Source organism: Sceloporus occidentalis, unplaced genomic scaffold (assembly GCF_023333645.1).
Source record: "Sceloporus occidentalis isolate IW3139 unplaced genomic scaffold, rSceOcc1.0.p SCAF_1, whole genome shotgun sequence".
NCBI lineage: Eukaryota > Metazoa > Chordata > Lepidosauria > Squamata > Phrynosomatidae > Sceloporus > Sceloporus occidentalis.
Window position 1 is genome coordinate 254835887 of NW_028316981.1, and position 72089 is coordinate 254907975.

Below are 72089 nucleotides of genomic sequence, written 5' to 3' on the forward strand. Positions count from 1 at the left end.
GAGCTTAAGATTCAAGAAAAACAGGCAAAAGAAGATGAGAAAGTAGAGAAAGAAAAAAGACTGTCCAAGTTGAGAGAGAAGGTAATACTTTAATATGTTGTGCTTAACAAAAGTTTCTCACTATGTTTAGTTACTCTCAGCATAAGATAAGTAAATATGTTCCTCCTATCTATTTGCTGCCCTTTTAAAGAGAGGTATACATGTCTAGTCAAAACCTAACTCAGTTTAGTGAAGATTATTCCCTCTGCATGTTTAAAATGTCAGTCTCTAGCAGCAACTCTGGGGTGAAACAGACTCGCAGTTTGGAGTGGCCTCTAGCAGCTCCAGCACTGGTTGTCCCTGATTGGCACGGGAGTGCCGTGACTGGGTGGCCTGCTTTGGAAGTGGGCTGCTGATGCTGCACTCCCAAATGGGATGCCACCAGGAGCAGCTTTTTTCGTTCCTTTTTGTGTTGGCTTTTCCCTGTTCGGCGTGCCCTTGGCACTGCTTCTGGCCACTTTAGGAATGTGTTATTTGCAACCTGAAGCTGGAAATTTTGCCTGTCTGCTTCGGGCCTGTATCACCAGTTTCCTGAGGATAAGCCCAATTAGTCAATCAAAGGCCCCATGCAGACAGGCCAAAATAAAGCTGCTTCGGGTCACTTTGGAGGTATGCTGTTTAAATGATGCATGCGTCCTAAGAGGCCAAAAACTGCGCTCCAGTCCTTCTGGCTTCTTAAGATGCCTTGCATCATTGAAACAGCATACCTCCAAAGTGACCCGAAGCAGCTTTATTTTGGCCTGTCTGTACAGGCCCCATGTTAGTGTTTGAACGTGCAAAGGGATTTGGTGGTACCTTTGAAACTAAGAGTGTATCCACACTGCAGAAATAAAACAGATGACATTACCTTAATTGACATGAATATATCCTATAAAATCCTAGGATTTGTAGTTCAGTGAGGCACCAGAACTCTCTGACTAGGCTGACTACCTCACAAAACTATCAATCCTAGAATTGCATAGGAGGGAACCAAGGCAGTTAAAATGGTGTCAAACTGTTTTATATCTGCAGTATAAGTGACAGACAGAGGTTTGTAGCGAAAGGTTTTGTAGACTAGGTCTACTTCATGAAATGTGAAAAGTCTAGAAAAGCTTATTCTACACACCTTTTTTTTAGTCTCAAAGGTGCTACAAGATCCTTTTGCATAGCGGTAAGATAAACATGTCTTTGAGTGTTTGAATAGATATTCACTCTACCTTTCACTTTTCCAAATTTCGTTGTTAAAGAGCCTGGAACAGAAATATAATTGCTGCTGTTACTATTTGACACACAGTCGTCCTTTCGTATCGGTGGGGATCCGTTCCGGACACACAACCCCGCAGATTAAAAAAAATGGGACCTCAAGTCCTGTTGATTTCTATGGCAGCATGGTGTACGCATGGCCATGCACATGCTTCAGTTACAAACAACAGGGCTTGTCATCCACAGAAACTCAAATCTGCAGATGGCAAGAAGAGTGGACAAGAAGAGTCCAATGTACACAGGATATCCAACCCTGTGCAGATCTAAAATATTTTTACTGTACAAAAATTAAGTAAACAAAAAGCAAGCTGGCATTTTTGGGTTGTCTAAGTAGTCACACTCCCCCCCCCCCCTTTGTTTTGACATGCCTAAATAACCTCTGGTGCCTCCAGAGGTCACATACGTAGTTGAATGGAATCCATTTTAATGTGTTCAATTCCAGTGCCACCTGATCTCCGCTTTCTAAAGGCTCCAGAGTTTGCTGGAAAGCACAGCTAAACAAACAGCATTATAAAGAATAAGGAGCTATTTAAACAAGTCTCAGGGAAACTTGTGAGAAGCACGAGTCATGTTTGGCTCTCTCTCTCTCTCTCTATATATATATATCCCAAACTATGAACTTGCCTCAGATCACCATTAACTCTATTATAATAAAATGGGGAGGGGGGAAACCATGTTCAACCACAATTTTGCCTAGCAAAAGCTACCTACCAGAATTCTGATATAAGGGCATGAGTCCAAGAAACAACTAAGAGGCTCGCAATAACTTTGAAAGAGCAGGAGATGTGCAGCTGAGATGTGATAAACAGCCCATGGGATAACGATGCTGCAGAAAGCTTCACTTATGAAAAGGTGGAAAGAAGAAAGCTATTGCTGAAGCAAACCGTTATCAAAGCCCATTTGGACCTTGCAAAAAGACATATGGGAGATATAGCAAAAATATGTGAGAAGGCTTGTTCTTGGTGAGTAAAATTGAGCTTTCCTCTCGGCAAAACACTATGTGTGTTGCAAAGCCAACAATGATAATATAAGAACATAATTTCTACAGTAAATCATGATGATAGGAGATATTATGAGGATGTTTTCCCTTGGCTGGGAAACTGGGCAAGATCAATGGAGCTAAATACAGAGCACTTGTGCAACCAGCCACTTGATCAACTGCCCCCATGACATGTTGGTGCACCCAGTGACACACAGGCACTGCACAATCAAGGATCATACCCTTTCTCTCCATCTTCCATACTTCGTTGAACCAGCTAGTTTGTTAATGTCGTTATTAAATCCTTTGTATTGTTGATAACCTGACATGTTTGTTGCCATTTCACTCCATGGGGTGTGCAATGAGTCAGTGATGCAGTTGCCTACTCATGTGCTTTTGCTTTTGCCAGTTTGCTTTTCTTGGTTTGAACTGTAGCAAACGAGGATGTTTTTTTGCTCCAGTGCTAAACTTGCAAGCTTGGGTCTTTCCCCCGTTTTGGCCATGTGCATTATCTGAACAGGTAGGTTTCGAAATGGGGCAGGACTGTTTCTTTAACTCATGCAGACAATCTCTTAGAAGGGTGCAGTTAAAGTTCAGGCCTCAGGTTGCTAAGAATGTGTAGCAAGAGTTGAAAGTTGCTGTTCAACCATGGTCCCCATCCAAACTGAGAGTTAGAGCAATTTTGAAGGAATGGTCACAAACTGCAGAATCCAGATGCACAAAGTTGGTAGAGACTTGTCCAAAAAGACTCAAGAGTTGTACTTGCTGCCAAAGGTAGATTCTCAGGGGTGAATATTTATGCAGCCAACAAGTGTAAAGTTGTTTTTGTTTACTCAGCTTTTGTGCTAAAATACGTTATTTGTACCTCCAAGTATTGAATATCTTACAGATATCCAGTAGTAACAATAGGTATTAAATTAATTTCAATTCCAGAATGTAACAGGAAAAAAGTGGAAAAGTCAAAGGTGGTGTGTAAAGACTAAGCTGTAAAATCTTACTAAGCAACATTTCCTTCAGAAGCTGTAAAACAGTGGTTCCCAACCTGTGGGTCGGGACCCCTTTGGTGGTTGAATGACCATTTCATGGGGGTCGCCTAAGACCATTGGAAAACACCTATTTAATTACAATTATGAAGTAGCAACAAAAATAATTTCATGGGTTTGGGTCACCACAATATGAAGAACTGTATTAAAAGGTCACGGCATTAGGAAGGTTGGGAACCACTGCTGTAAAAAGATTATACCAGTTGTTTCGAAATGTAGTCGGTTCCAGTTTTGGGGGTATTTTTTGTTTGTTTGTTTGTTTTTGGGTTTTTTGAGTAGCAGTAACTGGAACAATCCATGAAACTGTTTTTATTACCAGCAATAACAAGAGGTCTTGTCTTTAGAAGTAAATGTTGAGTACAAAATTTAATCATAGCACCTTGGTTGATAATTACAGAATATTAGAAGAGTAATAACTATTTGTCCATGGATGAACAATGAAATGAAAGATTAAGGAAAATTGGAGATAATTTCAGTAGTATTAAAAACATGTATAAATTATGTGGGGAAAAAGGTTTAGTTAATTCAGAATTCATCTAGGTTATTTTAGGAATATGTCATATGGTTCATTTTTTAGATTATTATATTTAAGGTTCTCTGCTTAATATCTGTAAAAAATATTATAAAAACATTAAAATGACAAGAACACTCTAGAGTAGTGCTTTCCAAACTTCTCTGACGGTTATTTTTTCCAGCGTGTCACAGACTGGTGCTATTTTTGTACCCATTGGCTACAATTCTTTCTTTCCTGGAAACTTGCTAAGGACTGGCAGCCAATGGCTCAGGGACCAGCAGTCATCAGGGGGACTCCACTGTGAGTGGCACTGCTGTCAAGCTGTTTACAGGATTATTTGTTGCAAGTATATTTTTATTATTTTAATTTTTTTCACATACAACAGGTTGAACTTAATGTCACCCGGGACCCATATAGGTTGTACAGACCAACTAAAGTTTGGGAAGAACGGATGAAAGAGATTGGACCAGAGGGCTCAGGACCACTTCTGCATATTCCACACAGGTAAGGAAACAACAAGATATTTGAATGGTGAATCAAAGGCATTAAAATATACTTAACCAGTATTTTTTTTTATAGGGCTATCCCAAGCTGGCGACAAGGGCTGTAATTGGATATCTGCTGAAAGAAATATTAGACAATAGATACATGTGTACAGTTACTTGCTATTTTATATATTTTGAAGGAAAGTTGCAGAATTTAAGGATGTTCATTTTGTAATGAAAATGAAGTTATGTACACATGAATTTTATGTCATGTTAATAAAAGAGCAGACATATTACATGCACTAATTACAATATGTACTACTTTATGTAAAATTGCATAATTGTTATTGTTACACCCTTTTCTCCACATGGTCATTCTTACACATAGGCATTCTCACTTGTTTTGCATTTTCTTCTCCCCTTGCTGGAACATGAATTTAGCAACATAGGCCTTGTCATATATAGAGAGAACTTGTAGCACCTTTGAGACTCAGGGGCTGTGCAGACCTGTATTTTGCGCTGGTTTGGGGGAGGAGTTTGGGCATAGCGTCTACACAACATACGCCCCAGCTCTGCACCCAGGGTGGCGTGATGGCGCACGCCACACATCGCACAACATCACGGCGCTCCTCCTGCACTGCATACATATGACACAGCACCAAAGGAGCACTGCCAATACATGACTATCCCGCTTTTTGTGTCTCTTTTTATGCCATGCAAAGGCCAGTTTGGGGCTGCAGCATGCAGTTGCTGCAGCCCCGATCTGGTTGTAACAGGGGCAGCTGGAGGCCATCCTTTCAGGGCTGTGTGCACAGCCCCTAACAGAAAGAAATAAGTTGGCAGCATGTGAGCTTTTGTAGACTTAGGTCTACTTCCTCAGATGCCTCAGATGCATTCTGGTTTTGTCATCTGGAAAAAAAAATTAGTAGCTTTTCTTGGTTATAATATTCATAATACATTCTTAGTTCATCTTGAATATGGTTAATGGTTTGGTATTCTAGGGTGTCTCATTACCTTAAAAATACAAGCAGCAAAAAGACAGAGTAATTGAACTGAGAGAACTGAAAATAGAAATGTCTTACATAGCAGTATTGGTGTAGTAATTTAAGTGCTGGACTATGTTCTGGAGGCCAGGGTTCAAATCCTGCCTTGGCCCTATAAACTCACTGGGTGATCATGGGCAAGTCACACTCTCTCAGTCTCAAGGGAAGGCAGTAGCACTTTGAAGAAACTTGCCAAGAAAACGTCATATGTTCTCCTTATGGTAGCTGTAAGTCATAAATAACTTGAAGGCACAGAACAACAAGCATAGCAGTAACCATTCTTGAGGAAGAACAAGTTGTTCCTGGCCTTCCCTATTCCAACCCATACTGTTTATTACTTTTTAAACTAGGCCCACTAGAGAAGCCAACTATCAGCACTGTCTGAGGTGCTTGACCTCAACAGTAGCTATTTACACAACAGAATGTGAAAGCACAAACTCAGTTAGTAGTATTTGACAATATTGCACTGACCAATCTGGAATGATGCACTGACACAGTTGGATTCAAAGTCCTTGGGAGGCTTTGATCACTTGTTTCAATATGTACAAATTATATACAAACTCTCCTGTAACTCTCTCCAACATTCACTGGCTGATATACAGTAAATTCACACTCTACAAACAACACACCGACTTCACTCCAAGCCACTAACTTCAACCCACACTGGGTTTTACAGCACTTATATACAGAGATCCGGTTGCTTAGTGGTTAAGATGCCAATTCTGATAATCAGAAGATTAGCAGTTGGAGGCCCGAGTGCTGCATGATGGGGTGAGCTCCTGTCACCTGGCCCAGTTTCTGCCAACCTAGTAGTTTGAAAGCATGCAGATGCAAGTAAATTGATAGGTACCACTTCTCAGTGGGAAGGTAACAGCGTTCAGTGTAGTAATGCTGGCCACAGGACCAGGAGAGCAGTCCTTGGAGAATGCTGGTTCTTTGGCTTAGAAACGGAGATGAGCATTTCCCCCTACAGTCAGTTATGACTAGACATTCATGTCAAGGGACTATCTTTACCTTTATATACAGTGGTAATGACTAAGGGTCAAAACCTGTTGTTACATCTCATTTACAGCCATGCAAACTATTTTTCACTGTCTTAAAGGGACATTGTTCCCAACAAAGCTTTGTGCTGAACTCATGTCTCTGGGAAAAGATGATGAGGAGGAGTATCTGGGGTCAATTATTGGAAAGAGCCCATTGCTTTGGAGTGGCTCTTGTAACTAAAATCTCGCCGTGCCAATCTCCAGTTCAGGGCATGTGGCCTCTGTAAGCCCCCTTCACACACACAGGCTGTGCCCATCTTCATTCCAACCAAGAAGGACTGAGGGTCCTTCCTTACCAGGGAGAAAGTTCTCCCTTTGTACAGGCCGCCTTGAGAGCAGCAACCAAGAGGCCTCTTGGCTGCACTGGCCTTTGCTGGAGGGGAATCGGAGAATTGGAAGAGACCCCCAAGGGCCATCCAGTCCACCCCCATTCTGCCATGCAGGAACTCTCAATCAAAGCATACTTGACAGGTGGCCATCCAGCCTCTGTTTAAAGGCCTCTAAGGAAGGAGACTCCACCACTCTCCATTGAGGGAGTGTGTTCCACTGTGGTTCTTCCTAACGTTGAGGTGGAATCTCTTTTCCTGCAGCTCACATCCATTGCTCCCGGTCCGTGGCTGAGAAGGTTCCTGTTGACCCAGCTGTTTAGTTGCCACTCCCAGGAAGACCAGCTGCAAAGGGAGCAGTGACCAAGGCTGGTTGTTTTGAATTTGTAGTAGAACAACAGACCTGATATCCAGACATATGCGCTGGAGGTGGGCTACTAGGGTCATTGTTGCCCAAGACGAAAGCTGATGGTAGCCAAGAAAAGTTTGGGGACCACTGCCTTCAAGGAAAGCATCTGTTATATTAAAAAGGCTCCCTGAACCCTAGGTGTCCAGATGTCCTCACCGCAAAGGAGGAGACGGTGTCCCAAAATGGAGGACGTTCAAGGAAAAGAGGACATTAGAAAATTAAAAGCTAAAAAACAGCACTCATGTAAGTATAATAAACCCATGCCTCTTAGTCCTGCTCAAAATGGAGGATGTTTTTGGAGCTCCTCCTGGAGAGAGGGCTGAAAGGGAGGACATTAGGAAACTAAAAAGTTAAAAGCACTACTAATATAAATTCATGTTCAAAACAGAGGACGCTTTGAAACGCCTGAGAGAATGCTGACATTGGAAATGGAGGACATGAGAAAAGAAAGACTACTATTAATCTAAAGCCATGCTCAGAATGGGGGCCACTGGGGAGCCCCTCCTGGAAATGTAGGGCATTAGAGAAATAAAAGCTCAAAAACAGGACTATTAATATAAACGCGTGCTCCTGGGCAGAAGGCTGAAATGGAGGGCGTGTCCGGGAAAAGGAGGGCGTCCGGCCCCCGACCCCAACTGACCCCTGGAGGAGGAGCAGCCCAGCGGCTGAAAGCGAAAGGCCCTTGCCTGGCCCCGCCCCTTGAGCCGCAGGAGGGGCGTGGCCGAGCTTCCTTTCCCCGCCCACTGAGGACTCATTAGCATAAGGGGCGGGCCACGTGACCTGCGGATGCTGCGCGCGACGGCGGCGGCTGCCCAAGATGGCGGCGGTGTCTGAGGCGGAGGGAGGCTTCGGCGACGGAGAGCGGCTGGACTTCCTCAAGGAGCGGCACGTCCGGTTCTTCCAGCGCTGCCTCCAGATCCTGCCCGAGCGGTACTCCTCCCTGGAGACCAGCAGGTACCCTGGGAAGGGGAGGGAGCGGGACCCTCTGAGGCTGCATCCACACTGGAGGGATAACCCGGTTTGGAACCGCTTTAACTCTTTGTCTGGGTGAAGGCTTAGCCCTGGTTAGCAGTACTTGGATAAGAGACCGCCAGTGACTATGGCCTGTTACAGACTGCCAAAATAAAGCTGCTTCAGGTCTCTTTGGAGGTATGCTATTTAAATGATGCATGGGTCCTAAGAGTCCGGAGGTCGCACCAAAGCCACACTCCATTCCTAAGCACCAGAGTGCAGCTTTTGGTGCAGCTTCTGGATACTTAGGACCCATGCATCATTTAAATAGCATACCTCCAAAGAGACCAGAAGCAGCTTTATTTTGGCAGTCTGTAACAGGCCTATCTATTTCAGAGGAAGGAACTGGCAGAGCCATCCATCCCTTAGAAAGCCCTGGGAAGTCCATGGGGCTGCCATGAGTGACAGGGGACTTGGATGCACAGAGACACACGTTGATGCGCAGTGCTTTCAAAACACTCTCCTAGGGTACTATAATGTCTTTTCTTTAAGAACATAGCTATTGTATGGCTTGGTGTGGGCTTTGCAACTTGGAGGGGATCTGTGTTGCTTTGGGAATTGGAATTGAAGTCTAACCACTTGCTTGCTTCTTGGTTGTTTCAGTTACAAGCGAAGCGATCTCAAGATATTGCTGGTGGAGAAGTTATACAGTGCATAGATTGCTATGTGTATGTTATGTGCCTCCATGTTCTCTCATATTTGTGACCCTGGTTTAGGCTTTTCCAGGCGAGAATTGTGTTAGGCTAAGAGAGTGTGACTTGCCTAAGGCCCCCCGAAAGTGCCAGTGGTTCAGGTGAGATCAGTCCAGAGTCCTGAAACTTCTAGTTGCGTTTTGAAGCCACTGTGCCATGCTTGCTCTCATCCATTCCTCTGTTGCTGCAGAATATCTTTGACTAGGAGAGATGGCATCCATGCTATCTCTTCAAACATCACATTTTCCCCAGGCTTCCAGAACTAAAACAAAACAGGAAGCCTTTGATGTCATCAGCTGACAGAGATGTCAGAAAGCTGTAATTGGCACTTCTGTAGCCTCCTTTCCAAGCCCAGGAGATGTGGAGGATGGTTCTGCATACCTAGGACACACCTGCTTAGAGAATCATTTAAGCATCTTCCCCCACTCCCAAATGTATTTATTTGTTTAATTTGTATGCCACCTTTCTCCCAGGAAGGACCCAAGGCAGCTTACAATAAAACATTACACATAGGTAAAACACATTCCTTTACTCATTTATCACACTTGCCCAGGAATACCTCTCCCAAATGCAGGTAGACTCAGGGCAAAAGGAGCAGTCACAGCCCACTCCCGCCCTGAGCACTCCAGGACCGTGGCTTTGCACTGTTCCTTTTTCCAGCAGTTTTGGGCTGTGTGAAGTGGCCAGAAACCTCTTTATTTGGCCCTTCTGCTTCAGGCCTCTGTTAAGAAAGTAGATGTGTTACGTTCCTATTTTAACAGAAAATTTGGTATGGGAGGCACACATAAGAGAGAAAGCATAGGGATAGCTTTCTACACCCCAAAGCAGAAGGGTGGATCAACATATATCAGCAAACCTTTATTCAGAGCCATAGGTACATGTAAAATGAAACAAGTTGGTCAGGTAAGCCTTGTAAACAAAAGCAATTTGAACCCTCTGAAGACTACTTGAAAGCTTTTGCCAAAATACATCTGGAAATTACTTTTTCTTTCGCCAGCTTCCACTTCTTTATGATTGTCATTTTGGTTACTGAGGCCTGGTACAGACTGGTGCTATGCGCTGGCCTGGGGCCAATTTTAGGGCTTGGGAGAGTGGGGCATCGGCTCGCTCCCAAGTCCTACCGAACTCTCTGCACATGCCGATGACATGCCTCCTTTTTCCAGGCACATTATTGCTGCCCTTTCTGCCTGTTTGTGCTTTATAATTTGTGCTTTTAGAACCTGGGAGTTAGCTAGTGAGGCAGGCTTATCTGCTGTCCCCTTTTCACTCTGTTTTGCTGTTCACTCGTGGTCAGCAAGGGATTCTGGTGCGTACCATACTTTCCTTGGTATTTTCTCTTAATTTGGGCTTGCAGTTTGGATTGCGGGCTTTTTAACCAAGCCTGAGAGAAGAGTTGTTCTCCATTTACCAGCCCAGATGTTTAGTTTCATCTAATGAGGTTTATATCTGCTGAAGTAAAAAGCAGTGACAGGAAAATGTGTGTTTCCTAAGGCAAAAATGGAAGAAAGATGGCCTGCCTTTCAAGCAAGAGGTAATGAAGAGTTCATTATAGTTGTCAAAAACATCTTTCTCGTATCATGTAAGGAAAGCTTGTGAACTGGGAGGATCAAGATGAGGGTTTTACATGGCAGAGACCTGTTAGAAATAGATGTGTACAAAGAAGGACTCTGGGCAGCAAGAATAAGGGTGGTGCCTCTTACTAAAGGACTGAAGTAGTTTTATTTATAAAGGGATTTATTTTGAAGATAATCTCCTCTTTTCCTGCTAATCTTTTAAAAAGAAAGCCTTAAAAAAAACCCACTATAGAAGCTATTTAACTGAAGGAGTCAGTCTAAATAATGGGAAAGAAAATGCATTTGAGTGCATACTTTGCTGAGAATAAGCTTTATGGGTCTAAAGAGTAGTGAATATACCTATATAGTATTGTATGGTGAAGCTCTTTGTTGGGGCATCTATAAAAGGACATAGTACAACATATGATGCCAGTGATTGGAAAATGCTGGCCTATGTAATATTTAATGGAACAGCTTCCTCATCAGGGTTTGTTCCATGTTGCTTGTTCTTGGAATATGTTCTGTAATATATTTATCCACCTTTTAAAGTACCTGTTTTGCATCATGGTTATTAATAACTAAGTATGCAAGCAGTGCAATTCATGAGGAGTCTTGTCTCAGTGTTGAAATTAAAAACAGGTTATGGTTTGAAATTGGTATAACAAACATTAGTGTGGTTATTTATTATTTGATGGTTACAGCATTGCAAACTTCAGATAGATACAACTAAGCGTATGCTTGCAAGCAAGGCTGCAAAGCCCAAATGAGTCATGGATAAGTGTGATAGGCTGTTCTGTTAAGATCTCATGAAGTGTGAATGTGTCCTGACCCCCAAACATTAATAATTGGTCTCTTTCTGCAGGTCTCAGAACAACTCATTTCTCAGAGGCAAACAGTGACCCAAATTTCAGTAGTGTTCTACAACTAGTGCACAGGAATTTTATTGTATTGGGAAAACACTGGCTGAACCTGTTGTGGCTTAATTAGAGATAATCTTATTAGATTTAAATGTGACCCGCTTACCTAGTAAAAGACTCTAAGGTAATATGTTTGTTCACTGAAAGATAAACATAATTGTAATACATTTGGTTCAAAACAGTAAAAATCGACATGCTGAGAAATAGAGGAAGACATTAAATATTTAAAATGCGCTCAAAATCAATATATTGTTCTGTAGTCTATTAGCATAGCATCTTGCATCTCCAAATAGCTGCTACACACACTGTGCAACCTTTTCAACCAGGTTAAACTCTAAAATGTACAGCTTTTGGATGGAAGAGCAGGCAGAATGGAATAAAATAAGCAAATATATCCTGGTGTATTGTTTTGTTTTTTAAAACATAATATGTTTATATGATTGTTGAATTGTTGGATGCTCTTTCTGGAGGTGCTAGGCTCAGACTTCATTGTTCTATGTTTGCAATTGATGATGACTTCCTTCTGGTCAGAGCCTGCTTCCTCTTAGGCTGGCTAACAACTGACCTGTGGATTGCCCCTCCCATTGGGGGGCAGGAGGGTCTTTTGACTCTGTAATTGTTTCCCGGCCTCTAGGAGCACATGGGAAGAGCAACCCGACTCTAAGGAGGATCTCACCTTCTCCGCTGGGAAATGAATTGTACTTCTGAAAACTTGGGCTTCCTCTGAAACTGATGGTGTCTTGCCCTAGCACACGGATTTTACTGTTTTGGCTGTATATTCTTTATCATTCAGAGTATATAAAGTTGTTATCATTATTCATAATAATATAAACGTTGAATTTGAGAATTTTGTTAGCCCAAGGATAAACAAAATACAGCTTCTGGGATTCAGTGACCCCCTTCTGTGCCCAAGATTTTTAAAACGGATGTTGCTGTTTGCTGATTGAATTCAGTGGGAAAGTGTTAAGTGTACTATATTTAATTGGGAAAGTAATTAAATGCACTAGAGTCAGTATTATAGGCCCCATACAGACAGGAAAAATAACGCTGCTTTGGGTCAGTTTGGAGGTGTGCTATTTAAATGTTGCATGTCCTAAGAGTCCGGAAGCTGTGCCAAAGCTACGATCCAGTCCTAAGCACTGGAGCACAGCTTTGGCGCAGCTTTCAGACTCTTAGGATGCTTGGAGCATACCTCCAAAGTGACCCGAAGCAGCTTTATTTTGGCAGTCTGTATGGGGCCATAGACATTTTAGCTCTTTTTTGTTTGTTGTCAGTGGTCAATATGATAGTCAATTTCATATTTAGGTATATGAATAATTAATACAGGCATACCTTACTTACTGAAAAGTCTGAGAAAGAAGCTCCTTTTTGTGGAGGCTTTTTACACCCACCCAACTCTCCTCTTTTTCTTTTCATCTTCTGTCTAGCTAGAGATTTTTTAATGTTTGGAGCCTAGACTTGTGTATCTTTGTCTGTACATATCTTCTTGCTGATGGTGCTATCTGAAATGAGCCATGGTAAACATGGTGATACATACTGAAGGCCTTCTGCTGTTGTTCCTTTCTTTTATATAACTGTTGGTACAAAAATATAGTATGGTATGTTTTATAAGGACACAGGGATTTTTTAAAACTTAACCGTGATTGTATCCTTTTTATTGATCTGCTTGGCAGCTTCATTTTTCTGCAGCTCACACTTTTGAGGCCATATGACCTAAATTTTTCATGTGTAATCTAGTGTATAGGCTTATACTGCAAGAGCACTATGGCCCATTACAGACGCACCATATAGTACCTCTATATGGGGCGGCGCAGACGTGATGTCGCTCCGTGCCAGGACGCTTAGTGTGCCCTTAGCGCGGAGCAGGAAGGAGCTCCGTTTCAAAGCTCCTTCCTGGTTTGCACCGCTGGGTGCAGCCTTCACACGGCTGCGCCCAGTGCCACAAAGGAGAAAGGGGCCAAGCGGCCCCTTTCACCTCCTCCCCGCCACCGCGGGGTGTCCTTGGGGCTTGAAGCCCCAAGGACACCCCTTTCCAGGCTGTGGGACAGCGGCCTTTTGCCGCTTTTCTGCAGCCCAGAAAGCGGCGGATCGGGGCCTCAGCGGCTGCTGGTCTAACCACTGAAGCCCCGATACACCGGGGAAAGAGGCGGGTGCAGACCGCCCCAAACGGGTGGTCTGTAACCCGCCATAGTCATCTTTTTACCCATGTGTAATTTCTAATACATAAATATCTGTTACTTGTGTTAAAAAAGGTAAACTAGCAACTCTTATCTGTCCCATGGTAGTTTCTGAAATAGCGCTCAGTGCTTAGGAAGTTGCCCTTCCTTAATTTTGTTGTTAATGAGCCATTTATTACACAGATTTTTTTTTGCGTGTGTTGCTGTTCTGCATTCTCTCTGTGTGGCCTCCTTCACCTAACAGGGAGAGAACTGTTGGTAGTTCTTTACTTTTTGCCTCCAGTTGAAATTTGTAAGGTGAGCTTGACAGCCATACCTGCTTCCAGAATTGTTGTGTCAGTAACTTCCCTGCAGCTGGTTGTCATATTGCAGCACTCACGCCTGTTCAGTTTGTTCTGGAGGCTAAAAATTATGCTTTGTGTGGTTTGAAGCGTGAAGTCTGAGTTTTCATGCTTTCAAACAGTTTGATCCTCTTGGTGATTAATAAAACTCTGGTGTTTTTTTCCCTTTCAGGTTGACAGTTGCGTTTTTTGCACTTTCTGGTCTGGATATGTTGGATTCCTTAGATCTGGTGAACAAAGAAGATATAACAGAATGGATTTATTCCCTGCAAGTCCTTCCCACAGAAGATAGTGAGTGAGTTTTTAGCTTTTCTTATATTGACGTTTCATTAAACTTGTGCTGTTTCTCGTTTTTTAAAAAAAGCACACAAATGCTGGGTGCTTGCAGAAACCAATTAATTTGAATGATTATAAATTCTTCTCATTTCTAAAATGTGTGTATGGTCTAACTCCAGTTGCAGTACAGAGCAGTGAAGCCTTTCAAGAGCATTGTAATTTGCTCACATTGATTGTACATAGTGAGTTAGTGATGTGTATCTACAGTACAGAATAGGTTAGCTTTTGAATAGATTGCCCCTCACATTTTAAGAAATTCATGCTCCATAGGTTTGGTTAAATATGTTTTTTATTATTATTACTACCTTTATATTATGCCTTACCCTCAAAACCTGGGGCTCAGGTCAGTTTACAAATTAAAATAAAGTATAGTTGAAACATACAAAAAATTGCCATTAATATAGAATTAAGCTGTCAATAACATTAAAAATAGTTAATTAAAAATAGCTATGATTACAGTAAGACCCCCATATCCATGGTAAACACTCCTGGACTTTCCACAGTTATGCGAAACCATAGGTGCTTTTTTTAAAAAAAATAGATGATAATAATAATAATAATAATAATGGAAATGCTTTTTTTAAATGAGGAAATAATAAGAAAGGCTGGTAGGCCTTACTGGGTGTCAGGGTGGTGCTTCTTCTCTATGGGCTGTTGGCAGCACAGGTGAGCAGGTGGTGCTCCTTCTCAGGGGGCATCAGTAGGTGCTAAGAGGCAGAAGGGATGAGCGGGAGCTGGGGCAAGCTAAGCCATGCCACCTATGTATGCCTCTTTCCCCTTCCCTCACTAGCCCCACCAGACAATCCACACATCCTTGGGATGGGGCTTCAGTGCAGGTAAGTCAATCTGTGGCTACTGGTCTCGTGGATATGGGGGTCCTAATGTACATTATTGCATGTTAGGCAAAGTTTCTTATTCTTGTAGAACAATAACAGAACTGAAGTTGTTAGAACTAAGGCCTGTTACAGACTGCCAAAATAAAGCTGCTTTGGGTCTCTTTGGAGGTATGCTATTTAAATGATGCATGGGTCCTAAGAGTCCGGAGGTTGCGCCAAAGCCACACTCCATTCCTAAGAACTGGAGTGCAGCTTTGGTGCAGCTTCCGGATTCTTAGGATGCATGCATCATTTAAACAGCATACCTCCAAAGAGACCCGAAGCAGCTTTATTTTGGCAGTCTGTAACAGGCCTGAGACTGGTAGGATGTTTGGTATAAACCTTTCCCCCTGCTTGCTGAATGCCTCTGACCTACTGCGTGCTCTCTTTAACAAGTGTTCTGGAAAAAAGATTGCTGGATTGGAAGCGCTTTCCCCTTTCTCTATAGGTTCTCCTATCGAAATATAGTAGTGGGTGATGACAGGTTAAGGACACGTGAATATACAATTGGCTGTCTACATTTGTAGCTTTAATGTTTGTGGATTTGATTATTCATGGATTTGATTAATATGTTAACTCAAGAAATGTCTAGGTCCTCCAATGCAACTCTATGTCCAACATCTAGCAGAAGTTGACCATACAGTGACACTGGAGGACCTAGAGATTCCTACAGAAAACACTTCTTTAGGCATTTCTATGTTCTCTAGTGCAATTCTGTGGCTGTTTTTTTAAAAGTGTTTTTTATTTGTGTGTTTTTTTCACTTTCACAGGGGTTCTGTGCCCCTAACCCCAGTTAATGTGAAGGGCCTGCACATACACACTCTTCTCTCTCTCTCTCTGTGTGTGTGTGTGTAATCTCAATATTATATATATATGTAGAATCTCAATATTATGCTATGTCTAGCTACCAAAAATAAACTGAATTATTTAAATATCTAAAGCTACTTTCAGTTCATACTCTGACCTAGAGTTTGGGAAGTATTATGGGAGATGATTATTCCACAATTCTGGTTAAGCTGGTTTTGTTAGTGTTATGACTTCCTTTGTAGTTATACAGTACTAATGTGGCTGTGGCAGAAATACACTTTTAAAAGAAACAACAATACAATAATTGGCAGTAATACTTGTACATAAATGGGTTTATGTTTAAACAGTAAAAGTTTAGCAAAAAAAAAAAAAGAGGATGGGATAATTTTTGCATTGACACATTTTGTAAATGGACTGATACTCAATTTTATGGAATGTATTGTGGGAGTTCCACAAAGTTTTGTGTGAGGAGTCCATTTTCATCTTTCATTTTCATTTTGTTCAGGGTTGATTACATGGAGGAGATGATATTTTACTCTGTGGAGACACTTCCCCCTTCTCCTTGGGCTCTTATTTTAGCTGTCCTTAATGTAATTTCTGCAGGATATCTGTGTTATTCTGTTAAAGCAAGCATAAAATTAGTGTAGTGGTACATTACAGACTGACATTTATGTTAAATCGTTTAAAGTGACATAAGATTATATTTTTCTTCTTTTTCAATAATGGTGGATTTAACTCACTAGTACATCTTCTGTCCTTCTGTAGATGCTTTAATCTTTTTCAGTACAACTAGTATCATCATCAATAATGATGGTGATGATAAATATTTTCCTTCCCTCTTATGGATTGAGGCAAGGAACAACAAATGAGCATATGTAGAGAACAAACGCTAGATGGTGCTATACCACAGTTCAGTTTAAACAAGATTACAATTATGGGGATGATTTTCTTTTTTAGGAAAGCAACAAAGTTTGTAGCACCTTAATCAAATACAAAAATGCATTGTAACATACACTGGTGGCATATGGTGGTTGTATATTTAAAATCTTATACTATAATAAATGTAAACATATTCATGTGATGCTATAACATATTTGGTGTTTAAGGAGCTATGAAGTTTGTTTCAGCTTTTATTTCATATGACAGTAAGTGAATCAACTTTTTTTGCTTCTGTTTTTTACAGTTTTGTTGGCACCTGTGGCTAACTAAAATATTATGATACCGTCCCCCCCCCCTCTCACACACACAATTAACTGTCCTATTTTTAAATCACAGTATCTTGTGGCACACATTAGTAGTCCTGATGTGAAATATAGTACCTTTTAAAAAAAATTCCTACTGTTATTTCAAAAACTTTGAAGCCTCATAAATTAGCCTTCAGACAGTTTTCCTGGAACATCATAATACCTCATCAATAGGAAATTATCTAAAATAGCTGCTGTTGTGGTTTTTGAAACTGCTAAAAGAGCTCCTGGTCAATGAATAGTGATCTAGGTGTGGCTGTTTCCCTTGTGCAAGGTGGCCTGTTCTCTGTTGAATTTGTGGAGTGCTTGTCTTAAAAGGTTATAGAAGGTTTAAGATCATTTTGTGCACAGATCCTTAGAAGAAGCAGTGCTAATGATCCTGCTTGAAAAACAATAACACACTTAGTATGGTCTGTATTCTCATGGGCTATCAAATATCTGTAGATAATAGCATGTTAGTGAAAGATGCAAGAAAAGGAGTTTGAAGTAAAATATTTTTCCTGTTTAACAATAGCTTTGTTCTAGCAATAAAATGAAAATATATCACTTAATAGTTGGAAGCAGGTTTATGTTCTTAAATATCATGAATAGTCTGTGCTTATATTTATCATCTCTTCCAAATTGAACTATAAGAATAAAGTCATGAGTTCATGCTAACATTCTTATATAGGTTATCTATGCATAAAAGTGTAGAGATATGACTGTACTTGGTATTTTATTGTTCTATTAGCATAAATTTTGTACATATTTTTGCAACTAGAGGTAACACTTTATATATCTACCAAATGGGTCGCTATAAAAATGTAAGCGAGAATAAATCTGATACTTTCACTAGGTTAGATGAATGATCTCTGTGTACTGTGACCAAGGACTTGCTACTAGGCTGACTTGGTGACCAGATGTTTACACCTGAACCTTTTGATAGGTTGGAAATGACTTTAAGGTGCACAACTGCAAGTTGAAAAGTAGTTTTCAGCCAGGAATCATGTTTTCCTTCTAAAACAAATAAACAAATTGTGGCCATTTTTTCTGTTCGCAGATAAACTATGGTACATAGCTAGGACATCCTTTGCTGCCATACGTCTTAGCCCTCTAATGAACAACATCAGTTTAAAACTGCCTCCTTAATGCTTGTGTTCTTATTCAGTGTCCCAGCAGAGCCCTGTTTAGTTATTTTTTAGACTTCCTTGTCCTAGACACACCCCTAATTTTGCAACCCCTCTTTGTCCTTCAAAATTTAAGTGATACTGTGATAGAAGGGCATGCCTGAGTTAATGAAGCATCTCAGAATGAAGCATATTTTTTATGAAGAATTCAGAGTTGACTTTGCTAGAAATGGGCTCTTTGCCAGTGGATGGAAGAGGAAAGCATCTCTGGTGCCAGCCCATCCAACAGACTAGAAGCTGTAGTGATGAAATTACTTATTTGTAGCAATAAATGGGACTAACCCTTTAACATTTAACCTAACCTAACAAAGGCTCACTGCAGCTGAAACATATACAACATAAAACAGATTAACTCTGCCTGAGTAGAAAGAAACATGGGCTGCATCTACACTGCAGCATTAACACAGTTGACACTGGTTTAACTACCATGGCTCAATGCTATGGAATTCTGGGATTTGTAGTTTTATGAGCCATTTACCCTTTCTCAGAGAGCTGTGGTACCACAACAAACTTCAAATCCCAGAATTCCACAGGATGGTGCCATGATAGTTAAAGCATTGTCAATGTGTGTTGATTCTGCAGTATGTCAGTAGCCACAGAGACATGAAGTAGCTGTAGGGGATTCTCAAAACCCTGCCCAACTAAGTAGGCTTAACCTTTGTGTTGGGTTTTCAGTTACTCAGCTTAGGTTCTGTAACAGAGGCCTTGCAGAATAGTGTTCATTTAGATTGCTACAGTGAAATTCTGAGTGATAAAAGAAAAAATGGCAATACAGACAGCTTTTTGGCGCTCCTTGGGTGCACAGTGTGACATCCGTGTGGAGGTGGCCTGTGTATGTATGCCACACCCCCATGCTGGCTCCACACCAGTGTATAATGCCCCATATTTGTGCATCTGTTTTGATTAGTAATAAGAATAGCTGGAGTATGTGTTAGTGGGTGTATAACACAGACACACAGTCTATATATGTACTACTTAATGATGTACTGGAAATAATAAGTTGTAACCTGTGCTCTCCTTCTGTTTATGGAGAACTCTTTGATTCAGTGGGACCTTCCATGAATGAAAGGAGAAAGGCATCATCCTTGCAAATTCCTTCTTTCTCTTCATGTTCCCTATACCAACTACCATGTTTAAGCACACTCCCTGAAGCAGACTCAGGCCCTAACCAGATGGGTAGGATAGCATGGGGCACACCCATGCTATCTTGAGCCAGGTTAGTCTCCGGACCATCATGGTGACAAGTGGGTATTTACATGACCATCCACCACCAATCCATGCTACTTCTGTGCACCCTGTACCTGCCACCACCATCATACCTGCTGATAAGAATCCTATTGTGACTCACAACAGTGGAAACGGGGTACCTGGTTACTGCCATGTGCCCATCTGACATCATATGCAGCATGGGAGTCTTCTCAGCAACTGTGATGGCAGAGGCAGATACTGGGCATGTGAGGCTGTCTGGTCTGCTGGTTGCTACTCTGGAGTTTCTTAGAAATTCCATGGCAAACAACCAGTGTTTTTAGACTGGGTTAAGGCACTTTTGGGCTGGGATCGTGCTGGATCCATGTCTGATCTGCCTGATCCCAGTCCAGAGCCAGTATCCTGCATCATTTGGACAGGAGGACATGAGGCTGGGGGAACATAAGTTTTGGCCTGTGCATAAAGATGCTCAGAGAATGCACAAGGATGAATTTGCAGAAACTGTCCTTTTCTTTCTGTTCATGGCAGCCTACAACAGAAATAGTATTTATATAAATACTGTACTGCAATACAGTAGCACTAATATACACATGTGCGCACACAGACTTCGTTTAAAAAATGTCTCAGATTAGGTTGAACAGCTTGAAATAAGGCCTTTGATTTGTACAATTGAAATATTTTGGATTCCTTCGAGATCCTGTCTATAGTGATTTTATGCATACCACTGTATGAGTATCAGAGGATTTTCTGAAAGGGTAAGGCAAAATATGTTCTGAAAAGGTCAAAGCCCTTAAACTCTTAATAAAATTGTTACATCAAATTTTCCTATCTACAATGTTATTCATGCCTTTTTATGCCTGTTGATCAAAATACCTATTGCAGTAGTGAGTGTTAGTTAAAAGATGGTTTTAATTTGTTTCTTATGTTTACTGAAGCCATATTAGGCTAGGTCCCTGATTAGCAACTTTTTTTTCTTGATAACCAATTTGAAGCTGGCTTTGAAATTTGAAGGAAACCTAGAAATTTTGGAGCTATTCACTTTCTGATGCTCTATGACTGAGGTGCAGCTGTGTCATAAAACTTCTAGTAGGCTATGTTTTGCCTGTGAAGTTGCAACTGCAATTGGGACACTTTGTTTACATAACATTAAAGAGACAGGTGTGTTAACTTCCTGTTCTTTCAACTAAAGGGAACAACTTATAGTGACTTACATTTCAAGAATCCAGAACTGTGATGATGTGACAGATTTTAGGTTGGCTCTTGTATAAAATTAAATCCCAGAAACAGGAAATGTCAGTTAATGTTTATGATGTGTAGGATTCATATTAAAGAAACATGCTTTTAGTTCTTTTTGTGGAGCCAGAAAAAAATGCAACTGGTACAACCAATAATGTTTAACAAATGAGTTTTTAACACAGATATATTGACATCATCAACTATATACTGTCTTTTTAATGTTTTGCGATGGTGATGTTCATTCGTTCAGTTATCTTTTACAGGAAAAAGTATCAGCATAGTCCTATACATTCAGTCACAGTTAATTTATGGGGACTTATCATTGGGTAAATGTGTATATATTGCTATGTTGAGACAGAGAACTGTCTGGCATCAACAGTAAGCCTAGAAAGCCTTTAAATTTACCTTGATCTGTATAGTACTAAGTGCTGCCCAAATGAACATGCAACATTAATTTGATTTTTTCCTCTTAAGGTTCAAACATGCATCGCTGTGGATTCCGTGGTTCTTCTTATTTAGGAATGCCATTCAATCCATCCAAGGTTAGTGAAAGCTTATTTTCTTTCTTCCCCCATTGTCAAATATTTAGACGATTATGAAATAAGCCTTTCAGATGGGCATAGTCCCAAAGCATTTTAGAAACTTGACATTGGGAATTGGGGTGGGGGGATATGCTTTATTTTTCTTCACTAAAAACTGCAGAGTTTTCTAAACAGAAAGCTCTTCAGAGTTTTCTTGAGACATTAAAGACAAATATAAATTTAATGTTTTAATGAAAACTAAGCATTAATATAAAAATATTTATTAAATTTTAAGATTAGCGAGATTAGGAATTGGAAATGGTAGGAACAGCTTGTTGTCACTCAACAAGTAGATTCTCTTGTAATTACAAGTCATAGCTTGATGGCACACTAATAAGCCCTGGGTTTACATATTCCCTTTTCTCCTGTTGTGCTCTATTTAGTCAATTCCTTGTTTGCCTCAAACTATAATTTACTATTACATTTAATTCAGAATATTAGTGGTCACTTCTGATTTTGAAAAAAGTTTCCCCCCAGCCTAAAAGACCATGATGGAAACTGTCTCCAATATCCTCTAGAAGGCATAGAGGGTATTTTGAATATTTTTAAAAAATAAGTTTTAAAAATTAGAAGCAAAGGTTTCTTGGAGCCTCAAAAATAGCCATGGGAAACTACATTTCCCCACTTCTGTTCTAAGCAATGGTTTTGGTGTTATGTGAACTTTCTGGCCCAGGAGTTGCATACTGACATAAACATGGAGAGTCCTGATCTTGACATTTACTTTTTGTAGTCTGCTAAACATCTGCAAACGCCATTCATCTCAGTGAAGACACAGAATCCACTTAAGGTCAGTTGACTTGAATAACAGTTGCCTCTGTATTTGTATGCTCACTTTGCTCCTTTCACTGGGGTGGAACCAGAGGTGGGTGTTAATGCATAGTTTTAATACAAGGAATGCATTAGCATTATCTTAAAATATTTGAATATTGTAAACTAAATCAGGATATATTTCACTTGAAATCCTTCACTAATATCATGTCAGTTTAATAAAAGATGCAGGAACGAAACAGATGGCCCCGAAAGTCCAGCTCTGTGCTGGCTTGGGGGCATGGTGTTTAGACATGCCATGCCCCCAAGCCGGACAGAGCCGTGCCAGTGACTACATGCCAACTGGCTTCTATCCAGCTTGGGGATGTGGCATTTAGACGTGACTTATGCTGGAGCTGGTGAAAAGCCAGCTCCAGCAGCAAAGGAGTGCCTTTTTTCCACCCCAAATAGGAGCAGATTTTTCCTGCTCCTATTTGGGGTGGAAGCTAGCTGGATTGGGGCCACAGCATGTGGGTGCCACAGCCCCCAACCACACGCCTTCAGGGCCATCTGTTTTGGCACTCAGTTCTGTGGAAGGATTAATCAGCTCAAAATAACTGAGCCTATACTTAGATGGCTTTGTGACATTTTTGGCAGACATCACAAGTCAGATTCCTACACTGCATGAACACACTTCTTGACATTAACATAGGAATAGCCCTGCTGGCTCAGGCCTATCGACTCTTAGCATTCTCTTTGTACAGTAGTCAGCAATATGTCTTTGGAAAGCCCACAAACAGAACACAAATGCTGTAGGAGCCTTCCACTCATGCCCTGGGCAAATGGTATTCATAGGAATACTCCCTCATACTGGATGTAATACAACTATTAGCAGCCTTATTCTCCATGAATTAGACACCTCATCCAAGTTAGTGACTATCACTGCAACTTATGGTGATGAATTTCCCAGTTGGACTGTGCACAGTGTGAAGTACTTCCTCTTTTCTGTGTTTTGACTTCACCATTTGACTTCACTGAATGACCCTAAGTTCTAGTATTAGGAAGTAAAGAGTTTCTGTACACCGTGCACAATTTTAAATGCAGCTATCTTAGCTCCCCTTGCTTGCCTTTTTTCAGATCTAAACAGTTCTAAATGTTATAACCTTTGCTTGTGCAGGGGTTTCAGCTTCTTGAACATTTTGTTTGTCTTTTTCTACAACTTCTTCAGTTTTGCAAAATCTTCCTAAGTACCTTGACCAGAATTTTACAAGTGCAAGTTTAGAGGAATCTGAATTCACATTGCCTGTCTGCTGGAAGCTTGGATCCATAGCCAGACATTCCATTCCTAACATTTCTTCTTACTGTACAGCATCAGTGTGTAGGTCTTGTGCGCAAGGCCAAAAACAGATGGCCTTATGATAAAAATAGTATTGTAGCAGACAAACCAACACATGATCACACTTTTCTTTACTGCTGTAAAGCAATAGAAGGGTTTTTAACCCCCGCCCCCAAAATTGGGTAGGCATATGGAAAAAAGGATTCAGTATAAGACACCTGATTTGCACTATATCCATCTTGGTGTGATTAGCTCTTTAAAAAAAATCACCCATAGAACAATGCAGAATAAATTTTAGATGTGCAGTTTGTTATATTGTGTAATCATGTTTACAGATATATTGAGGGTGATTTTTATACTAATTTAGCAATATCTCATTGCACCTTACATGATATTGGAGTTACTTAACCTAGTATCTTAAATATAAATCCCAGAGAATACTGCAAGGATAGTACCCTGCTCTATCATGTATCAAGGGTCTTTCAGGATAATTAGCTCATTTAAATATGTGCTTCATTTTTTAAACCTTTTTTCTTTTTAGGTTTGCAGATAAATAGTGAATGGTTTAATAGGCTCAACCAGTGCACTGTCATTTGGTTCATTGTTCTTTGTCAATGTCTATTGATTCATTACTCATTATATCAGTAGATATAATGGTTGAGCTCTGTCACATAAGACTGAAGTGTGGCATATTAGAATATTATCTGTTTTTAGAAATCTGTGCAAAATAATTTGGGTATCAGAGACATAGTCTAATCTTAAAATACCTGTATCTGATGGCTTGCATACTTGATGATATATGTGGACAACATGGAGGTGGGCATTTATGTATAATTTTCAGACTTATCTCTGTTGATATGTTCCTCCGGACCAGTTACTTGAAAGATAGTTCAAGGAAATTTTCTTAGTTTTCTTTGAAAATACATGTTTGGGTTTATGGGCATACAGTTATGATTCTGTTTAGCAAACTAAAACTTGATTATTATTTTTTGTGTGTTTCAGGGTCCTGGCGTTACTCATCCCTATGATAGTGGGCACATAGCAATGACTTACACTGGCCTCTGTTGCTTAATTATTCTTGGTGATGACTTGAGCCGAGTAAATAAAGAAGCCTGCTTGGCAGGACTCAGAGCACTCCAGCTGGAAGATGGGAGGTATAGTGTATTCGATGTTGCAAAGTGTTAAATATTTTTAGAGAGGAAAAACTGAATCCAAATATATAATACACTCTGCTGTAAATTAAGAATTGGCCAGGCTGATGCCAGCTTGGAAATAGAGAAGACTTGAAGCACATAAGCAAAAAGAGGGACTTCTCTCTTACTTGCATGCTTTGTACTCTACTTATCTCTGGGGAAGGCAAATTTAAATTAAAGTATGCCACTTTTTTCTTCACTTCACATAGCACAGCAGAGTTAAGCATATGCTGCTGCTGCTTTTAGTGATACCAATCACTGATGGCTTGAAAGTCCTGTCCTTACAGAACAGCTTTTAATTCTTTACATCCTGTACCTCCAACCACTGGGTGAAAAAGCCAAAGCTGAGTGGTTGCAGGCTAATGGAAATAGCTTCTAGAGAAGTGGAAGATAAAAATATTGAGGCAAGAAGTCAAGAAATTTGTAGGTATTTTGATACTGAATACAATAGTAGCTAACTCAGTTTTCTGGTCATAACACCTTGTTTATCTCGCATACTTCCTATTGTACCTCCTTTGTTTCTCTGATGTGTGTCCAGCTGTTGCTATAGAACCTTTACCCATCTTTTCTGTCTGCCCACAAGCATGGCTCTGATCTATTTTTATGGTCTTTCAAATTAGCTGTTGATTACTCCATGGCTCAGATTAACTACTATCATTTTATCTTTCCATCACATTGACATTTTTATAGGATGGAGACTTTGGGAAAAGTTATCCTTCTGTATCTAGGATATGAAGGCAGCTAGAAAAAAATATTTGAATACACCTATTTTATAGTCTTCCATATTTAATACATCTGTAATATGCAAGTACCCATACTCTCTAGAAAACTAATACTTTACAGTCTGATAATTAAATAGAACGTTTTATTTATAGACATCAAGATCTTATAAAACAAAACATCAGAAATATGAATGCAGAATTTGTGTGTTTCTTCCCTTCAGTGTTGAATGAGTTTTCTTGGGCATCTCTGCAAAATACTTCCTGTCCTTGTTAGTTTCTGTCTCTCTGTTAAGTGAGTTTAGAAAGATTTAATTTTTAAAGATGTAAAGCCTTTTGAAAACAAGTTATAAGTTTGTAGGGAAAGGGAAGATAGGACAGTGAGAATTTTTCAAAATTCACAACTTTGGATCCCCTTCTTCTGGTGACTGAAAGAAACTGTTGAAGAAAATTGAGTACTGTACATATATGTTGATTACCCTTGACAAGCAATTCTTACATACACACACAAAACCCCACCCCTTAAACATATATAATATTATAATCTCAGATGGATAAATTAGAGAAATATGAAGCTAGCTAAATATTGTTTAAGTTAACTAACTAGTCTTCTAGTATGTGGACTTTTAAATAGACCTGCAGCCACTCTTTTGTGATTATGTACTACTTGTAGATTTGCTTGAACTTTTTCATTGTGTGCATTTTTGTCCAGCATTGGGGAAGCAAGGAAGCTCCATTGGCATATTTATAAGGTGCCTGATGAGTGTGTTGGTACTAGGGCTCACGTGGACCAGTAGTCACTTTCTTCAGTAAAAATTTAAGGACTTATTTGTAAAAAAAGCCACAACTTTTATGATGCTGTCATTATCTTTAAACAGAGGCTGGATGGCCATCTGTCAGGGGTGCTTTGATTGTGTTACCCTTCATGGCAGGGGGTTGGACTGGATGGACCAAGTGGTCTCTTCCAACTCTATGATTCTGTGATCTAGTTTGCTATCCATACTTCCCAGCCCATTAATTGGAGTAGAATGAATGCCTTATCTCAGTGGTTGTCAAAATTTTTACTCTTGTGTCCATCTTTCCATCTACATGAGACCATCAGCTCCCCCCTTCAATGTAGCATATGAATTAAAACATTTTCTTTGTTTAGTGTGCATATTTTCATTCAGACATTCATGTATATTTATATTTTGACATTTTATAAGGAAATAGTTCTTCTCCTCCTGGCAGAAGCTCTGAAGCGCCCCCCCCCCCCCCCCCCCGCTTTTCTTTTCCCTTCCAGGACAGAAAAGGTTTGGGAAGAGAAGGAGGAAGGTTCAGGGCCTCCCAAGTCTCAAGGTCCCCTTGAGAAGCTCTTTTCTCACACCTCTGGGGTTCTACCCCACCTTTTGAAAACCACTGCCTTATCTCATTTGAATTTTCTTCTCACTACAGTTGTGTTGAATTATTATCATCTTTATTTCTTCACAGTTTGTAAGAACAATGGAAACAGAATTCAGTTTTCTACCTTCCCCTAATTGCTGTTTGAGTAGGTATTCAGATAGGTGGGGCTGATCATATCATAATGGTTCCAGTCCTGTAACCTACCAGAGCTCCTTGGAAAAATGTTATAACAGAATAAAAGTGTGCAGGTGAGGAATAAATGTAGAAAGTGTGTTCAAATCTTACTTGGAAGGAGAGATTACCTGCCATGATTTTGCCCACTAGAGTAACCACTAGCACATGACTGGTTTTTTTTAAAAAAAATCAGGGATCATATATGGTCTGATGTCTCAGTGGTTTCTGTGGTGGTTCATACAGCCATGATAAACATTTTATATTATATAGTGCTTTCAGCAGCCATGCCTTATCACAAAGAGCACATCAACCTCAATAGGGAAGGAGCCTGAAATATACCAGGTGGGCTTAATGACATACAAGGAAAAGGAAGATCAGAAAAAATAGAAGGCATGCCTTCACAAGGTCAACAGAGCAGAACTGGACATGAAAATAGATGGGCACAAAAAACATGCATTGGACACTGGATGGTAAAGGGGGAGCAAGCAGGAAAACAATTTCATACCCACTGGTTGGATGGCTGAGGTTAGAGTGCAGATTTTGAAGTTCAATAGATATATATTGTTGCTAAGATCTGGCATTCATTCCTCATGTTGCACACCACAAAAATGTAGATAAACATTTTGATATTTTGTACCTATGGCATTCAGATATTTTACATATTTCTTTTTGTGATGTGGAAGAGCATGCAAACTAGTATCTCTTCTAACTGACATATTCTTGAGTGAGTTCGATCAACATTATCATATTTGCCCTGAAAATGTTGGTTCGAATTAGCATGCCATTAAGCCAAGTGCTAATTAAGGAGAAATGGCTAGATGAGAAATTATGCTGTGAAATGTTGCAGTAGTGTGTCTGTAGCAATGTGATACAGCAGCAGATGGAAGAAGATCCACACAATAAAGTGTTCAATTAAATATTAATAAAAGAAGCTAGGCATTCATTTTTAATTTGTATGAGCTTCTATTTCAAACCCCCCCCCCCTAATATGTAGAATATGAAATAGTATTTTATAGTGAATACTGCCACACTGGTCTGACACACATATGTTGACAGTGACTTTTTTTAGTCCTTTGTTTTCTTTTACAAGATAACTGATGTGCAGTTGGTGAACCACATGAATCACCCCCCCCCCAAAAAAAAAAAAACAACTCCTTAGGACATGGTGCAAATATTTCTGCAGCTACTTCAGATGAAGTATGGAATCCATATTACCTGGGCCCTTTGGTACTTAACTCTGGGTTCTCGTTTTTATTTTAAGAAGTGCATGTAGTTAAGGCAGGCATGGATAAATTCACCTCTTTAGAGGAAGGTGAAAGATAAAGAAAATTCAGGTGGCCATGCTTGGTGTGCTGTTCCCTGACGCTCAGTGATGTTAGGAAAGTGTTTCATTTTCTTTTCAGTTGTCTGTTTCCTCTTCAACTGGTGCAAATGTACAACCTTCTGAATCCTAAGAAAGCCCAGGCCCTGTCAATGGGGTGAGAACAGAAGATTCTTATCTGAAGATTGAGCAATCTGGGTAGGCCCAAACTGTTATGAAACTGAAAAGTACTGTGGATTTGCTGGCTTTGTTATGAGTTGTGTAGGCAGAGGTCCTACAGTCATGAGATAGGGTACTACCCTGCGATGAGTAAGTTGTTCATTTCCCCATAGAAATGAATGTTTTGAAGGAAATGTAAAAATTTCTTTATATTTAAAATAAACAGGCCAGGGTTTATTTTTGTAGTGATTGTTAACTGTTACTTAATTTTGTTTCAGTTTTTGTGCAGTCCTTGAAGGAAGTGAAAATGACATGAGATTTATATACTGCGCTGCTTGTATATGCTACATGCTCAATGACTGGTCAGGGATGGATATGAAGAAAGCCATAGACTATATTAGAAGAAGCATGGTGAGTTTTGCCAAGTGTCATCTTATGGGACTTTTCCCTTTTTCAGGTTAGTTTGGTGGAACTTAATGCCCTAGTAAATAGGCATAAGTTTTATAGTTTTGGATGTTCTTGTGTGTCTGGTATTTATCAACATTGACTGACCTTGCTTGTCAATAGACCATTCAAAACAAAATGACTACTCATATTTATGCTGACTTTTACCTATGTTACTATAATTACACCAGTGCAGCATAGCCATTAATATGGTGGGAATACATTTTCTACTTCAGCTTTATTTAATCTGTAAGATTAATTTAAATTCAAACTACTTGTGATTTATGAAAGTTAAAATTTAAAGTTTGGCTTTCAAAATGTGGATCACATAATTGTGCTGTGATTAAATCAGCAGTAGCTTTTAAAATACATTTGCATTCCTTGATGTAAATTTACAAATAATTACCTGTGTTCTCACTTCTGTCTTTCTTTTTGTCTGATTTAATAAGTGTTAAATTCATAATAGTGGTTTAGAATGTGCAGGTAGAGATAATGCACATGTCAGAATGTCACTTTCTACGTGTGTCATCTTTAAAATTCAGAACTCACAACTGTGCAAAACAACACCATACAAACAGTCAGATCAGAGAAAATAAAAAGTTTCTTCTTTTTAAAGTTTCTCTCAATGAATCACAAGATTCAGTTGACTGTAGATTTGGTTCTTGGAAAAGAAACTCCTTGCTGCATCATCTGTCCTTTACAGTCCAAGAATCTGGCACGGAGTATTTTTAGTCCTGATGTGATATGGGGAAAACACTTCAGTAAGTGGAGTAACATTGATAGTGAGATACTAGAGTTCAAGTAAACTTGGAAAATCAAGTGTGATCCAAAACAGTAGTCTGAAAAAGCAAATCAGTGAGCCCTGCCATGTCCTTTCCCAATTAAAATTCTGTCAGAGTGCAGTCAATTACTGCACAGAAATAAAACTTTTAAATTGTATATCAAATACAATTTAATAAAACATGCTGTTGAAGCCAAGATTGCTATACTTACATTGACTTCCCCTAGATACTTGTACTTCCATAAAGATTAGTCTTGTGTATAAAGGAAAGTTTTCTATTTAGATGAGATGTTAGGATTGGAACAGCTCAATACCATTTTAGATTTAGTTGTGGAATTTCTGTACTTCACTGTCAGTTTTAAGGGCAGTTTACAGATAGAATGATAAGAGTGTCATTACAAAAAGATAATCAAGCACAGCAGTTAAAAGCAGCATACAATTCTGTTTGATTTAGATGCCTGGGAAATTATGTAGGCTTAGGAATTTCTTTTCTCATTAATATTGTTGTAGTAAATTTATATGTATTAATGAGGAAAAGGAAACTAGTATTTTTATTATCTCTGCAAAGGACATATAAATATCAGCAACTTCAGCCTCTTCATAGCCACTACTGTAATATTGCCTTACAGAAACTGTACATGCTCTGTATGGAGAAGATGGACGGATCACTTCCTGGTCAAGACGAAGCTTAGAGCCAATATCTGCCCCACCGGGGGTGGCGGACCCATTAGAATGGTCCGCCCTCAAAGGCTGATGGAGCCCATTGGATTCCAGACAGCCTTAGAGGGTTTACTGGTTGGGAATGCTGGTGATCCTGTCGATGCTCTGGTCAATACCTGGAACACCGATCTTAACAGGGCTATCGACACGATCGCTCCCAAGCGCCCTTGCCATCCCGCCCCAAATCGGAGGCCCTGGTTCATGCCAGAGCTGAGGAAGATGAAGCGGTTTGGACGACGGCTAGAGCGCAGGTGGCAGAAGACTCGACTCTTATCCGACAGAACTCGCCATAGGAACTTTCTTCGTTCCTATCGGGAGGCAATACATGCAGCGAAGAGAGCCTTCTCCTCTGCACGTATTGCGTCTGCAGAGTCCCGTCCAGCAGAGCTTTTTAAGGTGGTGAAGGAAATGACGCAGGTGCCCCCTGCACCAAATCCCTTACTTAACCCAACGACGGCCTGCTGTGACGCGTTTAACAACTTCTTTGCAGACAAAATCTCTCAGATAAGAGCCGACCTTGATGCCACCGTTGAAACAGAGTCGACAGGTGAGGCGTCCAGTGACTCCGCCCATGTAGTCATACTGGATGAGTTCCAATCTGTGAGTACTGATGACGTGGACAAGCTGCTTGGCAAGGTGAGGAAGACAACTTGCCCTCTTGACCCTTGCCCATCATGGCTGGCCGTCCGGGGGGGGGGATGCATTGATGAGATTCCTTACGGATATCATCGGTGCATCCTTTAGGGAAGGACATATCCCATCTTGTTTAAAGGAAGCGGCGGTTAGGCCACTCCTGAAAAAACCTTCCCTAGACCCCCTGGATATGAGAAGTTATAGGCCGGTGTCATTGCTGCCATTTTTAAGCAAGGTGATCGAGAGGGCGGTTGCCCTTCAGCTCCAAGCTGTCTTGGATGAAACCGATTATCTAGACCCATTTCAAACCGGCTTTAGGACAGGCTTTGGGGTTGAGACTGCCATGGTTGCCTTGACCAATGATCTGCGTCTGAGCATTGACAGGGGGAGTGTGACCCTGTTGGTGCTCTTACACCTCTCAGCGGCTTTCGATACTATAGATCACGGCATCCTCTTAGACCGCCTGAGGGGGTTAGGTATCGGGGGCACTGCTTTGCAGTGGTTCCGGTCCTTCCTCTCGGGCAGGTCTCAGAGGGTGCTACTCGGGGACTGTAGCTCCAGTAAGAGGTATCTCACTTGTGGGGTTCCTCAGGGGGCTATTCTGTCCCCGATGTTATTTAACATCTATATGAAGCCGCTGGGTGAGATAATACGGAGTCATGGTGCTGGGTGTTATCAGTACGCTGATGACACCAAAATCTATTTCTCCGTGTCTCGTTCGTCGGCCTCGAATTCTGATGGCATCTCTTCTCTCAATGAATGTCTTCAGGCGGTAATGGGCTGGATGAGGAAAAACAGATTGAAACTGAATCCAGACAAGACGGAGGTGCTCATGGTAGCGGCCCCGAAACCAAGAATTGGGTTGCAACCTCCAGCCCTGGATGGGGTCACACTCTCCTCCAGTGACTGTGTTCGCAGTCTGGGGGTGCTCCTTGACTCGTCGCTCCTAATGACAAATCAGGTAAATGCGACAGTCAGGAGTGCCTGTTATCAGCTTCGGCTGATACGCCAGCTGCGCCCTTTTCTGGAAGTAAGGGATCTCGAGACGGTTGTGCACGCGCTGGTAACCTCACGCCTTGACTTCTGTAATGCGCTCTACATGGGGCTACCCCTGTGCTTGACTCGGAAATTACAGCTGGTTCAAAACATGGCAGCCAGGCTTGTCTCAGGAACATCTAGGAGGGACCACATTACTCCGGTTTTGAGGTCCCTCCACTGGCTGCCTATCAGCTTCCGGGCCCAGTACAAGGTGTTGGTTATCACCTTTAAAGCCCTAAATGGCTTGGGTCCAAGCTATCTCAGGGACCGCCTCCTCCCGTACAATCCTCCCCGCGCTCTCCGGTCCTCTGGGAAGAACTTACTGCAGCCTCTAAAATCTAGGCTTGCAGCGACTTCCCAGAGGGCATTCTCTGCTGTCGCCCCCAAACTCTGGAATGACCTGCCGGATGAGATCCGTCAGTTGACATCATTAGACAGCTTTAAAAAAGCTGTCAAGATGGATCTCTTCCGGCAGGCCTTTCCAGATTAACCATCCCGGCCCAGGTTCCCTGATTCCCTCATTCCTCCCGTGGCCCCATCTTAGTGATGGTTGAGGATCAACAGAGGGATATCAGGGGTTTTAGTTTTTAATTGTTTTTATGCTTTGATATTGTGTTTTTAATATGTTATACTGTTTAATACTGTCTTAAGGGGGGGAGAGATAAAATGTTTTTAATTGTTGTATTTTATATTTTACTGTTGTCAACCGCCCGGATTGGTTTCCCATAGGGCGGTATACAAATAAATATTATTATTATTATTATTATTATTATTAAGATCTTGAAATACCATAGTTGACATTCTTGTGGGCCTGGTTAATGCAACAGGAGCAGGTCAAGGATTTTGCTCAGTTTTTCCCGTGCCACATATTCCTTATTTGGAGACTTAAATTTTATTCTCTGATTTGCTCTGGAGCATTTCGAGTCACCTGATTTAGAAGTAGTATGTGTCACTGAACGGGAGTGGTGGTGGTGATTCAAATTCAAAATTGAAAAGCGTTGCAGGTGAGCTTGTTGTTTAGCTGGGTTTAAATGTGTCTATTTTTTATTCAAATGAAATTAAAATTTCCTGGCCCCCTGTGGTAATGTTATACCAAACAATCTGTACAGTAGTACCCAGGGAGAAAATTCAGTTTAAAAACTGAAATATTGAGGACCTGCTAGAAATGTTGCCAGAAAGAGTAAATATACAGTTGAAATAAGGAGAATGAAAAGTTATACAGTAGGCCCTCGATATCTGCTGGGGTTTAATTCCAGGAGCTTCCATGGATACCAAAATCCATGGATTCTCAAGTCCCATTATATACTGTGGTGTAGTAAAAATGGAATCCCTTATATAAAATGGTAACATTAAGGTTTGCTTTTTGTAATTTTTGTTGTGAATATTTTCAAATAGTGGTCGTTTAAATCGATAGATGTTAAATCCATGGATACAGAAGGCCAACTGTGTTTGTGTATGTGTGAGAGAGAGAGACAAGGTGAAATAGCTGTGCATGTATATTGTGCACACTTAGTACAGGGCAGAGAAGTTTGCTATAATGATTGTGCATAAGTACAGCTAGGCCTTTGGCAGCAAATAGAGGACTTCCCAGCCCATGTCTTGCTCTCAACATAAAAGTAGAGGTAGAGAGTCTTTCGTTGGGAGAAGTGGCAGGTAAAAGAGCTCTCATTTAGCCTTCTCCAGCTAACAAGAACCTTTATAAATGCCAAATCCCTGCTTTATATGTGTTAAGTACATGTTTGGAATCCTGTTTGCTGAACAAAATCATTCAGTCTTCATGTGTTCCTTTTATTTTCCAGCTTAATAGGCGAATGCTCCTGCTATCATCATTTTCATTCTTCCCCCCTTTGGATTACTGAGTTCTTTTGCACTAATGTCCTTACTATCCAGTAATGAGTTTTTCACTGAGGTCAGTTCAGATTTGTATGGATATATTTATAATAGAGGGACTTACTTGATATTTCTCACAATTTTCAATACCAGACTATTTTGATGGCATTTATATTTCATGGCAGGAGTCCTTATAGTAAAAGCATTGTGTAATTTAAAGCAAAAAAACAAAACAAAACAAAACACTCTGTAATCAAGGTAGTGTATAATACTTTTGTTGTCCAACATTCACAATAGCTGCTTCTTTTGCAGCCTGACATTTTTTCCCCAAAAAAATATATTGTGGCTAATAGAAAGTGAGACTATTTCTGATAACCATTGTATTTACGTCAGAGGTATCTCACTGTAATGGAGAATAAATGCATAATGGATGCAAATGATTGTGTTGGTTCTTATGCAAGTTAACTTGTGCTGATAATGTCCACTCAGTATAGGCAAAATAGATGGCCTTGTTTAGCAGATGCAATTATAGATGTAGTTTTGTTTCATCATATCTTGGGGGGGGGGAGAGCTTTGTGCAATGCAAATTGACATTCTGCTGAGGTTCATGTACTCTGTTTAGGCAGCAATTGTTTTGGTCTGTAAAATATTTGAGGCCAGCATTTTCATAGACTGGAATCCAGTGTTTGCTCTTGCACAGAAAGAAGACACTTTTGCTTGTACAATGTGTCCCTCCCTTGTGCAAATTTTCTTTGCTTTGTGTTGGTTACCCTCCACTCATGCCAGGGGGTTCCTTAACCCATTCATGTGGATTTTCAAGTGGATAAGAGCCGTCATGTAAACAGAGTTCTTCACACTGATCCTTTGGATCCAGATTTTAATTTTTTAGTATTTAAAGAGTATCTTTAAGTAGTAATCCAAACTTTTACAAAGATACAACTCTATTATTCTATGATTCTACAGTTCTCAAGACCGGAATTAAGCTTATCCAGATAGACTCCTTTCACAAGTGTCATGGCAAGAATAAATGGCAGTTTCTCCTGATTATTCCAGTACATAATGATCAGTGTAGTTCTCTATCTTAAGCCTCCTTAGAAACAGTTTGGATCTGGTAAAGCTTGCTTTTTTCTCTGTGAGTTTAGTGAATTGCCCTTCTCCCTCTTCATGGAAATATTTTAGATATCCCAAAAGTTCTATTCTGACATTTCCTTGGATAAATGTTTCCAGTGTAATGCCAAGATGCTCGGTCACTTCATTTTCTTCTTATAGTGCATTGGCTAGAAACATAATAGTAAACTATGCCTGACCGGTACAAGGTAGTAGGAATGCATTTGTGCAGCAAACCATAACCTCCATACTTGTGATGGGCACCACCATTTTTAGGCAGTTATTGTACAGCTTCATTTGATCAGCTATACCTAGCCAGGAGCTCTTATGTACACTTCCCTTTCTTGTAACTGGAAACAGTGTCATAGCTCTCCGTTCGAGAACTTATACTTTGAATGGAAAAATCTTCTGGAGATCTTTCTCCCTGTCAAGTGCTATTTGTTGTCCATTTTCAATGTGTTCTCTTTTTAGCTTTGCCCATTTGTGGTGATGTCTATTTACAAGTGAGGACTCTGAGACATTCCTATGTCTCACTGGACACAGTTCTCTTATGTTAGGGGACATAGTGCTGTGTACTTCTCTGTGTTTCCAAAAATTTCCCCTTCTTGAATAATTTTCACAGAAATATCAGGTTGTCTTTATGTAAAGCTACACCAAAGATTGTCAGTCATGGTTTCATTTTATGGTATTGGGGATTTTAGGTTTGTATGTGTGGATTGGAATGCTCTAAGCAGTGTTGTGTGTGTGTGTATTAAAAAGTCAAAATTTATGGCATTCAGAAAACAGCTTTCTTTCTTCCTTTTCCATCTCAGTAGATCTAGAATGTTCCTTTTGTGTTTTGTGATGAGTTTGTCAGCATTTTCCACAGAGGTATGTTGAGGGCCACTGCCATTATTTAGGAAATTGGGTGCCAAGTTTTGAGCATCAGATTACGAACCATGATAGTAAATCTTGTCCATCACTTTGACTCATATATTCTACTTTCTTCCTTTTAAATTGCTGCTTTCAATAGTACTGTATTGAGATGAGGTTTTAGCACTATTTCATTGAGTACTTTTATACTACAAGATAATAGCAATAGCTAGTACATTTCTATACTGCTTATCAGTGCACTTAAGCACTCCCTAAGCGGTTTACAATGTGTAAGCTAATTGTCCCCAACAAGCTGGGTATTCATTTTAGTGACCTCAGAAGGATGCCAGGCTGAGTCAACCCTGAGCCCCTGGCTAGTATTGAAATCATAATCTTGTGATTTGTGAGTGAGTAACTGCAGTATATGTATTTAACCACTGCACCACTAGTGCAGTACTGGGCATTACTGGAAACATTACAGAATAATTCAAACTATTTTAGAGTTGCCTGGTGTTAAAAAGGTTTAATTAAGAATAGTTGTAGTTTGATTGGTGACTTTAAAACAAACTTCGTACAGTTCAGTAATGCAATTAGTACTATGTAATTAGCCAGCGTAGTGCAGTGGTTTTAGCCTTGGACTACGACTCTTGAAACCAATATTCACTTCCCTGCTGGGCATAAAATCCCACTGGATGACCTAAAGGAAGTCACACTCTGTCAGCCTGAGAGGAAGGTAGTGGCAAATCCCCTCTGAAGAAACTTGCCAAGAAATAGGTTCTATGATACCTATGATAGGTATTATAGAACCCTATGATAGGTTCGCCTTAGGGTTGCCATAAGTCAAAAAATGACTTGCAGGAACACAACAACAACAATTAGGCTATGGAATAAATTCTAACTGTACAATGAAATAAAAGCTGCTATTCGTTGGGCTCTCTGCTTTTCCTGTCTTGCACCAGTCTAATGTATGATTACTGTAACCATTGGAAAGTGGAGTCCTACACTTCCTATTTTTTTAAAGGGCAAAATTTCTAGTTTTACTGGCAAATATAACAGTCACATTATGTAGATAAACCAACATCAAACAGTTAGTGTTGAAGTAGTGTGTATAACAAAGCACCTCCCCTTGGCTAAGTCTATCCTACAGAGTTTGTGCTCCAACTTGGTATAGTATTTTGTTCTCTTTGTGGTTATCTGTGCATCGTGGTTTTATTCCAACTTACCCTTTCACAAATGGAAAAGCTCCTTCTGTTTGCAGAAGGCATTGAAATCCTGCCAGTGTTTCTTCTGGATGGAATTGGGGAAGCTTTTTTGCCAATTCATTTTTCCCATTACAGCAGCCAGTAGTCTTCCTTGGTCTTTCAGAGGGTCCCTTTGGAGCACATTTGCAAGAAACATAGGAGAAAGAGGAATCAGCAAGAATTCTTCCCACTTTCTTTAGGAGGAGCATCCTGTGAGTAGAAATTGGCTTACAGGAAGTCGAGACCCAACCTCATATCCACAACTAGATTATTCTGAAGTAATCAGTACATCCTTAGCAAATAGTAATTCTGATGTGTCACCCTTCATTCATCTGTGCATGCTTAGTGAACGAAATCACATTTCAGTTAGTTCTTTGTGTTCTCTTATTTTTCAAAATGGCAGTTTTCTGAGCATCTGTATAATTAAGAAAAAGAATGATCTCCAACCTAACGTTTTTTAAAAAGTAGAATCTTAAAGTATATACTTCTGCAAATTCTTTTATGGCATTTACAGACCAGCCATTTCACAGCAAGTCATTTTATTAGCTGGAAGGATTTTGGTATTGATATGTCACAAAATAGGTTGAGTAGATGTTGCTGCCTCATGCCTTACTGTCCTATTTTATTTTCCTGTAAGATCCAAAAAATAGAGGGATCTCCCATACTGGATAGTTGATTAGTTTAGAAAATTTCTGTAAGTATTCTGTATTTAACAAACAAACAGCTTCATTTATATATACCGCTTCATACTAAACTAACAGTGTCTAAGCGGTTTACAAGTGTAAGCTAATTGCCCCCAACAATCTGGGTACTCATTTTAGCGACCTCGGAAGGATGCAAGCCTGAGTCGAGCTTGAACCCTTTCGCTGGTATTGAACTCGCAACCTTGTGGTTTTGAGTGAGTGGCTGCAGTAAAGGCATTTAACCAGTGCGCCTCCAGGGCTCCTGGTGGTAGATTTCACTAGATCTGAATGCCATGATTTAGTGTTCTAAACTGAGTTAGGGAAGGGTTGAGGTTAGGTGTTGGAACTGTTGAGAGATGGATGCCATTCTATGAAGAAAGTTTAAACACATACCAATAGGCAGCCTGTTTGAGAGGTCTTTGAGGCAGGGAATCTTTCCCTAGCCCAAATGTTCTCTGGATATTTTGGAATTCAGCTCCTGTCAGCCCCAACCAGTATGACGAATGGTGAAGGGTTATGGGAACCACAGTGCAAAACATCACCATGTTGGGGAAGACTAGTGTAAAATACACATATTATATGGATTTAAGTGCTGTGCTGCCTTGCCCATTTAGTTCTAACATTTGAAGTTCATCTTGTGTCTTCTGACGTATCTCTGAGGCCAGGATCCAATGGGATACATCTATTGGTGGAAACTGTTTCTGTCAGTAGAATTGTGTGAGAAAGATCTCCCCTTCTGCTGTAGCCCCTCATGCACCTTAAAAACCTGCACTGGAGGGCTGGAAAACTGTCTGCCAATAGGAATAAAGTAGCACAGGCCTCCAGTGGGGAAGAGAAGGGACGGTGCTCCTCCATAGCATTGGTGTTTGTGCAGAGGAGGAAGACATACAGGTATACTTCAATTAACAAAGTAGATATGTCCCGGGGCATTATTTCTTTAACAAAAAAAATTGATACCATAGGCAGAAATAACATGAAAAGAATCAGGGAAAGTTCCCACACCACAACAGAGAAGAGCAGTTCAATATGCTTTTTTTATTCAAAACTAGCAATACATATATGTGAAATTAAACAACTAGGTCAGGCAAGCCTACATAGTTAAACAAAAACATTTGGAACCTTTTAGAGAACATATAAAAGCTTCTTCCAAAATGCATTTTGGGTCCTTCCTTCTCCTACTTTTTACTAGCCTTTTTTACAGTGACTTCCATTTAGGTGGCCAGTCTTAAAGATCTGTCCTTCTTTAATATGCTGGTGGTAGATAGCAAGGCAGGGTTATCTGCTTTCCCTTTTCTCTCTGCTTTGCTGTTGCATTTGCTCAGCACGGAACTGTGAAGGCAGCTTTTGTTTTCCTTGCCCCTTGCATGTAGGTCCACATGGCTACAGCAGATTCCACTAGATCCGAATGCCATGATTTCCCAGCTCATACTTCATTGTACTGTTTACTGCAGGCACTGAAAGTGTGTTTCTCCAGCCCCCATTCGCAATCCTCCCAATGCCAAAATTTCTAAAACAGACCTTCCAGGTAAACAATGACAAGGAGGAAAAAGGGGTCTTTGGGCAAATAAAAATACTTTTTTTAAAAAAAGGAGCCCTTTATCAGAGGATTTGTTAGCTGAGGTACACCTGTAATTGGAAAGCAGGATAAAACAATCGAAGGATGATCTCCATCAACCGTAAAAAGTGAACGTGTAATAGTATGTTTCCAGTATTCCTGTTAGGACCTAGAACTTTATAGATTGGCTTGGATATAGATTCTGGGCACTCAGTGTCATTCAGATTCTTTAAAAAATACTTTGATTTAATGTCTGTATTAACATTTACATTTGTCCGGGTTTTTTCTTTCTTTCTTCCCAGTCCTATGATAATGGACTTGCTCAAGGAGCTGGACTTGAATCTCATGGTAAGAAGGTTACTTACGTTACAAGCCATTTTAAAACAGGAATGAAATCTACCATTACTTTTAATTAGAGTAGACACTTAAATTATTGGGGTTTATTAATGTTTATTAATCACAATTCATTTGTTCCACTGATTTGTAAAATTTATATGAGTCTAAGTAAGACTAACATTGGTTGTAATCCAACACCATTCAGATAGAGAATACAGTGGGCCCTTGCCTTACGTGGGGGATCTGTTCCGGACCGCCCCACATAAGGCTAATTCCACGTATGCTGGAGCCCCATTCATTTGAATGGGGCTTGTGCGCGGGGTACCACGGGCGCACACCCCATTTACTTGGATGGGATGCGCTGCACCTTTGCCCCGCACGCTCCCCGGAGCTTGAGCGTGTATGCTCAAGTCCGCATAAAGCGCGCCTATGTATAATGCAGACGCACAATATAGTGTCCTTTTTGAAAATGAAACTGTAAATTAAAAGAACCTCATTTGCTGAGCTTCGTTTTGGCTAATGTGCTGGCAGAATTTGGATACTGTCAGTCATGTTTTAAGAATATCCTTCATGGAAATCATACTTCATTGCTCATCTAATGTTGACAAATGTAGGTTTCCCCTACATTTGGAACTGTTCTATCCTCATCCTCTTGCTTGCTGTTTTTACTTTCACATAAATTCATAAGTTCCTGCATTATGAGACTAAAAAAACCAACATTCAAGGGAACTGGAGCCTACAGTTTATGGGTGGACTTAACATTCCACTGCCTGTGAACTAATTTTATAAATAAGTATTTAGAGTCTGGCTCTACAATGTTAAACAATAGTTAATTAGGTGGGGATTGCTTTTCTGCCCAGGTTAAAGTTCCTGTTTGGGAAGGGTCTTTAAGACATTTCCACACTATGTGTAGAATCATAGATTATAAAGTTGAGGTCCATGCAGTGGCTTGCAACATGCAAAGCTAATTCCACACAACTTGTCATTTGCATGCCTTAGTTCTCTGTGGGATTATTTAAAAATTTAATTGACTTTGAATACTCTATCTTTAAGATACAAGACTGTTAAACATCACTGTTTTAAAGAAGTGTTCGGGATTTCTTTTCAGTCAGAATTAATTAATTATAATTATGAGCGTAAAGCGAAGGGGTGGGGTGACTTATTTTGAGTTGGGGAGACATGTAGTCAGGCTAAGGAATCAAGCCATCACTGAGAAGAGTGATGGCTTGATTTGATTGAAATAGCTTCCAGGATGGAGCAGTAGCAACAGAATAGTATTGGCTTTCTTTTCTGGATAATTGTTGTAGAAAATACTAATTATTTTTTGTTTAGAGATTTCTGGCACCCAGATATTAGAACAGTGATGTTTGGATAGCAAAAGAGCAGGATGTTATCTGGTCCAGTGAGACCTATTTTACATTTTTGGTCGAAAATTGTTTGCCAAGCTACATGCATATCTCTCCTTTCTGCCCAAATGAAAGGCCTTGCATCACCGAAAATGATCCCGCCCTTCATTAGAAATGCCACTTTATATAAGTTGAGTGGCATCACAAACTCCCCAAGTGACTGGAAACCATATTGAACAGACTCTTCGTCTTATAGGTGGCTCTACATTTTGTGGTATTGCCTCTCTGTGCCTGATGGGTAAACTTGAAGAGGTCTTCTCTGAGAAGGAACTTGACAGGATAAGGAGATGGTGCATCATGAGGCAACAAAATGGCTATCATGGTCGACCAAACAAACCTGTGGATACGTGTTACTCATTTTGGGTTGGAGCAACTCTTAAGGTAACTTATAAGTACATATAATAGTGTCATGGTATATGATTTACTTGTTGAGTGTAGACTTTTGCATGTGTCAGATTGCCAGTTCATGTAAACTGCGTTTCAGTATCAAATGTTATATTTTATTTTTTGTTACCAACTCTACATTTTTTCTCTAAGATGTAAAAGTATATGGATGTCATTAAAATGCTCTACCTTACTTCTATATAATTGAAGCTGATAATACTTCTGTGCTGTGTTTAATGAGACTAATTTACTCTTTCAGCTTCTGAAAATATTTCAATATACGAATTATGAAAAGAACAGAAATTACATTTTATCGACCCAAGATCGTCTTGTTGGTGGATTTGCTAAATGGCCAGATAGTCATCCAGGTAATTTTTTTTTTTTTTTTTTGCCCACCCATGGAAAAATGTGAGTGTGTGAGTGTGAGAATGAGAGCTGTATCCAGATACTCATAGGTTGACAAAGTATAGTTCATATTTTTTTAAAGTTACAAAGGCGGGATACAAACCGCCGCTTTGCGGCGGTCTGCCGCCGCCGCCGTTTGCTCCGCGCGGGAGCTGCAGCAGTCAAACCGCGCGGCTCCCGCACGGAGCAAAAAAGAAGCTCCATTTTGGAGCTTCTTCTTGCGGCGCCTCTATGATGTCGCGAGGCGCCTGGCGCGGACTCGCGATGTCATAGGCGCCGCGACACGTCTGGATGCTATGCGTCCAGTACGTAAAGATGGCGGCGCCCATGTAGAAGGGGCGCCGCCATCTTGTACGTATAGGATACGTACTAGGGTTAGGGGGGTGCGGAAGCACCGCTCCTTCCTAACCCTAGTACGTATCCTATACGTACTAAATGGCGGTATGTATCCCGCCAAAGTGAGATATATAGGCATGATCCAGACCGTCCTGGCCACACACTAGGGTAACGTGGGGGTGGAGCGTCTGCACGCCCTGCAACCTTAGTACGCAGCGGCGCCTCCCATCTACGTGGGGGCTGCCATGATTATGTCACGTACCATGTGCAAATGGCGCGGCACGTGCGTGGCATCTCTGTGCCGCCCCAGGCAGCTTATGGCAGCGTGGCTGCGGTGCAAGAAGAAGCTTTGAAATGGAGTACCTTCTGGGCGTGTGCCTCGTTACCGCAGCCACCAAATGGCTGCGAGAACTACGCTGGGGAGAAAGGGGCCAAACAGCCCCGTTCTTCCATGGCTGTAGTTCCCGGGGTGTCCAGGGACATGAAGCCCCAAGGACATCCCTTTTCCGTGCCACGGAGAAGCAGCATTTTACCTCTTTTCCGTGGTCCGGAAAAAGTCCGGATTGGGCCCACAGGGCTGCTGGTGAGGCTGCCCTGCCCCCAACCCCGAGTTAAAAGGGGCAGTACCATGCCATAGAATCAGATCAAGAAGAAACTAAGAAAGATATCTGGAACTGAACATAAGGAGCATAATGAAGTGGTTCCAGTACACTAGGACTCTTTTTCTACAGCTCTTTCCACGTCACAAAAATTTGCCCCAGAAAGCAAACTTTCAAAGCAAATTTTACATGTGTGGAGGAATTACCCCCAGTTCCATTGGAATAAGCAATTCAGTGCAATGACACAAGGTTGAATTTAAAGTTGTTCTTTACATTTTTATAGTTCATTATTGTTGAATTAATTGAACTATGCATCTTATGATGCCTTACTCCTGTCAAAAGGTATAAAAATATACCATCTTTCTTTAAACCTATTTTCAGACAAAAATGGCTGAATATAATACATTCCCTTTCTCATTAATAAGATGGTTGAGAACAGAGGAACTATGTAATTTCTAATTCAGCATATGCTGAAAGCAGCTCAGGGAGAAGGAGCAGCGCATCCCATAGGGAACAGTGGGGTGTGCACCGCCATGCTGCCATGTGCACAAGCCCCATTCATTTAAATGGGGTTCAAGCATAGGCGGAATTTGCTTTAGGCGGGGGTGTCCAGAACAGATCCCTCTGCGTTAAGTAAGGGTGCACTGTAGTTCACACTTATAAGATGAATGCAAATATCTCTGAACAGCTTCTTAGTCTATTGTTTTTCACTTAACCAATAGTGCTAGCTAGAACATTGGTTTTGTGACAACTGAAGATTGGTTGAAAAAACTGTTATATAAAACAAAACACAGTAAGAGGTGAAAAGCAGGAAGTGGAAAAAGTCATCTACAGAAGATGTTCCTTACTTCTAAAGGGCTTTGTCAGTAAATACATTCACCCAGTAGACAAGCACTTGGGCTTCCAGAAAAGATTTGGAAGATAGTCTTGCTGAGGATTCACAGCATTCATAGGCTAACTGTTCATCCTTTTAGTATGAGATTATAAAACCAGAAGCGGAAGCTGAATGAATTGGTAATTATCATAATAGAGGGGAGCCTACAGTGGGGATCTCCAAGGGTTTATATTGGGAACAGTGCATGAATATGTTAACTGCTCATCTTATTCCAGATATTCATGAATACATTTATGTGACAAAGTTTACAGATGACAGTGTGTGATTCAGGGTGGTGACTCAAATGGACCATAAAAGGCCCCAGAAGGTTCCCAGCAAACCAGAAACCTGTTTTCATAGATGATGAATATGGCCAAAGTGTTTGGAAAATGTCTGAAGTCTAGAGGTTAAAGCAGAAGGCTTTTGTGAGTGAAAAGGCAGCTATTCTCACTTAAGGCACAACCCAAATTCTTTGACTGCCAAGAGTAGCATATGGGTTGTGCAGGGGGCAGCAGTGGGAGGGAGGAACCTAGTGAACAGAAATCCACTTATGCATTTCTGGAATCAGCCCATTGTCTCACCTGGTTGACTCGCTCAAAGTATTTAGTTTTTTTGAATTGGGAAAATAAGTTAGTTTGAGTACTTTATGCTGTTGGCTGTACCTATTTTAAATTATTAAATAACTAAATGTTACAAAACTACTGTCTGTCTTGGTTTTACTATTCTCAATACCTAATCCCACATCAGAGATAAATATGAAAGCAACTGCAAGTCATAGATGTTGTTCATTGTGTGAGGAGGCAAAGTAAATGGCAGTTGTTAAGCCAGCAGGGTCATATTCTTTGCTACTGACTTCATGGCTTTTAAGATGCAAACCACATAGTGAACATCCTCACTACCTCTACCTTCAACTCTCCATTTTGGGTTTGTGAAAGTTAGCTCAAGAATTGCTGTAAGTCAAATGAAAAAGTGTGTGTACTTGTATGTATCTGCACTGTTCATATAGCCTGTGCTTATTTGTGGAATGTTTCAAAGCACCCTGGTAAACTTACCATCCTTGTGTCCATTTATCGTAAATATGCAAAATAAATGTCATATGCTGAGTATGTTTCTGCTTTCATAGTAATGAAAGTTGATGAGTGCTGATTTTCATTAAGTGAGGTTCAGATTTTTTGTTGTTGTGAGCCTTCAAGTCGTTTCCCACTTCTTCCAACCCTATCACAAGGTTTTCTTAGCAAGATTTGTTCAGAGGGGGTTTGCTTTTGCCTTTCGCTGAGGCTGAGAGAATGTGACTTGCCCAAGGTCACCCAGTTTCCATGGCTGAATAGCAATTTAAAACATGGTCTCTAAAGTCATGATCCAACACTCAAACCACTATACCACACTGGCTCTCATGAGGTTCAGATACTTGGCTGAAATAGATGAGCAGTTTGCTTATTTTCTCTCGCCATGCCCAAACTTACTGTCTTCTGTAAACCTTTTAACCACTATACATATTTTTCAGGCAGCACCCTGTAATGAGCTTATATTCATATTTGACTTATAATTAAAAAATGAAAAGTTGAAAAATTAAGAAGTAACTAGGTGCTACTATATAATCCACCCACCATAGCTTCTCATTTCTGTTTCTAGATGCTCTTCATGCCTACTTTGGGATTTGTGGCCTGTCGTTAATGGACGAGTATGGTATTCGCAAGGTTCACCCTGCCTTGAATGTAAGCACAAGAACCTCAGAGCGCCTTCAGCACCTTCATCAAGCCTGGACAACTAAAGACTCTAAACACTGTTCAGAGGAACTGCACAGTGCCACATGACTGACTGAAATGCCAGTTGGGCTTGGTAGCATAAGTGTAGCCCAAGGTTAAAAGCCATGTGTAACCAATGTGCTCTTTTTTAAAGTGCTGGACTCATACAATCAGATTCATGTCACTGTCATCATTTTGACAGCAAATGGCCTTCAGCCAATTCTGGATTGGGAGTGAAAATAAATTGTTTCCCACTCCCATCAGGGTAACAAATTTGGTTTCAGAGAATCCCTTCCAAGCAAAATTAATCATTTAGTTCTATAGTATTACTTTAAACCGTGCAATGGTGAAGTGTAACAATAGTAAAAAAAAAATCCCTGCAAAATGTATTTGCATATTTTCATACTTTAGTCGCTTGAATTTAGTGACACCTATTTGACATATACTTCGTATAAAATCTTATAAATTAAGTCTTGATTGCAAAAAGGTGTTCTTTTAAATTAGATAATTCTATAACCTTTGTAAAAAAATAAAATTATTTTATTGATAATATATTGAACCCTTGTGTTATTTTTGGGGGGCACCTTGACTTAGAGGAGGGGTGGGAAATTATCCAAGGCTAGGGGGTCTGCATTAGCTCTCTAGACGACTTTGGAGGACCACACCTGCTCCTACCAATATACAGTGTTCTCAGTAATCATCTAATATGGCAGCTACTGTGACCTGATACAAAAAACTGCACAATGATAGGATGCAAAACTTTCTGTTAAACCGTGTGAGAAGTAGCATTAGCCAACAGTGTGGTGTATTGGTAAAACATTCTGGGTTAGGAGCAGGTAGCCTCTGGGTCAAATCCTTCACTTAGGTGTGGAGCTTACTGGGTTACTATGGATGCTGGTCTGCTGTCTCAGCCCAACATTCCTTGAAGATAAATTCCTGGGGAGGAAAACAAAAGTGTCATAAACTTTCACAAATCATCTTTCCAGAAACAGTGTTTCACAGTGGTCCTGTAACTGGCCTAGGTTGACAAACTTTTTTAAAAATCAGAATTTTGAAATTCCATTCAAAATCATAATTTATGGTGGATGTTTGTTGCTGCTGCTTTAAAAAACAAAAAACCTCTTGTGCTTTATATCTTTCTAGCTATAAGAATGAAACCAAGGATTTCACAGCAGTTATGAAGTTGTTTCTTCTACCTTCTAGCAAGAATTTCTGAATGTTTTGTCAGGTATCCAGTTTCCAAAGAGTGCCATCTGTTGCAGATAACATGACTTTATTTAAGTCCTGTCACTCATTTACAGTGTTGGAATTTGAGAAGTATCCCCCCCCCCCCCCCCCCGGGCACTCTTTATGTGGCTAGGTACAAACGAATAGGCATACTGCTTGTACCAGAGAGCTTTATTTGATTTCTTTTATCTTTTGTGATCTCTCAAAAAGCACTGACCTGTGGTCAAGTTAAGATGCTTCAGGTTGAACCCAGCAATTAAACTTTATTATGAATCACATATTCTGGTTTGTTTGTTCTTTGTGGAGCACAACACTTCCCTACAAGCTCTCAGTACTCATATGACAGGAAATAACTTGGAACATGCCTGAATCTAGAAAAATCTAACCACAGTCTTAGAGCATTTCCTATTTATCTCCATCCCATCTTGTACAGCTGGATAACAGTGCAGAGGAAGATTAACTTTAATGAACCATGTGTGGTGGTGTGGTTTGCGCATTGGATTACGATCCCCCTTTTGGCCATTGAAACCCACTGGGTGACCTTGGGTGAGTCAAACATTCTCAGTCCCAGAAAATCGCATGATAGTGTTGCATTGGGGTCAGCATAAATTGGAAATGACTTGAGATCATACAACAACAACAAAATGTAATACCGGCAAGCCCTATATTAAAAGTGGCCATCAATGGTACATTTATATTTTCTACTGTTTAATTCCTATGCATACTTGGTTTTGTGCTGATTTTATCTTTTCATGATGACTCGTGTGTTCTGGAAAGTGCAGATTCTGTGAATTCTCTAATTTTGAAAATCTCTATGAAGGAGTCTGAACCAGGACCCCTAATCTATTGAAATTGTAATTGTTTATGCAAAGTAACTAGCTACTTTTAGCCACTCTTGAGACATCTGGATGCTACAGGCCACTAACCTGTGGTATACAATACACTTTCCAACATCCATCTTGGTGCCTCATTAGCCATAACAGCACAAAGCAGTTCAAAAGTTATTCTTGCGATATTTCACAACCACCACTTGTGCAGCCGCATCTCCATAACTATAAAGTAACAAAAAATTAAATTACTGTGCATTGTAAATGGAATGAAGTTACCATTGTTCAGTTGCAATCAGTATGTGAGTTCTAACTTCATTACTGGAGAAAGAAATTAACTACAAGTACTGTAGCTTAATATTTGTGAACTAGTTACTTCCAAGCTGTGGAAAGGGTGATATAATGTCTGCAACATGGATAACTGAGAGGTAAGGTATTGCGTCAATAGGAAGATTTTATTTTTAAGCTGTTAAAAAAATTAATTATGGAAAATGAACAGATGGTTCTTAATACATCATTTGGCTGCCTGGATGACTAGCCTTTTTGAGCAAGTGTTTATTTTTCCATTGAAATAGCCTTCTTTGCCAGTTTTCAACATTTCTCTTTTTAGAAACATTTTAGTATGTATCTACTACTTTTTTCCTCTTCTATGTATATTGCATATTGTTAATTTAAAATCACATCTTTATATTAATCTTCAGTGTTTAAGATGGCTAATCATTTGTTAGCTTCATCGCTGTTGCTTTTATGTTGAACAGAACATGAACAGCAAGAATACCGTCATCCAAACTAAGAGGATTCACCTAAACAAATCACAAATGTCAAAGGTTTTTCTAGTGTTAATTTGATCATTGATTGCTCTGCATAGAGTCCTTTCACATATCAGCTACAAAAATGCCAACTCTTGCCTTTGTGCAACCTGACTTAAAGGAACCACAGACGAGATCAAGAAAAGATTTCAAATACCATGTCAAATATTTCTTGTTGCTTAAAAAGGCTGATAGAGTCTTAAAATGTATTGCGTAGGTGCTTCCCATTTTAAATCTATGGCTTGCCTGTTCTGTTAAAAGCAAAATATTGCACCCATCTTCCCTTTTTTTATTGATACGTGAGTTGCTCTGCACTGTTCCAAGGCAGCAGATTATATATACCATAAATTAACTATTAAGTTGCTTCATCAGATGATCCCATGAACAAGAATTTCCTGATAATTTACACTCTTAGGACTTGTGTATGCTATGTATTAAAGCAGTGGTAGGCAGCCTACGGCCCGCGGGCCGGATGTGGCCTGGCAAGGCCTTGGGACCGACCCCAGCCCAGTCCTGCCGCCAGAGCCATTGGCCTCTCGCGTGAGGGCGTGGGGCCTTTGGCCTATCAGGAGGAGGCAAGCAGCGGGCAAGGGGGGCAATTGTCTATAGAAGCCTCAGAAACATGCATTTATATTAACATTTTTTTAAAAACCAGCAAATTTTTTCGCGTATCCTCGATTAAAAAAAAATGTCTTCCATTTGAAAATTTTGTCCTACATTTGTCCCAGTTTATTTATTTATGTAATTTTTTAAAAAGTATTTAATTATTTATTTTTTTGGCTTTGGCCCCCCAGTTGTCTGAGGGACAGCAACCCGGCCCCCGGCTCAAAAAGGCTGCCTACCCCTGTATTAAAGCTTTAGCATTACTTTCAAATTTTGTCAGGCTACAATCCTATGCTTGTTTATTTGGGAGTAATCACCATTGCACTTGCAGCCTGTTTTGGTTTGGTTTGTTTGCAGGTGAAAAGCACCCAAAATTACTCTTTGGAACCCAAAAACAATCATGATCTGGGACATCATTTCATCCTGTGCACACTCCTGAGAAACCAGCTATCTTTGTAATTGTACTGTAAGGGAAAGAGATGGTTCTTTGGGGAAGAGGGTTGCATCTTAGAAGATCTAGAGTTCCAAACTGGGCTACACTTTAAATGGGATGTGGTGGACTCTCTTGAGATAATCCTAGGAAAAGGTCATAAGGAAACAGTGGCTTTGGGATCTTTTTCTATTTTCCTGCTATTTCTAAAGGCTATCTACTAAATTTGTTTGGGAGATGTTTGCTTTCTTTATCATGTTTTCGAGTATGTGATAGTCTTAAGTATTTCAGAGTTCTTTTTGGTAACTTCCCTTTCCTCTTTTCATACTCCATTACTCTGTCCTAGTCCTGTATTTATATTTCTTCTTTGTGGTCTCTGCGAATCATACAGATGGGTTTCACTGCGCCTGTGCAGTGCTGTTCGGAAACTTCTAGAATCACTGGGCAAAGTACACTTTGCAATATATAGAAACTTTTTGGCGGTAACTCCGCCCACCCGTTATAAGGCCCCTGCGTTCCCGCTCTTTGCCCAGTTCCTTTTTTCCGCCGCGTTAGCTGCTCTGGGAACTTCGCTTACTCTCGTTTTTGATCACTGGCTTTGACTTTGGACCGTTTCCTGACTTCGACCCCTCTGGACCCACCGTGTTTGTTGACCTTCTCGGCTCACTTGACCTATGTTTCCGACTTTTGATTTCAACTTGGCTCTCTACAATGTCCCCAGCACCATTCAAGAAGTGCGATGTCTGTGGCGGTAAGGTCCCGGTTCAGGATCCGCACTCCTCTTGCCTCCTTTGCCTGGGAAAAAACCACAACGTAAAGGCCTGCCAGCTCTGCAGATCCATGACCTCGCAGGCCAGGAAGAATCGTGAGTCCCGCCTCACCATGGCTCTTCTTTCAAAAGGAGTTCTAAAACCGCAGGATGAGGGTTCCAGACCTGCTTCGGCCCCTGTGGCCTCAGCGTCGGCCGCCACCTCCAGCCCCTCTAGTGTGACATCGGCCCACGCTGTGGTTGCGGCCCGTGGTTCCTCCGAACCCAGCACCGACGTCCATGCGGCCCATGGTTCAGACAAGCCCAGTGCCACCTCCAAGCCCTCCAAGCGCCACCATAAAACGTCTGGGCCTGAGAGTTCTTCCTCCTCGAAGAAGTCCACTCCACTCTTCTAATCACTTTAAACTTGTCCATATATTTGCTCAGGCTTTTAAACCAGTTTCCAGTCTTCTTCCATCTGGCATAATGGCCTGCCATTGAGTAGAGTAGTTAATCTGTCCAGCTCCAACATCTCAGTCAGCTTTATCAATCTTTCTTCTCTTGCTGGAATTATAGTTGTTTTCCAGTTTTGAGCAAGAAGCATCCCAGCTGCTGATGCCATATACAATATCACTTTCCAATATTTATTTTCTTCTTCCTTGTCTATGACACCCATCATATTTAGTAAGATGAGTTCTGGACTAATTGAAAATTTTATATCCAACATATCCGTTAGTTCTTTATGACTGCTACTCCAAGATCTTTTAAACTTTTAACAATTGCACCACGTATGTAGAAAAGAATCGTTCATGTCCTGGCATTTCCAACATTTTGTTTTGCCTGTTTTATAAATTTTGTCTAATTTAACTGGGGTCAGATACCACCAGTGTAGCATTTTGAGATAGCTTTCTTTCAAATCTTGACATAAAATAAATTTTGGCCTTTTCTCCATGAGTTCTCCCTGGGTTCCAAATCAATTGGCTTATGTACTGGGCCCATTTTATAATTGGTTCTCTTCACCATTTCATAATAATAAATAATAATAAATAAAAGCTTTATTTCTATACCGCCCTTCTAAAAATGAGGGCGGTGTACAACATTTTAACAATACAATAATACAAACAATAGAATAAAAACACATTCAATTAAAACAACAATAAAACAGCTCCAGCCAGCTTGCCATTGCTGACGAAAAGAAGCGGGGGGAAGTGTTCGGGGCGCACATCAGGGGTAGGCCTGCTTGAATAAAAAGGTCTTCAACCCCTTTTTAAACTGGGCCAGGGAGGTGGCCGAGCGGAGCTCAAGGGGCAGGGAGTTCCAGAGGTTGGGGGCCGAGGTGGTAAAGGCCCTCCTAGAGGTGGAAACTAATCTGACCTCTGGAACCCTTAACAGTTGCTGCCCAGATGTTCTGAGTGTGCGGGGCGGATTGTACGGAGAGAGGTGGTCCTCTAGGTACCCTGGGCCCAAGCCATTTAGGGCTTTATAGGTAGTAACCAACACCTTGTATTGCGCCCGGAAGCGAATAGGCAGCCAGTGCAGATCTTTAAGCACTGGTGTTATATGGACTGGCCCTGGACGTGCCAGTGACCAGTCAGGCTGCCATATTCTGCACTAATTGCAGCTTCCGGGTATGGTACAAGGGTTGCCCCATGTAGAGCGCGTTGCAGAAATCCAAGCGAGAGGTTACCAGAGCGTGTACTACAGTTTCAAGGTCCCTCTGGCCCAGGTAGGGACGCAGCTGGCGTATCAGCCGAAGTTGACAACAGGTGCTCCTGACCGTCGCATCCACCTGAAATGTGAGGTGGAGCGACGAATCAAGGAGCACCCCCAGACTGCGTACTGAGTCCTTCAAAGGAAGCATGATCCCGTTCAGGACAGGTGGAACCACCACCATCCCCGGGCCAGGAGAACCTATCACAAGCACCTCCGTTTTCTCTGGATTTAGGCTGAGTCTGTTTTCCCTCATCCAGCCCATTACCGACTCCAGACAGGCCACGAGAGGAGAGATGCCATCCCCGGTCACTGCATCAGTCGGAGACATAGAGAAGACTATTTGGGTGTCATCAGTGTACTGATAACCCCACGCCCCATGTCTCCGGATGATCTCTCCCAGCGGTTTCATGTAAATGTTAAAGAGCATGGGAGACAGAATGGCTCCTTGAGGGACCCCAGATGTTAGGGGTCTCTTGTCGGAGCACACGTCTCCCAGCTGCACCATCTGGAACCTCCCAGAGAGGTAGGACCGGAACCACTGGAGTGCAGTGCCCTCGATTCCCACCTCTGCCAGGCGCTCCAGAAGGATACCATGGTCTATGGTATCGAAAGCCGCTGAGATGTCCAAGAGCACTAACAGGGACACGCTACCCCTGTCCATGCCCAGACGGAGATCATCGACCAAGGCGACCATAGCAGTCTCAACCCTGTAGCCCGCCCGAAAGCCAGTTTGAAATGGGTCTAGATAATCCGTTTCATCCAAGATCGATTGAAGCTGGATTGCAACCGCCCTCTCGATCACCTTCCCCAAAAATGGCAGTAGCGAAACTGGCCGATAATTATTATGCATCAGGGGGTCAAGGGAGGGCTTTTTAAGCAAAGGTTTTACCGTGGCCAATTTTAAGCTTGATGGAAATTGCTCATCCCTCAAAGATTTATTAATGATCCGGTGTAACAATGAAGTTACCACTGGTCCCCCCTGAGCTGCTAGCCATGAGGGACAGGGATCGAGAGAGCAAGTTGTCTTCCTAACACTTCTAAGGATCCTGTCCACATCATCGGTACTAATAGACTCAAACTGATCCAGTTTAATAGAGTCCATGGAGGTTCTGGATACCTCTTCTCTAGGCTCTGCTCTAATACTGGCATTAAGACCTTCGCTTATCCGAGAGGTTTTATCCACGAAGAAGTTATTAAATTGGTCACAGCAGGCCTTAGAAGGTTCAAGGATCTGGTTCAGGGCAGGAGGGAGCTGAGTTAGCTCCCTCACAACCCTGAACAAATCTGCTGGACGCGACTCCGCGGACGCGACACGAGCACCATAGAACAAATTCTTAGCTGCTCGTATCGCCTCTCCATAGTCCTCCAAAAGACGGTCTAGGAGAGCCTTGTCGGCTAAGCGTAGGTGTTTCCGCCAGACGTGCTCTAGCCGTCGCAGCACCCGCTTCCTCGCCCGGAGATCTTCTGTATACCAGGGCTTCCTTTTGGAAGCAGGCCTGAGAGGGTGCTTGGGAGCGATACTGTGTATAGCCCTGGAGAGATCAGTGTCCCAGATGTTAGTCAGGGCATCAACAGAATCGCCGTCATTTCCAACCATGTACCCCTCTAGGGCTTCCTGGAACCTTTTGGGTTCCATCAGCCTTCGAGGGTGGACCATTCTAATAGGTCCACCACCCCCGGGAGGGATCTGGGTAGAAGCCTTGATTTTCGCCTCCACCAGGAAATGATCCATCCATGACAGGGCAGAAATGTTAGTTATTTCCGCCCATGGATTTTCCATATCCGTACAAAAGACCAAATCGAGTGTATTACCCGCAGAATGCGTCGGACCCGAGACCAATTGAGACAGGCCCATGGCTGTCATGGTATCCATGAATTCACGAGCCGCACCGGATGGAACATAGTTGGCCGCGAAGGGGATGTTGAAATCACCCAGGACAAGTAGCCTGGGTGTTTCCAGCATCAGCTCCGAGACCAACTGTGTCAGCTCGTTAAGGGAGTCTGTTAGCGCACGGGGTGGCCGATACACCAGCAGAATCCCTAGACTGTCTTTGGCCTTCAGGGTCAAGTAAATACACTCGATAAAGGAAGTTTGATGGACATGGTTCCTGATAAGAGACAAGGTGTTCTTATAAACCAAGGCAAGACACACACACCCCGCCCACCTAACCTGGATTGGTCCTTCACTGAGAACCCGGCAGGGAGAGCCTGAGCCCACACAGCTTCCCCTTCAGGCCCAAGCCAGGTCTCAGTAATGCAAGCCAGGTCACAGTTGTTATCTTCAAGCAGGTCATGAATAATGTGGGACTTGTTGTTAATGGACCTGGCATTGCACAGGAGCAGAGACAGGGTTTGTGGCACGGTTGGAGTGACCCTCAGGTCCTTTTGGTTAGGAGGAGGACAGGAAGGAGGGATAGATATTAAGCATCGATCTCGCCTTCCTCTGTAACGCAAGTCCACACTCCTACCGCCATACCTCCCCCTGCCCCACACTACCTCAATAGGAGCTCCGCTCATGCAAGAATTACCCTCTACCTCCCCAGCCAATCCTCTAATTCCTGTGTTATGAGCAATTTGTAGTATTTGTTTATATGATGTTTCTGATTGTCTGCAATAATTTTGTCTATTTCAGATTCCTTCATCTCAAAATCTTCCAATTTTCTATTCATTTTCCATTTTTCTGTTAATTGTTCATAGAGGCACCAATTTTCTTTCAGAATAATTTTTTTTTAATGTTCAGTCAAAATCTACCTTCCTGTAACCAGACCTAGTTCTACTCTTTGGAGCATTAGAAAACAAGCCTGCCCCCTCCTACCTTGAAAGATTTATGAAGTGCAATGATGCCACCCCTCAGTCTTCTCTTCACTAAGCTGAACATGAACACCTATTTCTACCTTTTCTCATATGTTTTGTTCTTTGTTGCCCTTCTATGAACCTGCTCAAACTTGACTATGTCCTTCTTAAAATGTGATGCCCAGAACTAAACACAGTATTCCAGATGAGGCAAGACCACTACAAAATATAGTGGGACTATTACTTCCCTCAACTTGGAAACTATGTTTTTACTAATGCAGGCTAAATTAGCATTTGCCTTATTCGCTACAGCATCATACTGCTGGCTCATATTCAAGTTATGATGAACAATAATCCCAAGGTCTTTTCATCTGGAGTACTGCTGAGCCATGTATCACCCACCCTATAACTGTGGCTTTTGGTCTCTGTGGCCTAAATGTAGAAGTTTGCATTGGTCCCTATAGATTTTAATTGTATTAATTTCTGCTCAATTTTCAAGTTTATCTAAATCCTTTTAAAATTCTATTCATATCTTCCAATGTAATAACCACTCCTCCCAATATTGAATCATTTTCAAACTTGATAAGGATTCCCTCCACCTCCTCATCCAAATCCCTGATGAAAATGTTGAAGAATAATAGCCCTAGGACAGAACTGTGAGGCACTCCACTTGAGACCTCCTTCAATACTGAAGTGCAGCATTGCTGACAGCTTGTTGAGCATGGTTTTCCAAACAGTTATGGATCCATCTCATAGTGTTTCCTTTTATTCCATATTTAATTGGTTTGCTAAACAAAATATTATGGGGAGCCTTATCAAATGCTCTGCTGAAATCTAGATAAATGACATCCACAGCATTCCCACCATCTTCTAAACTAATGATCTGATAAAAAAAAGATATAGGATTAGTTTGGCAGGAGTTGTTCTTGACAAACCCATGCTGGCTCCTACTGATCACTGCACTGTCATCAAGATACTTGCATTCAGTTCTGTGCTTGCATTCTGTTCTGTGGGCAAGTTCTCTTGTTCTCTGATGCACTGAAGAATGCAAATAGGTTGATGAAGTGTGCTGACCAGTTTGCACTTGCTGCAAGTACAGTCAGAGAGGTCTTCTGGGAAGAAAACTAACATTGCACACACATTGCAGCAGATGACTACAAAATCTTCTTCCTACCATTAATTTTGCTCCCTTTTGAAACTATACAGGTTGAGTTTCCATTATTCAGAATTCCAAAATTCAAAATTGTCCTGGCTGAGATAGAGTCACCTTTGTTTTCTGATGGTTCAGTATACACAAAGTTAGTTTCATGAACAAAAATCATTTTAATATATATAAAATTACCTTCAGGCTATTCGTATCTATAAGAAAACAGAAATAAATTTCATGTTTATTCTTGGGTCCCATCTCCAAGATATCTCATTATGTACATGGAAACATTCCAAAATCCATATATATCCAAGCAATTCCATGTATCAAATCTTTGGAATACAGCTGTTGGCACAAAAGCCTGCTTCCTCTTCCAATTCAGCTTCCTTTCCACTCAAGTCATCTTCAGCGAAGGCTGCTGGGAAAGATATGCAGATAAGCTGTTGTTCTTTCCAGAACTCATGCTTATTCTAGTGGGAAGATTACAAGAACTTTAATATTTGCCATAGAAAAGAGGGCAAGATTAAAATGTGTCTGGCCTTTATTTTATTGAAGGCTTAAGATCCATGGTCATCAGTTTTCCTCCAGTTATAGATTCATATCCAACAGTCCTTCACTACTATATTGATTGCACTATGTACATTTTAAAATATGAACTAGTTTGCTTGACAGATTTATTATAACTTTCTAATATTTGTTTTTTACATACATATATTCATTTATCTCTGCTTTGATTATTCACATCCTATACTTCTTTCTATTGTTGTATCTTGGAGTCATTTACCAAAAGGGAACAAAAGTCTACTTACTACTTATTCGTGTCAGGGCTTTGGATACCAAGGGCTTCTTATTTGCAGCTTGCACCAATGTGTTACAGGCCCCCTTCCATTTGTATTCAACACATAGTCTAATTTTTAGATTCTAAAAATAGCAAGTTTTATGTTGGCAGGAACTGTACTTCTGCCCTTTTGGCTCTGGGGTGTAATGGTGCTATGGAATCTGGATTCACGCAACTTGGGCCCCTTGTATGTTGATCTCAAGAACACATGCAGACTGTGGAATGCCATTGGAGAGGAAGAGTTCCCACAGTTTTCATTCTAAAAAAGGCAACAAAATTTTGTTGCAGCTGTCCATCTGATACCAAGTCTGGATTGGGTTCTCTCTTTTTTGTTTTCCCTTTCTCTCCCCCGTCCCCTTCTCAGCAGCTGCCACAGTTTTGCTTACTACTAATGAATGAAATCATTTTTGAGGCTGAAGCAAATGAGCAATGAAGAATCTCTTCCTCCCCTTGTGTTTAGACAGAAGGAGGGGGCAGGATGGAGAAGGAAAGGTTTTGTGTGTGTGTTTGTGGGGTTCATGTTGAGCAAAATGCTTCAGTCAGGCTATAAACAATTCCCTTTAACAGCAAGAACATCTTCCACTCTTGTTATGTGTCTCTTAACATTTCTTTTAAATCTCATCACATCTAAAACATTTATAATGGGTACAAGTGGTATATTTAAACTTTTTAAATGTGTTACAGTGTTGCACTTTTGACTAAAATGAAGGCAGTGGTTTTATCCACACCTGCAAACAACTCTATCATTTATTCATTCATTCTTGGGTGTACCTACCCTTTAGCTAGAAAAATTCCTAGGGCTGCTTACATGGTTAGTGTGACTGCCCCTGCTTTCAGGTTACAATCTAATTTTTAGTCACAATGTAGAAGGAAAAAATGAGGGGGAAGGAGGGGAAATTAAATCCAAGACTTATAATGGGCAGCTGTATGGAAATGGTTTTGGCAGCCTGGTGGACTGGTTAGTTATAGCTCATTGGAAGGAAGGAAGCAAAGAGAGGTGTTCTGCTTGTTCTCCTCTTGAAGCTGCACCGTCTCTCAGTTCAGATGTTAAAATATCTTCCCAGACTACTGCAAAATAAACAGCATTACTAAGGTGAAAAACATGGTCAATGCTGTCTGGACAGGGTGGGAGTTGTAGCCTAATACATTGAGAAAGCATTAGACTGGTGAAAAGAATGGTCTAGAGCAGGGGTAGAGCTTATGTAGCCCTGCAGATGCTGCTGGACTGCAGTATAACCCATGGGGGTAGATGCTGGTAGTTGCTGTTCAACATCACTGGAAAGGTTGCATGATTCCTCTGGGGAACTCGATTTATATCCCACCACTACCTACACCAAATATGGGGGCTGAGACCTTTATGTGTAGATCCCACACTTTATCCCACCATCGAATACAACAAATCTAGGGTTTTCCACTCAGGCAATCACACTAGTGTCACCAGCATACAGGATTCCTTTCAGGCAATCCCACCACTGTGGCCAGATGTGAGTATAGGGGAATAAACTCAGTGTGATATATTTATCCTGATTCCCATCTCAGCCCCACATAAGGACTTCCTCCTGTTCTCCTTGTGTGATTCCAATTGTGGGTCAGTTGAAATGCCCTCAAGGTCAATATGAGGTTTTATGTTACTTTTGTCCCCAACAGGGCACCATCCTTCCTCCTTCAAAGCTGCCACCGCAGATACCTTGTCTGAAACCAAGCTCTCAAAATGATACCAATTGCAGTGGCCAAAAGTGAATTTAAACAAAAAAACTTGCAGAAGTTAAACATAAAACAGCAAATTATTCATATATAACATTCAACATGTTAACATATTTTTGTCTTGAGTCCAATTGCATCATTAACTATAGCTCTACTTGTAGTTGTCCTCTGCTTTGCATCAGTAACTGATTGCATGCCATCTAACCTCAGTATCTCATCTTTTGGCACTATCTAACCAGGACCAACGTAGCAAAGCTATAACTGACAAGAATTTCAGCTCTCAGTGTGTGTGCTTGCTCAGAGAATTTGAACCAGATGATTTGTATGCAAAGGGATCTTGTAGCATCTTTGAGACTAACTGAAAGAGAGAAGTTGGTAGCATGAGCTTTCATAAACTTGAGCCTTAGATGCATGTTAATCTGTATTACCAGTACAGAAACTGTGGTGAAATAAGAGAGATGACCTTTGCTGTACCTAAAGCCTGTACACTCATCATACTGTGTTGCTAAGCTTTTCTTCTTGAGAACCATTGCTATTTTGCTTCATTTCACTGAACAGGTTAGAAAGTGACTTTTTGGAGGCTACACCTCCCTAGATTCCCAAAACTGGGGGATTCTGACAGTCCAGAAAAGGAATATCTCCAAGCTTTGGCCTTTCTGTATATAACAATATTTTCTTTCCTTCTTGTCCTTCTCTGCTTCTTGAATACTACCATGATTGTCCTTAGAGACAGAAGGTCATGTAGTTGTCAAACTGTTTGAAGCAAAATGATTTATTATTATTATTATTATTATTATTATTATTATTTTAGTGCAGGGCAAACAAAGGGGATGCTAAAAACAGATAACAATGGGGAGGGGGAAAGATTACAGAAAGTCCTAGAAGAGTGGCCAGTTAGCTCAATACTCTTCTTTGTAGATTTCTTTGTGGAAGAACCAGAGGTGTCCTGCTGTTTGATACATTTCAAAGTACCACTGATTATGCTGGAAAAACCTTCTGAGAGACTCTGCCTTGGCCCTGGGCTACAGTTAATTGCCCCAGAGTATTCCATTCCTTCTATTCCCATAAATCTTTAATATCATGTTTGTTTCTTTACCACAATTAGGTCATTCAGCCAACACTTTCTAAAGCCAATTAATATTTTAACCCTTGACTCACCTGCACTTATCTGATATGCAGTACCAATCCCATACAAGTTTACTCTAAAGTAAATCCCACTGAATTCAGTGGGAGTTATTTCAACAAATATTTAGAATTGCAGCTGTAGTGAACTTTATCTGCCAGGAAAGGTTTGAGGTTTGGTTTTGGATCCCATTTCCCCCCCAACCTGCTACATATTTATGGTATGTGTGGCTATATACTTGGGATTGTTCCTTATAAATATGTAATAGCAGATTGAACATTATGCATGAAATATTCATATTGGTCTACATACTTAACCCATATTTCTGACATGAATTCTTTCTTGCAGGAGCCTATGGTGTATGGAAGAGAGGTTTTTGGTGGAGTTAAAATAATAAACTGTGGAATCTACATTGTTTCCAGTACTAGAAATGTGGCAGCTTTTTTCTTTATTGTGTATGGCGGGTTACAAACTGCCGGGTTGCGGCGGTCTCCCGCCACCGCTGCTTGCAGCGTCTGGGAGCCGCAGCTGCCACACTGCGGGGCTCCCGGACGCTCCGAGGAAGGAGCGCGAAAATCACGCTCCTTCCTGGGCCCCGGAAGTGGCCCCGCAAAGCGCAAGGCCTGCTTTCGCGGTGTCACTTCCACTGCGACATGTCTGGACGCTATGCGTCCAAGACGTCAAAATGGCGGCGGCCGTGTGGAACGGCCGCTGCCATTTTGTGCGTGCGGAGCACATACTAGGGTTAGGGGGTGTGGAAACACCGCCCCTTCCTAACCCTAGTACGTGCTCTGCGCGTACTTTCTGGCGGTTTGTAACCCGCCAATAATTTTTGTTTTAATTTGTTTTATTTATATACCGCTATTCCAAAGATCATAGCGGTGAACAGCAAGTAAGCTAATTAGCAAGTAAGCTAATTTGCCCCCAACAGTCTGGGTACTCATTTTAGCGACCTCGGAAGGATGCAAGCCTGAGTCGAGCTTGGGCCCTTTTGCTGGTCTTGAACTCGCAACCTTGTGGTTTTGAGTGAATGGCTGCAGTACAGGCATTTAACCACTGCGCCACCAGGGCTCCAATATCCTTGGAATTATGTGTCATTGGTTCTAAGATAATTGTACCTGAATCTATGAGAACCCTGATTTCAGATTCCTATGAAAGATATTCCCAGTTAGCATTTTGATGCCCTATCATAAATGTAAGAGTTACATTGGAAATCAATAGGAATTAAGTTATGTACTGTGTTTCTTAAATGTATATTCCACTTTTCAATAAAACATGCTCAGATTGGCAAACAACAATAAGATCTGCCGTTATACAGAAGCCCTTACTTTCAGTTAAGTGATTATTGCCTTTAAACATTTTGCAAAAATTCCTGGGCCTTTGCAGGGATTCTTCCACTACAGCCTCTTCAATTAATGTTCTAGGAATGGTGACCAAAACACTTCCCATGCTCCCCAAGCTGATGTCTCGAAGAGCAGAACCTCAAGGTGCAGGCTCAGACCAGAGCCTCCTTTGTTCCAGCCTTGCTTTTTCTAGTTGGAGGGTGGAGCAAAGTCAACTGCACCACAGCCTTGAGGAATGCTTGTTGAGGCTATAGCGCTGTTGGCAGCCACTCTCTCACCTCGCTTGAGGAAGGGGTCCATGGAGGGGCTCTGAAGGTCTTCTCGTCATATGGGGAGGCCTAATAGGTACAATTTGACCCACAGGTGATAGGTTCACTAGATGGCCTCATGCCAACAGTAGCACATTTACCACTGTACCTTCTTTTCCCACCACACTACTGATATACTGGATGAAGCAGTAGGACCTTTAAAGGGATGAAATGTTACAAGATGGACAATTTTGTCCCTACTAGTCATACTGCCTTTCTCCTGAGTATTACTGGATGAGGAAAAGGGAGAGGTGAGTAGGCTTAATCTTGCTTTGTTATTGTGGCTGCTGCAAGCATCTTTCAGTGGTGCTTCTTATAAAGCAGGAATAGTTTATGTAAAATTAATAAGCTGCTAATGTGAAAGCACTTACAGTAGGTTCCAAATGATCTGGACACAGAAGCAGAAAATGTTTTCTCCTAATGCAGGTGGTAGAATAAAAGCCTGTTCCATTTCTACATGGAATGAAGGCAAAATGTGTGCAATACTGATGGCAACAGCTTGGCCACTCAATTGAAAGCTTAGCACCTTATATATGTGTATTTTAAAAAACAAACAAATAGGTAATTAGTTGACCTGACTCTTTATTTTATTAAAGCTGTGCCAACATAGCCCAAATACTCTAAAAGCATTAGATCCCATCTGATCTTGGAAGCTAAGCAGGATCATCCCTGGTTAGTACTTGGATGGAAGACTGCCAATAAATACCAGGTGCTGTAGGCTATATTTCAGAGGACAGAACTGGCAAACCCTCTTCTGATTATTCCTTGCCTAAGAAAACCCCATGTAATTCATGGGGTTGCCATAAACTGACAATCAACGTGAAGACATATATACACACACACAGTCAACCTAGCTTTGTCTCTTTCCATGGATGGGGAAATGATTACTATAAATGATGGAGTGCTCAGTCAATTACTCATTAAGTAGAGATTTAAGATAAGGTCTTCTGGGTCCATACCTGATGCGGCATCTGTTCAACCACCATGTCTATTATTGGTTAATTTTCTATTCCTGTGATTGGCCAAGTCACTTTACTGGACTGAGATTTCAATATTATGAACATTGTGACTTCATGGGTCACAAATATGGGTGTTGTGTGGGATTAAGAATAGATTTATGTATGTCTGATGCTATGGATCCACTCAATACATTCTTGCCAACCCTCTGTTGTGTAGATCCTCTGGAAGCTGCTGCTTTTGACTGAACTGAACCCCTCTCCAGTTCCCCTCCTATATCCTACAAGTTCTGAAGGATTGGGAGACTTTCTGGAGTAGATTTATGGCTCCCTGGAGGGCTGTAGAAGGAAGAATGCATTCAATCTGCTGGTGCTGCTATTAAAAGTGAAGCATTGAAAATCTTGTCTTTCAGCTATCTGAAGTGTTTGACTTAGTGGCCTTTTTAGGGAGAGAAGCATGCAGATACAGACAAGATATCTGGTTCTTCTGCTAGATAAGCATCTTTCTCAGACATCAGATTTGAGATTATAGGAAAGGGTAGCAAATGCTTTGACATTTCCTTTGCAATTACTATATTTCTACTGTCACAGATAGGGAGAGACCCTGTACTTGTGATAGTTTCTGCCTCATGTTCCAAAATGACATGGGGGACTATCAAACTTGAGTTGAGTGAATTGAGGATGAGGCATTTCTGCACCTGGCCATCTCTGTCATGAACAGTAAACATGAGCTGAATTTACTGGAAAGATAACTAAGGCCCGATACAGACAAGCCAAAAACAGCATGGCTGTGCCAATACTAGGGCTCAGGAGCACGCAGCAACCACATGCTCCCAAGCCCTAGTACGTATGGGCGCTGCCATTTTGGTGCACACATGTTAGACAGCGTGTGTACCAATGACGTGTCTTGTGTGATGTGTCCAAACAGCGCAGCGCACAAGACACATCACTGTGACACCTCAGGGTGCAAATGGCGCCTTGGCGGCATCGGAGCTCCTTTTGGCAGTGGATCATTGCTGCAGCAATGATCCAGAGAAGAAAGGGACGGCCTCTGGCCATCCCTTTCTTCTCATCTGTACTGGGCCTAAGGCAAAGAAGACCAGGAGTGGGCAATGAGGACTAGGCCAGGAGCAACAAATTATCCAGAAATTACTTGTTTTTAGCTATATATTGTATCAAAATTTGCATTAAGTTCCTTTTTTGAACTACAACTCTCAGAATACCCCAACCAGCATGGCCACTGGTGGACTGCAGTCCAAAAATACTGCAGTAAGTACAACTCTGGTACTTACTGCAGTTGTTGCCCCCATTGTAATGCTGTGACCAACCATTCCTTCCTCTTGCTAACAGGGCTGTGGAGTAGTGGTGATTTTGGGGTTAGTCCCTGTCCTACTCCAGAGTAAGATATTTTTTCTTAATGTTACTCCTACTCCTGTAAAAAACTCTTACTCCTTATTCCTACTCACCAACCCTGGGGAAAAGCACTGGTGGCTTTGCAAGGCTGGTGTGTGTGTGTGTCTTTGCCTCCCAGTCCCTTTCCCAGTGCAATATAATAAAATTGTTTTTTGGTCTTTGCATGTACAATATAATAACAGGAAAAAGGAGTAACAAATATATTTTATTACTCCCTATTCCTATGCCTACTCCTACTCCTGCAACAACGTCTTACTCCTTTACCCCTTATTCCTTACTCCCACTCCCCAGCCCTGCTTGCTATGCCATAGATATAACAAGAGCTATTTCAGAAAGAAGAGAGTAGTCTGCCTTCCTGGGTCAAGTGCTGGGATGTTGCATTGACTTGTATCATAACTCAAAAAGGTGACAGGACTTTGACAGAACTTTAGAAATTCTTCATCTGCCATGAAAAGAAGAGAGAGTTTATCTGTTTTGTTGTCTAGATTGAAAGCCAACAATATACAATTACTATCTCTATGAAGGCCTTCTCCTCTGCATTAGTTGATGACTGTTCTTGTTTCTCCTTAGAATCATATTGTTAGTCTGTACCCTTTGTAACAGGAATAGAAGAGTGTGTTGAAAAAGGCACTGGAGATGTGCTGAGAGATCTGAAAAGCAAGCTATTTAGCTAATGCATGTTTGATTGGAACTGCACAGTATCTGGTAACAAATGAACCTGATATCTATTCATGTCTCAGTTTCCTGAGAAATTAAAGAGTATTATGTCAAAGACAACCTGTAGAATGGAACTGGAGTAGTATTACTAAAGTAAGCTTACCCTCTGAAAGGAGCCATTCTGCCATTCTAAAGAGAAAGAAGAGAAATTCTCTGGGCAGAGTTTACACAAAATTTACCTCCCAATTTCTAAAGATGTGTTTTGCTGAAAATCTGGGACTATGTAAGTATATTATTTCAAAAACTAAAGATTTGAAGTTACTGCTCTTTAGAACACTAAACCAAACAAGAGAGGAAATCTACCTTTTCAATTAAATCAAGTCATTTGTATCAGAAATAAGAGGAAAATATAAAGAAAATTCTATTTTAATTAACCCTCTTTCCTACAAACATACCAAAAATCCCATCAACAGAAAACACAATTGCCTGAGTGCCAACAGGACTGGAGTCAGAACAGCCCCCCTGAAAAAACAAGGGGGTATGCAGTGTCAGTATGCTTGGGTGAATCCTGAAGTAAGCAGCATTGGAAACTTCTGAGTGGTCCTGATCAGAGCTTGGAACAGTTACTTTTTATTACTTCAGTTCTTAGAATCCCCCCAGTCAGAATAACCATTGGCTGTTATAGTTGAGTGATCCTGTTTGCTGCAGCCAAAAGGTAGCATTTCCAAGATCTCATCCTGGAGCAAATTTTTGTGACAAATTCACAAAAAATTGTATATCTGGCAATTTGCATGGCAGACGTTGGGATCCAAGTATTTATTGAACAAAACAAATACTGATTATTTGATTTGCAAATCTAAAAGGCACAATTTCAGTTCCAGAGTCTCTAAATGCAAAAGCAGAGGCGTGGTTTTCTCAGAGCAAGGCCACCTTGCAACCAAACATTTAAATGATGCTAAAACAGTGATGATCGTATCCTCACGTTTCAAAGATTTGTGTGCCTCACCTACAACTTATGGTCATGGTGTCATCCTCATTGTGCAGTGTTTGCAGGTTTACTTGGAAGTAAGTACCACAGTATACAATGGGGCTTACTTACAGGGAAATAAAAAGGAACACCTGTAGGATATATTAAGAGTCCTACAGATATCTTCCTCTACATTAAGCTGATGAGCAATGCCCTTTGAATCAGTACCATTAGCAGTGAACTGAATAACATTGCAGTTATTCATTATTATTTAACTGAATGGCGCAAGTATAGAAAAATGCATGAAACCGAGTTTTTAAAAATTACTTTTTAACCACAACTCCCAGAATCCCTTACCATGCATGACCCAGTGGCCATGTGGCTAACAGACTATGAGAGTTGCAGTGAAAAAAGGTACATTTCCCAGCCTTTGGATATTCTTTGTAGCTACTGCTTCACAACCAGGCTGGTCTAATATATTTTGCTGTCTGAGGTGGAAGAGCAATGACAACTCTAAGTCAAGATACATAGGACACAAAGCCCTATTTTGGCACGTGAGGCAGAAATTCTATGCACTTCTCCCAAGTCTTGGGAGAACCCCCCCCCCCCAACAATTAACTGAATAATTAACAATTTGCTTCCCTTTTCATGATACCCCAGATGTGTTGCCTTATGTAGCTACCTCATGTTACCTTATGGATGGGTTGGCCTCCAAAGCAACCTGAGGCTTACTCAAGTCTGCAACTGGGTAGTTTCTAGGGATGGTTGGCCTGAGCTGGTTAGTTTTAACTCTTTACACTGGATAGTAAGCTACCTACTTCAGAGCTTCCAGGCTATCTGCAATTTTGAGTTTTCCCATAGAAGTGGGCCAGAGTCACACAGTCTTCAGAGAATGGGGTTTTGGTTTTTTTTGGCCCCACCACATAGCAAGCTTCTCTAGTGAGGACACAGCAGAGCCTTCTCGGTGGTTGCCCCTACACTATGGAACTCTAACTAAAGGAAGGCTCAACTAGCACTGTCTCTGTCGGCAGGTAAAGACCTTTTTATTTAAACAGGCCTTTGGCTTTTAAATGTTTGAGGCTGAAGGGTTTTTAAAAATGAAGCATGTTGTAACTCTGATTACATTATTTATTACATTGTTTTAACTTAATTGTTTTCATTGGCTTGCTTGTTTAATGGTTTTTAAACATTTATATTATATGTATATTGTTTTAGCTATATTTTATTTCAGCTTACATTGTAAACTGCTTTGGGTCCCATATTGGGAGACAGTTGGGATATAAATTAAATTAATTAAATTAATTTAAGACTTTGTGTGTGTACACGCGTGCTCAAGCACAAATACATAAAGTAGCTTGGAAGTGGTGATAAGCTGTGTAAGTTTCATAAAAATTAGTACTCAGGGTTATTGAAATGCAGACAGAAAGGGTGGTTCACATAACCATCTGACTCCTGGATGTTGCTTCATGTATTGGCTCCATGCCTGTGGCCTATTGACTCATGCACAGCTGACACTATTTGCAACATAATTTTCATATTGCTGCAAACCTGCAAGCTGGATTGTTAGTAATGGTCTGAAAAAAAGCAAAAAACAAAAACATGCATTCTGCACACAGGAAGCAGAGAGCATAACATACCCAGCATACATATGCAACTTGTATGAGCCTTATGATAGGGAATAAATATCCTGAAGGCACCAAATCTTGTTTGATCTTTAAAACTAAGCAGGGTCAGCCCTGACTAATACTTGGATGGAAGACCAACAAAGAAAACCAGGTCCTGTAAGCTATATTTCAGAGGAAGGCAATGACAAACTGAGTATTCCTTGCGTAAGGAAACCCTATGAAATCCACAGAGTTGCTGTAAATTGGCAGATGACTTGAAGGCACACATACACATGAACTTGATTCATGTGAATCAGTAATCATACATATTAAGGATGCTTTTAAATACTAGATATCCTTTTTGGTATGTGGAGAACTTGTTACTTCACAGGACTGAAGATGCTAATGGAGAAGGCTGAAGTGAACATATATTAGTATGCCTGTTGCTTATAATGCTCCGATTAGAAATAATCTCTAGATTTGTATTCCGTTAGGGTTTCGAGTTTTAAGGTGTTCCAAGATTCTTTGTTGTTTTTGCAGCAACAGATTAATACTACTATTCCTTTGCATTTCCAGACCCTTCACCATTTTAGTTGTCCTAATGTTAAGAAACTGGAGCGTGTCCAAAGGAGGACAACTAAAATGGTGAAGGGTCTGGAAATTATGTCCTATGAAAAACGCCTTACGGAGCTGGGTATGTTTAGTCTGGAGAAGAGATGGTTAAGAGGTGATAAGATAGCCCTGTTTAAATATTTGAAGGGATGCCATATTGAGGATGGAGCAAGCTTGTTTTCTGCTAGTTCAGAGACTAGGACCCAGTGCAATCAATCCAAACTACAGGAAAAGAGATTCCACCTAAACTTTAGGAGGAAGCTCCTGACAGTAAGGGCTATTCGACAGTGGAATACACTCCACTGGAGTGGAGTCTCCTTCCCTGGAGGTCTTTAAACAGAGGCTGGATGGCCATCTGTCCGGGATGCTTTGATTGAGAGTTCCTGCATGGCAGGGAGTTGGACTGGATGGCCCTTGTGGTCTCTTCCAACTCTACGATTCTATGATTCTATTTGAATGAACTCTTTAGAGAGGGGTTGAGAAATGTATAATCCAACATCAGGAAGGTCACATGTTTTCCCATCCCTACTTTAAGGTATTGGGCAACAATCATTGTGTCTTCCTAGCAGTGTAAGCAAATCTTAATATAAGGCTACATCTGTATGCAAACGTACTTGGGAAAAAGCCCTGTCATCCAAATGATTTGCCTCTCAGCATACATTTATAGAATGGTGTTTGTAAAGGGATTCTCTGTCTCCATTTTACTGAGGCATGTAAACAAACCCATTATGCCTCAGAGCAGATATTCTGAACAGGACATCCATTACGTTCTCTGTATGCTTTTAAAAAGAGGAAACTTTCAGCTCACAGATATGAAAGGCCTAGATCTATCTGATCAATACTGTGCTAGTTTAATTGCAGTTAAGCACTCTGTCATATACAGTGACCTGGTTGTTATTTACTGGCCCTTGTCTCTGAATTTTGTCATCAGGACCAGCCCCCGGCTTTGAAAAGGAACTGGGTAAGATGTACTGTGATGGCCTCTTTCCTCTTATAATGGGCCTTGGTGGGCAACAATGGCAGGCAGAAGGAATTACATTGGGTGGCTGAGGGCTTCCATCTGAACTTCCCATATTGTTCCAGAGTAGATGTCACAGCAGGGGCATTGTGAGGACTTAAAATGACAGCAAGACTCAGCATTCTAGTGCTACTGAATGGATTGGCTAACAATGAAAATAAAGCCACTATTGTTGCATAAGACTGTGCTGTAAGGCTGAAATCTTATATACATTTGCCTGAGTAAGACTTTGAACTGAGTGTCCTGTTCTTCTGAGTGGACATTTTAAGGAAATGATCATACAAAAAATGAAAGCATGTGGGCAGAGCAAATGGAAAAACTGAACATTTTATACATGCTGGCCTAGTTGCTAGTGCTAATTAGGGTAAACCCATCAAATCAATGGAATTTACACTCATTGATTCAGTTTTACATTGGACTAGCAGTAAGATACAGGCCTTTCATTTTTATATTTATTTATTTAGGCATGTTGCAAAAGATAGTACCAGCCTTCAGGATTTAGCTCCTTCCCAGGATTTTTAATCTTCCCCCACAAGTATTTGTTTTATTGTATTACGTGTACACCATCCCTTTTCTCCATGGGCTACAGAGAGCCCTATTTTTATCTTCACAGCAATCCAGTGAAATAACTGGGGCTGATCCAAAGACATCTGATGAGGAATTTAGAGGGAGAGAGTTCATATTTGGTGACCTACTCGGGCAGCACAGTCTTTTGGCCAGCTATGCCTGTCTTTCTTTCTCCTGTGGTATTTGGCTGTTATGTCTGAGACAGTATGACTCTTTCAGCTGCTTTGTGTGTTATGTATGTGAGTTTTTGTTGCCCTTGTGCACTGTAAAAGGGAAGCGAAAATAGCCAACCTTGTCTGTAACTGAGTTGTCTACTATGCCCAAAGTATTTTGATTCCAGGAAAGCATTTCCACTAAGAGGCATGTTAAGAAAATGTTTTTCCATTGTTATTGTCCATTGTGTGTGTATAAAGAAGCTTCCCTTTATGTTTGCACACTCACAAACATCATCTACACTTCCAGCACTGGGGGCAGGTTAGGGGGCCCATAATAGCTTGCTAGCTGTAGGTTGTGGCAGCTAGTGGGGTGATTAATTTGTTCTCAGTTTTAGTTTGAACTTTATTGGAATGATCTAAGATGCCAGATCAGTTTGGGGGATAGATATAAAAAAGTAAACATATATCCAAAGGCCTGTTCCCCCATCCCCCTATATTGTTGTTGTTATACTGTGTGTTTTCAAATCATTTCCAGTTTATGGTGAACCTAAGAAATAAATCTTTCTTGGTTTTCACAGGGGGTTCTTGTCAAGATTTGTTCAGAGGAGGTTTGCCTTTGCCTCTCTCTGATGTTGAGAGAGTGTGACTAGCCCAAAATCACTTAGTGGGTTTCCAAGCCCTGATCTCCAGTCATACTCCGGTGCTCAAGACACTATACCATGCTACCAATCTTCCTGTACATCATAAACAGTAATAATTCTTGTTTCTATCATTCTCTCTCTTTTTTCCTATTGAAATAGAATCATGCCTTAGCCAGATTACAACACATTTTTTATTCTCATTCCTTTATTGTTTAGGTTTTGGGTTGATTTTTGTTTTGTTTTGATAAAAATAAAAAATTTAAAGCCTGTTTGGAGGCTAGATTTCAGCACCATGGACAGCTCATTCAAACTCAGGGCTAAGCCCAGAGCAGATTCACCATCCTGCTGACATGGAAGTCACCAGGCACTGTCCTGCTCACTTCCCAGGAAGCATAGCGCTGGCATAGTGGTTTGCACATTTGGCTATGATCCAGGAAACCAGGGTTTGAATCCCTGCTTGGCCATGGACACTGACTGGGTGACCTTGTCCAAGTCACACACTCTCAGCCTCAGAGGAAGGCAAAGGCACTGCCCCCCCAAGAAGCTTTGCTAAGGAAAGGGTCACCGTAGAGCCAGTGTGGTGTAGTGGTTTGATAGTTGGATTAGGACTCATGAAAATCACACTCTTTTAGCCTGTGTGTGTATGTTATGGGCCTTCCAGTCATTTTCAGCTTGTGGTGACCCTATATATTTGTGTGTGTTATGTGCCTTCAAGTCGTTTTTGACTTATGGTGACCCTATATGGGTGTGTGTGGTACCTTCAAGTTGTTTCCGACTAATGACAACCCTAAAGTGAACCTATCACAGGGTCACCACAAGTCAAAAAAGATTTGAAGGCCCATTACACACACACATACTCACTTAGGCCTGTTACAGATTGCCAAAATAAAGCTGCTTCAGGTCTCTTTGGAGGTATGCTATTTAAATGATGCATGGGTCCTAAGAGCCCGGAGGTCGCACCAAAGCCACACTCCATTCATAAGCACCAGAGTGCAGCTTTTGGTGCAGCTTCTGGATACTTAGGACCCATGCATCATTTAAATAGCATACCTCCAAAGAGACCAGAAGCAGCTTTATTTTGGCAGTCTGTAACAGGCCACAGTTTTACCACAAGTCAAAAAAGACTGGAAAACCCATTACACACACATACAGGGTCACCACAAGTTGAAAATGACTTGAAAGCCCATTACACAGACACAAACATAGTGTCATCACAAGTCAAAAACGACTCAAAGGGACATGACACACACACACACACACACACACACACACACACACACTCACTCACTCCCTCCATTTTCTGAGGGGAACACAGAGGGTCACTGCATGTCGAAAATGACCTGAAGGCACAGCACCACCACAACAGTGTGGTTTTATTGTGGTGGTGGTGTTGTGCCTTCAAGTTTTTTGTTTGAATTGTGGTGACCCTGTGTGTATGTGTGTGTGTGAGACCTGCCTTTGAGTAGTTTTTGACTTGTGGTGACCCTATGTGTATGTATGTGTGTGTGTGTGTGTGTGATGGGCCTTTGAGTCTTTTTTGACTTGTGGTGACCTGTGTATGTGTGTGATGGGCCTCTGAGTCTTTTTTGACTTGTGGTGACCTGTGTGTGTGTGTGATGGGCCTTTGAGTCTTTTTTGACTTGTGGTGACCTGTGTGTGTGTGTGATGGGCCTTTGAGTCTTTTTTGACTTGTGGTGACCTGTGTGTGTGTGTGATGGGCCTTTGAGTCTTTTTTGACTTGTGGTGACCTGTGTGTGTGTGTGATGGGCCTTTGAGTCTTTTTTGACTTGTGGTGACCTGTGTGTGTGTGTGATGGGCCTTTGAGTCTTTTTTGACTTGTGGTGACCTGTGTGTGTGTGTGATGGGCCTTTGAGTCTTTTTTGACTTGTGGTGACCTGTGTGTGTGTGTGATGGGCCTTTGAGTCTTTTTTGACTTGTGGTGACCTGTGTGTGTGTGTGATGGGCCTTTGAGTCTTTTTTGACTTGTGGTGACCTGTGTGTGTGTGTGATGGGCCTTTGAGTCTTTTTTGACTTGTGGTGACCTGTGTGTGTGTGTGATGGGCCTTTGAGTCTTTTTTGACTTGTGGTGACCTGTGTGTGTGTGTGATGGGCCTTTGAGTCTTTTTTGACTTGTGGTGACCCTGTGTGTGTGTGTGATGGGCCTTTGAGTCTTTTTTGACTTGTGGTGACCTGTGTGTGTGTGTGATGGGCCTTTGAGTCTTTTTTGACTTGTGGTGACCCTGTGTGTGTGTGTGATGGGCCTTTGAGTCTTTTTTGACTTGTGTGGTGACCTGTGTATGTGTGTGATGGGCCTTTGAGTCTTTTTTGACTTGTGGTGACCTGTGTGTGTGTGTGATGGGCCTTTGAGTCTTTTTTGACTTGTGGTGACCCTGTGTGTGTGTGTGTGATGGGCCTTTGAGTCTTTTTTGACTTGTGGTGACCTGTGTGTGTGTGTGATGGGCCTTTGAGTCTTTTTTGACTTGTGGTGACCTGTGTGTGTGTGTGATGGGCCTTTGAGTCTTTTTTGACTTGTGGTGACCTGTGTGTGTGTGTGATGGGCCTTTGAGTCTTTTTTGACTTGTGGTGACCCTGTGTGTGTGTGATGGGCCTTTGAGTCTTT

General features: G+C 41.1%; 2 protein-coding genes across 8 annotated transcripts in view; both read left to right on the plus strand.

Annotated features, from left to right (window-relative positions):
- The window catches only part of CCDC112 (coiled-coil domain containing 112), a 17068-nt gene extending 12484 nt beyond the window's left edge, over window positions 1-4584 (plus strand). For all 4 annotated transcript variants that reach the window (XM_089492114.1, XM_089492112.1, XM_089492111.1 and 1 more), the window contains exons 8-10: window positions 1-81; window positions 4203-4321; window positions 4397-4584. The exon at window positions 1-81 is cut by the window's left edge and continues 15 nt beyond it. In XM_089492114.1, the coding sequence (XP_089348240.1) occupies window positions 1-81; window positions 4203-4321; window positions 4397-4427 (231 nt within the window). In that variant the 3' untranslated portion in view covers window positions 4428-4584. The remainder of the gene's footprint in view (window positions 82-4202; window positions 4322-4396) is intronic.
- A 3324-nt stretch (window positions 4585-7908) lies between these two features.
- On the plus strand, window positions 7909-45821 carry PGGT1B (protein geranylgeranyltransferase type I subunit beta). 4 transcript variants are annotated; one of them, XM_089492117.1, is made up of 11 exons: window positions 7991-8077; window positions 11242-11420; window positions 13987-14105; window positions 21159-21226; window positions 21996-22052; window positions 24351-24502; window positions 28576-28708; window positions 39484-39529; window positions 41120-41304; window positions 41567-41675; window positions 45154-45821. In XM_089492117.1, exons 3-11 carry the CDS (start codon window positions 14024-14026, stop codon window positions 45333-45335), a joined length of 1014 nt encoding a protein of 337 aa, XP_089348243.1. In that variant the 5' UTR covers window positions 7991-8077; window positions 11242-11420; window positions 13987-14023; the 3' UTR covers window positions 45336-45821. The 4 variants fall into 4 exon arrangements, with proteins under 4 accessions (XP_089348242.1, XP_089348243.1, XP_089348260.1 ...); XM_089492134.1 differs by having other exon boundaries at window positions 7999-8077; window positions 13987-14109; XM_089492125.1 differs by lacking the exon at window positions 7991-8077 and adding an exon at window positions 10343-10357.
- Window positions 45822-72089: the final 26268 nt, after the last annotated feature.

Bases quoted from the DNA above. Each gene is read 5' to 3' on its own strand.
- PGGT1B (XM_089492116.1), top strand. From the start codon at position 7,941: ATGGCGGCGGTGTCTGAGGCGGAGGGAGGCTTCGGCGACGGAGAGCGG. The intron at 14,106-21,158 runs GTGAGTGAGTTT...TTTCCTCTTAAG, and splicing joins AGTCCTTCCCACAGAAGATA to GTTCAAACATGCATCGCTGT. The intron at 21,227-24,350 runs GTTAGTGAAAGC...TGTGTGTTTCAG, and splicing joins TGCCATTCAATCCATCCAAG to GGTCCTGGCGTTACTCATCC.